Below are 58,071 nucleotides of genomic sequence, written 5' to 3'. Positions count from 1 at the left end.
ATAAATTAATTCTTTATATATTATTTAATTATAAAATTTATCTTTTATTTTATAAATTATTATTCATTTATCATATTTATTAACAATTAGAAACAAAATAACAATAAAATAGATCTTTTATTAATTGTGATCTCCATAAATATTTTGGCAATATCAATTAGTGTTTTATCCCTTGATCCGTAAAAGCTAGAAAAATCGTATTTGTTGGTAATTCAATCGATTGGAAGTATAATACAATCTATTAAATTTTGCACGACAATAGTTTTTTCAAAATTCAATCCCTTGGAAGTGTAATACAATCAATTGAGTTTCGCACGACAATATGTGTTTTCTCAAAATTCAATCGATTGGAAGTCTTTTTTTGACAACATGATCAAAATTTTTAGAGCCTCTCCTAGTCTTAGCAATATGGGAGGAGTAGGAACAAAAGAGGTTGGGCAGGTTGCATATAGATTTCTGAATGTGCTTCCGAACGGTGGATTTACCAACTGGTTATTTTGGATTGATGGGGATCAGCATGTGAGGGTAATGTTCAACGTACATGCACGGCTGATCCCACAACATGTGATGGAGTTGTATGCTGCGATCCGTAACGTAGTTGTTAGTGGTGGGCTGTCTCTTTCGACTCCTGAAGTTGTGCCGCTCAAGGCGGTACCGATCCACTATGCCCAGCCTTATGGTAGTGCCGACGAGGACAACAGTAAGGGCGATTCAACCTATGTTGCCGGGTCCAGGTCATCAAGCGATATAGCGTCCGAAGATGAGTTTGTACCAGAGACTCCCAGCGATGGTGTTGGTAGGTTTCTGCTGTCTCCCTCTTTGGCCATTCCTCGACTATCAGATGGTCCTAGCCATTATCAGACGTTGAACTTGGATGCAATGCAGGCGGACAATCTTTTGAACCCTGGAAACGGGGAGGATTACAACACGGACGGTGGGGTGGAATTCCAAGTTGGGCATCGGTTCAGGAACCGAGAAGCAGTTCTAATGGCGGTGAAGAACTATAGTATTCGACGGAATGCGAGGTACAGAGTTCTGGAGTCAGATAGGCTTAAATATCATTGTTGATGCAAGCAATTTACCAATGGTTGTCCATGGAGTCTTCGTGTGGCATTACGACAGAACTTGAATTACTCGTATATTTTACGTTATATTTTGGATGCATTAGACTCTATACGTTAGTTTTTTTTTGTTATGCATGATGTTGACATCCGAGCGAAATTTGCAGGGAGGTACGTCGGTTCGGTGGATCACATACCTGTCTGGCACCTACCATGTCTCGGGGCATGCTCAGCTGAATAGTGGTTTGATTTGCAAGGTCATGTTACTTATGATAAAGACTGACCTATCGGTGTCTATCCTAGTGTTGCAAAGTGTTGTCCATCAGAGTTACCATTTCAAGCCCTCGTATCGAAAGGTGTGGATGGCAAAGCAGAAAGCAATTGCCAAGATCTATAGCAACTGGGAAGAGTCGTATAACAGGATTCCTGCGCTCTTACAAGCTTTGCAAGAGTGTCTCCCAGGTACGATTCACGAATGCATTGCTTGCCTCATTACTAACAATAAAAAAATGTTAAACTACCAACCTCAAAGTCCAATGCTCCAGCTACGTGCTAAATATTATTCAATCTATTGATGTCTCCTTCGCGAAAATATTATCGGGGGGTCATATGTTGTCAAGGAACTCGATTTCCCACGTCCAAAAGCTCACAAAACTGGAAAAAAATTGTTATAATCCACGTTCTTCCCGGATGCTGTGACTTATATACACAATCGCGCATATCTCGAATGCACCGACCCTGACGGGCGGAAATTTGCTGATTAAAAATTTATAGTGAAAATAGCGTTGCAAGTACAGTTGTATCTGAGATATATGACCCGTAAAAACTCTATCACAAAATAGGGTCTGTGCATCTAAGATGTGGTCATTTTCAATAAAGACCCTCTATTCGAAATGTGACTGAGAATGTATTTTTGTAATTACTTCAACATTTATTTATTTTCGTAAATACTATATTTAATTTAAAAGAAAAACAACCATTTGTACCCATGAACTTTACGAATGCTGACAAAAGTACCCATTAAAGAAGGAAACTAATGTTGTATCCATCAAAGATGGATTCCGTACGACAAAAGTATCCAAATCCTAAATTTATATTGACTTTTTAATAAAATTACAGAATTACCCCTCACCATTATCTTCAACGCCTCCTCTCTTCTTTCTCAAACCTCAAACACTTTCATTGCCTAAAAACCCTAATCTCAATACCTAAAAATCCAAAATTACTATTTTTCTAACCCTAATCTCAATACCCCTTTCAGCAAATTTCAACCCTCTCTTTATTCTTTTCATCAATTTTACCACCTCCTTCACCAATACCATCATCACCGCCACCGTCACCAACCGTCAGCCTCATCTTCCTCCTTCTCCACTGTCACAGCCATAAACAACAACTTCACTCTAACATTTAATTTTACTTCTCATCATCACTTTTTCAATCTCAAATCCTATCAACACTCTATTACCGCCATTACCATCACCACCCTTTCTCCATCACTTTCAATACAATGTCAGAAGGAGAAGCACCTTTGGATGCTAAAAATTGAAACTTTGGCAAGATTGCTTTGGTGGGGTCGCATGTGAGTAACACAGGAATCTTGCACATGATGGTGGTGATTTGGGAGAATGAGAAAGTTCAACTTCGTTAATTATATAATAAATTTGTAATGTGTACTGTTGTAAATATAGTACCTTTTTCCATGGAGTCCATGAGCTTGAAGTGGACCTAGGAGGAGTTGAATCGCACCACAAGACCTTGCGCACTGGATCTCAGTTCAGTCTCACTTCCGGAGCTTCTCCATCTAGCGTTGCGTGGGAACGGATGGATTGCCTGGTTGCCTTGTTGTTGTCTTTGTCATTGTCAGCGTGAAAAAATGGCGACAGTAGTGGTTAATAGAGTAGTAGAGAATAGAAGGTGGTTAAAGTAATGGCAATGGAGGTGTTTTGAGATTTGGAAAAGAAGAGAGGAGGGGTTGAAGATAAAGGATGAAGGTAATTTTAAAATTTTATTAAAAAATCAACATAAATTCATAATTTGGGTACTTTTATTGTACGGAATCCATCTTTGATGGATACAACGTTAGTTTCGTTAGTTTCCTTTTTTAATGGGTACTTTTGTCGGCGTTCGTAAAGTTCATGGATACAAATGGTTGTTTTTCCTAATTTAAATAAAAAAATCCCAATTTTTAATATCTAAAATTTTTATAAATTTTTTTAGCAGCTATTTTCTGTTGCAATTAGTGTGGTCTTTAATCCAACACTTCCCACATATAAATTAGGTTAAATGTCTATACAAAAATAATAATCCATATGGCATATGGCGCATTCTTCCAAAATCCTACATCATAAATCATTCATTCGAGTTTAAGATGATAGTAAAGCATGTCTAGGACCCATTTACAGGTCATATACTATGGTGAAAAAGAAACTAGTAGTTCATGTAAGCATCTGTGTTATAAGTTATAACTTGTAAATGGAACTAGTATCTCATGCACGCATCTATGTTATAACTTGTAATTGAGTTATGCATTACATTACATAGACCTGAAACCCAGAATCTCCCTTCCCTTTCATACGTCCTTATGATGAAGCATCCAAATACAATCCCATACTAACTCCTATCCGATGAAGCCTAAAATAATAATATCGAAATTCAACGACTATACATAATTTATCAATGCTTGTGTTATAGCTTACATGTTCTCAAGAATGACTTGACCCCCATTTAAATTCAAATGGGCTTCCAAAAGGAACATGGCCAATCATGGAAGTGAGACTACCAACTAAGGAGATTCTTCGACTGCTGTAGTTTCGCATTATAGGAGCTTTCCATTTCCTCCTGAATATTATTTCACAGTTAGCAATGCACAAGAAACAAAATGCAACTTGCGTTTCCTCTCTCATTTTTGCAGACATTCCAAAAGCATTTTAAAACGTGCCACATTGTTGTCAAGCTAGAAATAGGTAATACTTAATAGAGAATGAAGAACTGATTCAAACCTTGCAAATTTTCAGTAATGGCTGAAGGAAGGATGACCTAAAGAGCTTGATGGCATTTGCAAGTGAAGTTTTATTCCATTCTGCCATAAGTCAAGGTGACGAAAGCCATTAGTTGGGAAAATCTTGATTCTTGAACAAGATGTAAAAATAGAACAATAATTATATGCATGGAAAACTAATTATTGCCATGACATGCAAAAATTCTACCAGAAAGAAACCTAAGTATTGTCAGAGTATCAAACAAACCTCCTTCAACATCAGACCTCAAGCCCTCCCTATTCAGCTCTTCCAAAAGCTGCAATTTTAAAATTTTCACAAATATTAAACATACATCATCCAAATGGAGTAATCAGTAATGTGAATAAGTTCAAGCATTTTTTTCAGTTCAACCACTTCCACATGGTAAATTGCATTAGTAAAGGGTGGGACCAGAAGAGACAACATTAAAGTGCAGCAATTCCCAAGTATTCAACTATTTATAGAATACTCCTCATATTTCAAGTTTGGCAAATAGTTGGCAAAATAAATCCAACCCTCCTTTCCAGAAGGATGAAGATAACCATTATAGTGTGCATATTTTAGTTAAGTAAGAAGATAGTCATTGTAGTTGTACCTGGATAAGGGTTGGCACCGTCGTGGGATCAAATTCTTCACAATTATTTGGGTTGATGGGGACACAAACACGGCCTACAAGGAAGAAATAGCCATGGCATGTTATAAGCCCTAACTAACTAACACACTTATCCCTATTTTCATAGGGACGATGCACTATCTAACCCGAAACAAAGGAGGATAAATTTTCTCTTTTAATATTCTTATAGCAATTACAAATTAAAAACAAAAATATGACTTAAGAGTCAATAGACACTTAAATCAACAACTTGCTATCAAGAAAAAGTTGATATGGAAAACATACCTGTTTTTGGGTGCACACAGAAGGGTGCTTTGAGCAAATGGTTCATATGTTTAGAAACCTAAAATATAAATACGTCCAGCCAAATAAGTAAAGAAAATTGTGTTATGAGGACTGAGGAATAAATATGAATGCATAAGTTCGAAGCCAATATGAAAACCATCAACAAGAATACATGGGGAAAGAATGCCAAATATTAGACGAACCTCCATATCAAGCCTAGGATATGTATAGGTGAACACAATCTCTTCAACACACCTACGCACCCCTTGTGCCTATGGAAACGCAAAGGAAAACAACAACAACAATAAAAATATCAGTATCTAGTTTGTACAATGAAGCATCTAATTACTCAAGAAAGTCATAGCTGCACATATTTGATGCCATTAACCAATTGCTCCCAAAAAAACAGCATGCCTCAATACAAATGAGACTTCCATACCTTATGTTTTTGCAGCAACTGTTTAAGCTGCTCCCATCGAACAATATTAATGTCTTCTTTTGCACTAGAAGACCGCCTACTTTCTTGCCACTTTCCTCGAAGTTCAGAAGCAATAGCTGCAAATACAATTTACTCATTATATGCCAGATGATAGCAGGAAATCCACAAGCATCATCATACAGTGATAGGAGAAAAATACATTGATCAGGAATCATCTCTAGGATCTTTTCATATCTCTCCTCGCTAGAAAGTAAATTTTGACTTGTAAGCAGTTTTGTCTCAAAATATTCCTTGAGAACTTCAGTATATGATCTCCTACAGATATGAAATGTTATTCAGGACATTGAATTATGGATTTAGCTAGGAAGGTCAGTTATTCACTATCGAACTTACGCCAGAAAGGGATGCAGAACTTGACCCATCAAGGAAACCTTCTTATAGTTATTTTCATTTCCCTGGAAAGAATATAAATCAAAGATATACTTAATACATGACTCGTAAACTAGATTATTAGTACAAAACTATCATACCTTGTAGACACGAAAATAGTCCGCAACTGCTGCTCTCTGCTCATTAGACAACCTGTAAGTGTAATGGTAACATTTGAAAATATGTTTATGGCCCTTAGTAGCCAAACCAAACCAAAAACAAGTTTTAACTATATAGTGTCTCATGGCCTCACCGTCTTGCCTTTCTATCACAGACCCAACAATGTACACCACGCCGACCACTATATACCCAGAGAATATGTCTAAACCCAAAGTCATCTGAAAGAATAAATCAACACAATAATTAAGCTTGAGTGCATCAGAAGACATTACTTCCAAATAACTATCTGACAGTAGGGGTGCACATCGGCCAGGCCAGGCCGAGTTTAGTTAGACCTGGAACCGGCCCTAATATAGCACTGGGTAAAAAAAAGCAAACCCAACAAAATATGCCTCGGGTCTGGGCCGGGTTTCAGGTCGAGCTGGGTCTTGAACACCCCTATCTGACAGCACAAAGAATGGTGCATAGACAATAGAGGGATATACAATAGTAGTATACACAAGTAAATGTTAGTAAAGGCCAAAGAGACAACTTTAGTCTCGCACTTTCATTTCAAACAATGTATAAATCACAAATTCTACGCTAGCTTTCAGTCTTTCACAGTATGTATAAAATGCACAAAATTACCTCTTAAGGAAGTATCTATTACTTTGACAGCTACAGTCATTAATGGCCAGCAATTGAGACAAACATCAGCACCTGAGCAGCAGTATCTAACATCATCATAATCTGACATATCCTACACATGATAATTAACCAACAAATGTTAAGAATCCCACAAAGAAGTAGAAAAACTCACAAGTACATTTTAATTTGAAGAGCTTCTTACTATATCAAAAATCAGCTCCCTCTCAACCGGAGTGAGAACATTATCTCCAGCATAAGCATTCCTATGTGCAGGCTGTAATACATTTAAAATAGACATCAGAATTCTTCCAAAAGTATCCTACATTACAGATTTTAGGTGGGGTATTTATGAGTTGGTGTGCTATATTTATTACTCCCCTATATGTTGCTTATTTCTCTGGTCACAACACCCAACAATTCACACAATCAGTAATATCATCTTTCTCTCTTTTGTCTAGTTAGTAGTTACTCTATTATTTCCACTGAATAACCATGAATCTTAACACAGACTATTTAGTGAATTCAAAAATATATGCATCAATATCCTTCAGGATTAAGAGAGAATTAAAAGAAACAAGCTTTCATATCTTACGTTGAGGTTGTAGATGGGTCCAATATCTATCTTTAACGGGCACTTGTCTTTGATGGAGTTTTCAAGTTCGGTGGCACTATTGAAGGTATTGTAGCGCACAAATATATCGTTATCTAGGGTGTACGAGAATTCCCTTCGTCCCAAGTAAGATGAATCACAAGCAGGATGCTTCCCATCTACAAATACAAAAACAAAAATATAAAAAAGATTAAAAGAAAAGATTATGACAGTAGACTGGTAGAATGGAATTTAAGCTTACCGTTGCCGTATGACATCCATCTATATAAATCAGCATGAGGAAACAGCTTACCTGAGGTCCAAAATATCAATGAATAAGCATAATTATATAATTATTATGAAATTTTAGGAATAATGAAATAGGAAGAGAAATTAAGTTACTGTAATATATTTTCAGATAACTGGGGTTGAACTCATTAGGAAGGGCCGCGATTTGGCCTTGCTGAGGCAGTTTTGGTTCATCAATGAGCATGTCATCGCTTTCTTTATAAGCTCCTTGGCGAGTCATTTTGCGACGGTTGTTGGGGATCTGAAATTGAAGTGTGGAGATGTATAAGACTAATCGAAAACAGCTTAGAGAGACAGCGGAAATAGCAGATTGGAGCAGATGGCAGGAACCAGGGGTATTTGTGATGCGAATTGGCTCGGTTTTGATAGGAAAAACCATCTGATCCTATCGTACCGAATTTAATTGGATTGGTTTGGTTCGGATTTTTTGGTTTTTAAAACTAGTTTAAAATCCTAACATGTCCAAATCATATTTGATGTACTAAAAACCTGTTTTTATGCTATTTTCAGCCAATAAAATGAAAAAAAAAATACCAATATATGAGAAGTAACAACGTTAAATTTCATAAACTGCAATCATACAACACAATAACTAACAAAATTCAAAGTTCAACAAATAAAAACATAGTTCTTGATTTAAACTCAAGTTCAGCAATGACAAAGCAAAAACAAAGGTTTTCATAGTTTCCATTTGAATTTTCCAACCACATTTTAATTATTCCATTCATTCACTTGAAGGTCTTGAAGTTACAACCAAGGTTGCGAGAACCGGACCAGTCATTGAACCGGTTAAGTAACTGGTTCAATGGTTCAATGGTTCAACCGGAATTGAACCGTGGTTGAACCGGTTTAATTAAATATATAATAAAATTTATTAAAAAATTAACTCTCCCATATGTAAATTTCTGTTAGTCAATCAAGCATTCTCCAAGACATCCAAAACATGTATCCAACCTAAGAATCACAAGCATAATTCAACCAAATCATATGAAGCCATATAGTAAATTCAATACAGAGTTGTGGCAATGTTTTTATTTTGAATCAATAACAGCAAAACAACAATTCACCAAAACAAATACAACAGATTGAATTTAAAAACCAATCTCAGCCGAATTAATAAATTAAACAATTGAATTTATAACTCAATCTCAGCAGAATTAATTCAATTTGAACGGACTGAATTCAAATAAAAATTCAAAACATTAATATCTCAAAATTCAGCAGAATAATCAATATACATCATATGCATGATCAGAATAAATTTCAAATTTCAGAGGGATAGAGTCAGGGAGATAGAAACAGGGAGAGTTAGAGACTGAGACTTGAGACCTGAGAGGCTTGAAGGCTTGAAGCAGAGAAGAAGAGACTTGAGACCTGAGACCTGAGACCTGAGAGGGTTGAAGCAGAGACTAGAGACTTGAGACACGACGAAAGGTAGTCGCTTTGACTGCGAGACTCCACGCGAAGAGAAACAACGACAGTGAGACACAGTTTGGAGCATAGAAGCAGAAACGACGCCAGCGAGGAGGGGAGAAGCAGAAATGACGAGGGGAGAAGCGGCGACAACCCAGGGCGAGGAGCAAAGAAGCGGCGACGACCCACGGCAAGAGCAGCAAAGTGGCGACGACCCACGGCGACAGAGAGAGCTCGGACAGAGAGAGCGACAGAGAGAGAAGGGAGAGAAGGGTCCGGTGATGGGTTTGAGCTTAGAAGTGGGATGGTGGGTGGTGGCTGTTCTTCGAATTCGAAGAGAAGAGAGGATTGGGTGGGATTAGGGTTTTCTGCTGGTGTGAGAGAGAGACAGAGAAAGGGGTGGGGTGGGGTGCTATCACTTATTTATGAAACAAAACAAAAACAGAAGAACAACATTCAGTGTTTGAGCATTGATAACAAAAAATTGATTTCTGAAACAAAACAAACACTGCAAAACCAACAGAACAGCATTTAGAGTTTGAGCATTGATCACAAAAAATTAATTTCTGAAACAAAGCAAACAATCAACAAAACAATGAAAACAGAAATTTTTTTCCTTCAGAAGAAGAAAACAATGAAAACATGAAGCATATAATAAATCAATGATCACCAATATCCAGCAAGAATCTCAAAGATAACAATAAATACACAACAACAATTTAGCAAATAAACAAGAACAAGACCTAAATAGAAAATCCAACAAATTAAATCACAGAAACCTAACAATTTAGCAAATTAAAACAACAGCAGCCCAACAATTTAGCAAATTATCAACTTAACAAGTTCAAGAACAGAAAATCACAACAAAAATAAATAAATAAAAATAACAGAAGAACAACAGAACAACAACACCAGAACAATTAGCAAATTAACAAGTTCACACTAACAGTTAAAATTTACCAGAAGAACACTAATGCAAGTGGAATCATCATGCTAATATGTTTTCTACAAAGGTGCTATTTGTGCAGCTAAAATTTCCTAATTACTAAGATCCAATTATTCTAATTTCACGTGCAATCAACTTACTAAGTTTCTAAAAGCTAGAAATGATAAAACCAACCGGAAATATGGTTAAAGCATTTCATCAAACATGTTGAGTGCGGTAAACTTGAAACGAAATAAGAGAATTCAAAGCTTAGTATCAATGTGATAGAGAAGAGAACATAACTATTGTATACTTTAATTCAGTCTATGAAAAAAATCCAAACCACTGCCAAATCAAATAGTTACTTATTGTAATAGAAATAAGAAGTTGCAGAGTTTGAAGCAGATTATTGGTGTTGTGTGAGTGTATTGTCTGGTGGTGGGTTTAGGGAACTCACGGCGGCAACAAAAGAGAGCAGTTCGACGGCTAGGTGGAGCGCGCGGGTTGGTTGCAGAGTTTGAAGCAGGGCAACGTGACTTCCAGACGAACGCGAACCCGAACGGTGAACGGCGAGTGAACGCGAACGGTGAACGGCGAGTGAACGCGAACGGTGAACGCCGAGCAAACTTGAACGGCGAAGAACGCGAACGAAGACGACGGACGCCGAGCTCGAGGAAGCAGCTGCGATCGGTGACAGCGAACGGGGGTTGAAGACTTGGAGCACGAGGGAAGCTAGATAGACGGACGGACGGACGGACGGCGGCAGTATGCCACTCCTTGAGGCGGCGTTGGTGTAGGCTTACAGTGCTAGGGTTTTTTGGCTGAGTTTATGTCAATGAAAGAAAGGGAGGGAGAAAGGGAGAAAGAAACGGAGCAGAACCAAGAGAAAGTAAGCAAATAAAAAACGACGCCGTTTCTTTTAAACAGATCGTTCCCTGTCCGGTTCAACCGGCTGGAAACCGACTGGTTCGACGGTTCTCCTCCGATTTTTAGAGAAACGGTTTTAGGGGGCAAATCGGACCGTGATTGCTGCCGATTCACAGTTAGACTCAAAGGTTTGAAAAACCGGACCGATCATCAAACCGTTCTAATTATTGGTTCATTGGTTCACTGGTCTAACCAGTGATTCAACCAGAAAAACCGTTTTAAAATAAAATAATAAATAAATTATAAATAAACATCCTAAAATATAATTATAGTATAATATAAATATTAAAATAATTTTCAAATTTAAAAAACTACATTAAATGCCATCAATCAAATTCATATAATCTTATTAATATACAAACTCAAGTTAAATAGTATAAAAAAATATCAAATATTAAATGTCAACATATAATCTAAATTTAACTTTTGGTTTAACTTGTGTAGTCGAATAATTTGGCTGGGGATTTAAATTATCGGGTAGTCCTTTTAGTTATAAAATACATAAGAAAAAAAAAAGGCACCATGATAATAAAAATTAAAGATTCTTTGAACATTGAAAACCAAGCATTATATCAAAAGTTACAAACAATTCGGAATGATTCCTGGAAAGCAACAGATGCTACCAAATAATACTGCCTGTATTCCTGTAATAATTGGTACAGATGGATCAAATAAATAAACAAGACAACATTACACTAAAATTAAGTAATTGCCAGTACCACTTTACTTTGGTGTTCAATTGTTCAAATGGAAGCAGGTCAATTTGTACATGATACAAGGAACTAAATTACATTGGTCAGCAAGGTCTAGAACATATAACATCATCTATGCACACAGAACCAACATGGCAACATAAGTAGGGTGAAGGAAAAATTCAGTTATGAGGGAGTGGAGATAAATGTGAGAAAAGCAGAGAGAATGCATAAAAAATCATGGAGAAAGAGTCTGAGGTTTGGGCAAGGAGGAATAATACCCTCTATGTTCTATGATATCTCTATTTCTCTGCTATTTCTATACCTAATACCATTGAGATCACAAGAATTTCCTCTGATACTTCAGCAAATCAATTACAGATTCTGTAATCAATATCTTAATTCCTACTATTATTACTACTACTACTACTTAAGTCCTTTCTTGTTGAGATGCATAACTGGACGGACTTGTTAACAATTTGCAACTACAAAACCAGTAAAACCAGCAACTACAAAACAAAGCCATTAGCAAATTTGAACAAAAAAATTAGGAGCCATCAGCAACTAGTAAACCAGAGTAACAAACTAACAGAGCCATCAGTAAACTAACAGAGCAATCGAGCCATTGAGCAATTAGAAAACAGTCACACTAAAACCGAGTAACAAATTAACAAGTAAAAACAGCCACAAGCCCACAACACAACACAACACAATGAACATAAACAGAAATTGAACAGTTCACAGATGAAGTTCCAGAAATTGAACAGTTCACAGAGCAAGTTCATATAAATTGAACAGTTCACAGATGAAGTTCCAGAAAATTAAACAGAAATCTAAGTTCAGCTCACAGAGGAAGTTGAGCTGCAAAATAGAAGACCAGCCAGCTTAATTTTCAGATTTTTTATTTCTTATGCTCAGCAGCAAACAAAAATTGAGCCGAGGACCAAACACAAATTGACCAACAAATAGAAATTGTGCAACAAACAGGAATTGAGCTGCAAAATAGAAGACCAGCCACATCCAGTTAATTTTCAGATTATTAATTTTTTATGCTAACCAACAAACAGAAATTGAGCAGAGGAACGAAGAAGGAAGAAGATGAGCACTGAGCAGAGGAAGTTCACAGAGCAAGTTCACAGAAATTGAACAGTTCACAGATGAAGTTCACAGAAAATTAAACAGAAATCTAAGTTCAGTTCACAGAGGAAGTTCACAGAGTATCAATTTCATGCATGTTTCTACCGGGGTCGATGGAAGAACATGAGCAGAGGCGAAGGACAAAGAAGATGAGCAGAGGACGAGTCACTCACCTGGGGTCGATGGAGGGCTACCGGTGTTGACTGTTGAGGACCGTGCGATGAGAGGGCTACTGCGCGCTGGTGTTGAGAAGATGAAGACGATGGAGATGGAGGGCTACTGGGCAGGAACCACGCGACGATGGAGATTGGAGGGTTACTGGGGCTGAGGATGGCGACACCAGGGGACGAAGGATGGCGACAGGGGGGCTATGGTTCAGGGCGGCTAGGGTTCTCCATTGGAGATGATTCAGATGAATCATGAATGAATGGAACTGGCCGGTCAACGATTCAGTCCAACCGGCCGGTTTTTGGCCGGTTCGCTGGTTCTTGAGCGGTTCTTCTTTGCACGATTTTCAGATGAGGACCGGATCGTTTGTAGCATCGGTTCGCGGTTAAACCGGTCAAACCGGCCGGTCCGGTCCGATTTTCACAACTTTGGTTAGACTAATCGAACAGGCCGGTCTGATACGGTTTTCAGATCAGCTTCAATTTTTCTTTTCTTTTTTTCCCTCAGTGTCAAAACGACGCCGTTTGGTGGATTTTGAAAAAACCGGTCCTTACAAAAACCCAACTGGTTCAGTCGGTTCAACAGTTAACTATCGATTTGACCGATTTTTCACCGTTTTTTTTCAGGACAATTTTGGAGATGGACCGGACCAGCTAGATGATCGGTTTCCAATTAATCCGGTTGAACCGACCGGTCCAGTCCGGTTTTCAGAACATTGCGAGGCATCGAGAATAAAACTAGTTTTCCCGTCTAAAGAGGGGTTGTTCCAGCCGGGGATGCTTAATTGTTTTGAAAAAGGGGATAAACGACGTCGTTTAATGCCAAAACTCCAAACTCTAATTTTACTCCTCACTCGTCCCTCTCACACTCAACATCCCTCTTAGCCTCTAAAACAAGGTTCTGAAAACCGAACCGGTCATCGAACCGCTTTAATCACTGGTTCACTGGTTTAGTGGTCCAACCGGTCTAACATGGTCCAACCAAAAAAATCGGTTTATATTAAAATAATAAATAAATTATAAATAAACACTTTAAAACATAATTATAGTCTAGTATAAACTTTAAAATATCTTCAACCACAATCTTAAGATCTTTAGATAGTACAAACTTAAATATTTTAATGAATTGAAGCTTTTGCTTTCAAAGTTTGCTAAGAAAAACCAAAATTCTTTCTTCATCCTATAAATGTTTGCTTTGGAAATATTATCTAAATTAAAATTATTTCAATCAACCACAATATTATAATCTCATCCAAATACAAACACAAAAGTCAAATAACAAAAAAAATAAATAATCAATCACAAACCATTCAATTATTCACCATATTCATATTACATGTCAATTTGCTGCATAGAGAATACTAACATTTTGAGTGTTGTTCATTCAGCAATAGAGAGTATGTAAAGGTAGGATTGGGTGAATTAGAGAGATGGTGTATTGAGGCCACTCATGAGGTGAGCACCAATCAACCATTTGAGATCATTCCTTCTATTCCATATTTATATCATAACCTGAATCTATCATGTCATGCACAGTATGTTGGCTCAGCCTGGGAGGAACTGAAACATATTGAGCAAGTTGTAGGATTCAGCCTGGGAGGAACTGAAACACATTGAGCAAGTTGTAGGATTCCTAGTAAAAGTCAGTTTTACAGAATCTTAAATTCATATTCAAACAATCAAACAAAAAGAAAGTCAATATTGCTCATCTTCCATTCAATTCTTAATCTCAAGTATTGCATCAGAAACCCAAAAAAACATTTAATGAAGTAACAAAGGAGCTCTGCCCAGTGAGTGTCCTCTTTTCAATTTATAGCTACCTGTAGATTGATATACCTCAATTCCATTCTCTTTCTAATAACAAGAACAATTAATTCAGATCAACATCATGAACAATTTATATACTTAACAATTTATAAAATTAACAAATTATCAAAAGGTCAAGAACAACATAACAACTTAACAATCTAAAATTTAAAAGTTAAGAACAGCACTAAAACATTAATTTATCAAATTAACAAGTTAATAAGATCAATTAGAATTGAAAATCAAAATAACAAGAACAACTAAAGCTTTAAAATACAGCAAACCAACAAGAAAACAAAAACTTGAACAACATACTAATCATTAAAAACAACAATTAAATAAAATAATAACTGAATAATTAATACAAGAAAGAACAAGTAAAGGAAAATAAATTACCTTAGGCTGGAGCATGTTCTGAAATTCGAACAGAACAGGGAGAGGGAGCTGGAGCTTTGAAATGCAACGGAAATGGTTGACCAGAAACAGAATGGTGGTACATGACAGCAACCAGCAACCAGCAATTACAAAACAACAATTACACTAAGATTGGTACATTATGAAACAGAGCCAGTAACCAGAGCAATTACAAAAAATCACAAAATATTAAAATGAAATTTTGAACAAAATTTTCATAAATTAAAAGGAAGAAGAACCAAGTATCCAGAAATTAAACAGAACCAGTAACCAGAGCAAAATTAAAAAGAAGAGCCAGTAACCAGAGCCACTAACATTCCAAGCAAACATGAGAAGAGGGAAATTCCAGGGAATAATCTGACCAGCAACACCGATCGGTTCATACAATGTTTGCACATGATATTGCCCATCAGCAATGTTTTCAATGTTTGCAATGTTTCCAATATCAATATTACAGGCTTAGCAACCCATTAATCTCATAGATAATTTGCATAGTGATACACAATAAAAAAAAAAATTAATAGTAGCAAGGTTGAAATCAAGAACATCAGAAACAAATCACAGATTAACTGATTAACCAACAAACTAAAACCACAATTACAGTTACAAAAATAAAAAATACCTTCGAGGAAAGGGCCGCGCGATGGAACAGAGCAGACGCCGCTGAAGGGACAGGAGCGCGGTGGAACAGAGCTGGCGCGGCGGGACAGTGGCTGCGCGATGGAGGCTTCGACGATCGAACGGTGGCTGCGCGATGGAGGGAAGGAAGTTTGCAATGTTTGCTGCACGAAGGAAGGGAAGTGAGGGAGCAAGCGGTGGCTGTTCAAAGTTGGAAGTTGCGACGGCGACGGTAGCAGGCGGTGGTTGGACGGAAGTGAGGGAGTGAGGGAAGAGCAGGAGTTCGATGAGAGAAGCTCTGGACAGTGGCTAAGTGTGAGAGAGGCAAAGAACGCGTTTTGGTAAGAGACGAAGTTAGGGTTCAGGGCTCCACCACACAAAAACGACAGCGTTTCAGCAAAATTCAAAAAACCGGCCGGGTCACGGTTCGGTTCGACCGACCGGTTCCTGGCCGGTTCAACGGTTCAACGACGATTTTTAAAATCTGCGGTTTTAGTATCTGACCGATTCATTTTTTGTGTCGGTTCACGGTTCAACCGGTTCGACCGGCCGGTTCGAACCGGTTTTCAGAACCTTGCTCTAAAACACTCTCGTCTTCACTCGCACCACCCACAAGCCAATACCCACGCGAAGCAGCCAGCAACTCGGCTCAATCATTCCGTCGCCGGGTCTCGTCGTGGTTCGTGTGTCGCCACCTTCTTGGCCTCGTTATTGCCGGCTTAGTCAAGCAGAAGCAGAAGCAGCCAGCAACTTGCCCCTGGTTCAGACGTCATCGTCTTCTTACTTCTTGGCCTCGCCGTCGCTGCCTTCTCGCCGGTCTCGTAGCCGAGTCGCCGTGGTTAGTCGCCTTTCCCTATTCCCTCTTTTTCAATTTTCCCTTGTCCCTGTCAACTCTAGTTCACAGCTTCTTGCCTTCTTCTTTAACTAATTAATTAATTTGCCATTTTGCTGTAATTTCTACATTATTATCAAATTGTAGAAATTTCCAGAAAAAATAGAACAATACTTAAATTACAAAAAAAATAGAAAAGAATGTACACATAACATAACCAACATCACACAACAAATAAGCACAATATTAATCAATAAAAAAGGCAAGCAGCTTGAGAGAGACACATTGATCAAAATTCTATAGTTTAGCTAAATGGTGTATATATTGTCCATAAAGAATTCATTGTCAACCCTAGTCCATTGAATAAAAAAAATTATCTAAAAAAAAAAAGAAATAACAGCCAAAGAGATATCAACACTTAACTACTTGGTAGAAGCTAACACAATTAAAGCTAATGCTTGATCATCCCAAACAAAAGAAAAACAACTAATCAATCTTTTGATAAAATAATAATTACACCATCAATAGTACCATTCAACATACGCTAATGTTGAAGTAAAATAGAACAATTGAATTGAAACTCTAAAAGAGGAAGAATCACACAACCATTTATTAAAAATCCATGAAAAAAAAGTTAAGTTCCTTCTCCTTTCACTGAGGAAAACAAGTAAACAGTTTGTGTGCATATTCTATATCTGCGCCAAAATACACAAGATAATAGTTAATGCTATATCTAAAATTCACAAACACATTAATAACAATCAAGTATCAATTCTAAACATAATTAATAATGCAAAAATAAATAATAAACTAGTCACTATTACAAAATACTTTCTCAACTTAAATAAACAAGAGAGTAAAAGATAACACAATCTAAAAATCAAGTCTAATGGGTGATCACAAAGTTGGTGTCTGTTTCTTCATGAGATAACACAATCCATAAACCAAGTCTAAACATAATTAATAATGCAAAAATAAATAATAAACTAGTCACTATTACAAAATACTTTCTCAACTTAAATAAACAAGAGAGTAAAAGATAACACAATCTAAAAACCAAGTCTAATGGGTGATCACAAAGTTGGTGTCTGTTTCTTCATGAGATAACACAATCCATAAACCAAGTCCAACTTAAAAACTAATATTTTTCTCCATAGTTGTACGCTCCTAGAATACCCAAGCATGGGTAGAGAAAAAATAAAGAGCATCAAAACAAAGTCTTACCAAAGACATCAGGAAACAAATCTCAAAGTCACTACATAAAACAAACTCACTAACTCACTGGATTTCCAACAAAGCAATGCTTATTTCAAAATTATCAAATTTCAAGTCATACAAGAACTAGAGGTATCCTCATTTACCTCTCCTGGTTTAAATTCCAAATTCTATATTTTCACAGAAATTCAAGTGTTGAACTCCAAGAGGCATGTTGCCTAACTTTCTTCTACAAGACTAACTAATATATTTTCACAGAAATTTTTGACATACAAACTAACTAAGACGACAATGATTATTTATTTCATTCTACAGGACTCCATCTGTTTTTCTAATTATGATATTAACAGACTAACAGTACTGTATAATTTTATTAGAAACATGATTTAAATTCAGTGACGATTTACAGCAAAATGGCAAATTAATTAATTAGTTAAAGAAGAAGGCAAGAAGCTATGAACTAGGGTTGACAGGGACAAGGGGAAATTGAAAAAGAGGGAACAAGGAAAGGCAACTAACGACGGCGACTCGGCTACGAGACCGGCGAAAAGGCAGCGACGGCGAGGCCAAGAAGCAAGAAGACGATGACGTCTGAACCAGGGGCGAGTTGCTGGCTGCTTCTACTTCTGCTTGACTGAGCCGGTGATAACGAGGCCAAGAAGGTGGCGACACACGAACCATGACAAGACCCGGCGACGGAATGACTGAGCCGAGTTGCTGGCTGCTTCGTGTGAGTATTGGCCTGTGGGTGGTGCGAGTGAAGACGAGAGTGTTTCAGAGACTGAGAGAGATGTTGGGTGTGAGAGGGACGAGTGAGGAGTAAAATTAGGGTTTTGAGTTTTGGCATTAAACGACGTCGTTTATCCCCTTTTTTAAAACAAGGGTAAAGTATATTTTTTGTCCCTAAAGTTTATTAAAAGTTTCAAAAATACCCTTAAGTTTTAATTTGTTTCAATTTTATCCTTAATGTTTTCGATTTTCATCAATTTTATCCTTATCTTCAAATTTTTTGGTCAAACTATGGTCAACATTATTTTTTTCCAATAACACCCTCCAAACCCTCTTCTCTTTCATCATTATCCCCAAACTCACTCAGGAATAGCCCCATCCCTCACTTCCTCTCCGACGGTCTCCTCCTGGCGACATTTCAATGAACTTCTCCAAATCTCAACACCATCTCATCAACTTGTCCTATAGTGACTTTTTCAGTGGGATTTCGATCACCATCGGAGCTCTAAAGAAGCTCGAACATCTCTGACTTGACTCCAACAACTTCCATGGGACCTTACCTTCAACACTTAGAAACTGAAAGATACAAAACCCCCATGAGAAGAGAAGGTTGTTGATTTCCAATATGATTCCAACAAAGATCGATAAAGATAAAATCTTTTTGTTGAAATCTTTGAGAGCATATTTGAAGATATAGTACCCACAAAGAGGAGAAAATAATTGAGAATCAGAAAGGACATGTACCTCTTGTTTGTTATGGAGTTTTGATCTGTTGTTGCATGGAGCTGTTGTTGTGTTTTGTTGTTGTTGATGTTGCTGTTGCCCATTTTTTATTTTGCTTCTTCTTCTTCTTCTTAAATGTTGATGGATTTGATTTCAAGTGCTTCATTATTCTTGTTGGTTGGAGCCATGGTTAGGGATCGGTGGTGGAATGATGGGTCTTGTAATGGAGTCTTCTTCATGGAAGAGAGAAGGAGGATTTGATATACATCACTTGCGGTGGCCGGAATTGAGGCGCAAATGGCGACGGAAGTGTTGGGTAGCTGTTGTTCTTGATGATGATGAAAGATAATAAGGTTTGGGGGGTGTTATTGGAAAAAAATATTGTTGACCATAGTTTGACCAAAAAATTTGAAGATAAGGATAAAATTGATGCAAATCGAAAACATTAAGGATAAAATTGAAACATGAATTATACAACACAAGTAAATGCAAGAAAGTAGAAATAAAATCTTTAAACTCAATCAATATAAAAATTAGAATGAGAGTCTTGATTTTTTCCTTTCAAATGTTGTATTAAATAGAGGACAGAATGAAATCATATTTTTCATGATTACAAAGGTGCATGTTACCGACGACGGCCGTTATGACAGCGTGTCACGTGGTCGAGTTACCAACAACCTAACGTCAGCAATTAGGATATTTTGTCGTTACAATTAAAATTTTAACGATATTTTTCGGACATTAATTTTATCAACGACTATATCATAGATAATTGTTGGTAAAGTTTCGCACCACTTTAACGCCAATTAGTGCTCATTATTAACGTCTTGGTCATCAATAAATTATCTAATTTATTTTATATAATTAATTTTTTAATTTATTTTAAAAAAAATTTAGTATAACGTTAATGGTCGTTCGAAAATTTGTCAGTTGAAAATTTTTAATTTTGATGCTTGATCCTAGTCATCGATAATGACGTTTAATGAAATTAAACACACTAAACAATGTAAATAATAAATGGTAAAGTATAACCTGAAAAGGAATCACTTAAATCCAAGGAAAACATGTGATGAAATATAATAAATTTATACTAACGGTTTAATAGACACTACTGCAATTGTTCAGTCGTTTTCTATTGAGTTTAAAAAATTATTTTTATATTTTTATTTTTAAAAATTAAAATTTAATATGTTAAATATATAAAATAAATAAATTTAAATTAATAAAATAAGAAAAAAATGATATTGTTATTATGTGTAATAAAATCAAGATAAAAATTTATTAACATTATTTACAAATTAGTTATTTATATATTAAATTTATTTATTTTCTCAATCCTATTTAATTTGAAGCAAATTTAAAAATTTAAATTCAAAATCTACTTTATCTTTATGCATAATTCTAATAGATAAAAATATTTATTTCTTTAATCTTATATTAAACATATTTAATTATATTTAATTTTATTATTATTTTTAAGTTATTAATAAAAAGAATTGCATTGTGTAATAAAATTAAGATAAAAATTTTACTATAAAAAAAACGCTGAGTATCGTCGGATTTATCGTCATCCTTGGATTTATGGTACAAACATTGCCGAAAACTGCTTACTGTCGGATTTATTTTGTCCGACACTAATTATCTACGAATTTTTCATGGGTTTTTTCAATGGATTTGGCGAGATTATGTTAATGGTTACCGTCAGATTTATCCAGAGTAATGTTAATTTTATAAACCCTAAATTTTTTTGGCACAATTAAGCCATAATTAGGAGACTATTGTTAACAAAATTGTTAGCAGAAATTTAACATCGCCAGAAATTAAGAAATTATTTTTATTAAAAAATAAATGCTCTGAATGAAATAAAATGTCACAAATGTATAATACAATGAAGTAGGAGCTGTTGTCGCCAGTTTCCCCGAAGGGGCGCCTCTCTTGTGATCGTGAAGACGGCTCGGTTCGTCGTGGAGGGGATTTTGTTCGCTCCCGGGAGGAAGCTACCGAGGCTTCCCTTCTCCGCTCGGCCCCGTGGCCTGGTTCTGTGGAACCCAATATGACGTCCATTTGGGCGAGTCCCCACAAACGGCGCCAATGTACGGTAGGTCGGGTACCGGACGGTTTGGGTTAGTATTCCGATTGATGAGAGGGGGCTCTCGCCTGGTTCTAGGTTACTGGGTTGGAGTAGACGACGTCCCGAGCACTTCGTGACACTCCGACGCTCTAGTCAGTCAAGTGTGTAGGCGAAAGACGTGAGAATGGTATGTGACGTACTTTGGGGGGAGGGGTAGGACCCTCCCTACATATACCGTGTTAGAAGTGGGTCCCACAAAGACAAAACCCACCTTCCTCGAAACTTCCTTATACAGCTGTAGTAGAGAGCTGTCCAAGACGCGTGTCCGGGTCGGTATTTAGACGTCTCGCACCCGACCGTTCGGGTCGGGTGGTTCGTGGGTCGGGTCGGCCCATATTCTATTTGGGCCAGGCCGTAACAAATTCTATCACTAATGTAATTATGCAGAATCATATTCATTCTATACGAATTCAATTCATCTTCACATCTTTGTTTACATATGCATCTTACTCATTCTCTCATACTCACTTTAAAAGTTCAAGTTAGTTGTTGTATTCCATCATTGAGCATCGTGATTCTTGGATACACGACATCCACCTCTCAGCTGATACTTCACTAACAACAAAGTATATAAATAAATCCAAAAATACTATTCGTACACTAAAATCAGCTATTAAAATCAGCTATCAATGTATTTATGTATAAATACATATGTAGCTTTAATTTATTTCAATGTGTATTATTCCAACATGTATTTTATATTAGTAATTGACTTTGATAACTAATTTTAGTATACACGTAACATAGTGGAAATAAATTATTAGAAATAGTACTGGTTACTATACTTATTTGGTTTTAGATTTATTAGTTACTTAACTAATTGTTTTTATATAATTTAACTCAAGCCTAATTCGGTACATTCTGTTCTTTAAAAAGACTATTTTTATTTTATTTGGTTTTTTACACACACACACATATATATATATATATATATAATTAAATGAAGTGTTCAAGACTCACCATCTTAATCATTGCATCTTTATTATCATGGTTCTAAAAACCGAATTGGACCGGTCGATTCAACCGGATTAACTGAAAACCGGTCACCTAATCGATCTGGATAAAGCCAGAAACTATTTGACAAAAAATCGGTAAAAAACCGATCGAACCGGCAGTTAACCGATAAACCGGTAGAATCGTCCAGTTTTTACCGGGTTTTTGGTTAGAATACTCCATCAAAACGACTCTCTCAACAGTCAAATTGAAGAAAGCTTGAGATTGAAAGAAGAGGAAGAACCCTAGCCACCCACAGTCACCCAGCCCGTAGCCACCGCAGTCCCCAGAGCCCCGCATCGTTTGTCATCGCTGAACCCTTCTCTCCCTTCTCTCTCGCGCGCTCTTTTGTCTCTCTGTCGCTGCTTCGCTGCTCCTCGCCGTGACTTGCAGCTAGCCACTTTACCAGTTGAGTTTACCCTAAATCCCTAATCTCCCTAATCTTCCAAAATCTTCGAAGAACACTCCACTGCCACTGCTACTCCCAACCATAAGCTCGAGGCTGGAGCTTCTGCATATGACGGATAACCGACGCCGTGAAGAACACTCCCACTCCCATTGTCACTCACCGTCGCGGGTTTTGGGTATCTGGCTTCTGGGTTTCTGGGTTTAGGTCGTGCTGTTTTCTGGCGGCTTCTGGTAGTTCTTCTCTTCAGTTAAGTTCTGGGTTTCTGACTTCTGTTCGCTGTTTTCATTTTTTGTTATGGGCTTCTGTTCTTCTGTTTTTTAATTTTTTAATTTTGTTTTTAATATGATTAATCAAATGTTGAATAAATTTGTTATATGTTGAATTTGAGAATAAATTTGATGTATGTTGAATTTGAAAATTATGCTCTGCTCTGTTCTTCAATTTTTTTTATCTTTTTAATTTTTTTATCTTTTCAATTTTTTTTATCTTTTGGTGGTACTTATTAATTTTGTTGATTGTTGATTTAATTGTTTAATTGCAGGGATTATGATTTCTTGAGTTTGTTTTTTGAACTTTTGATGCCTAGTGTAATTCGAAATTTTTTGTTTTGAACTTTTTGATGCATGTACTGTTGGCTTCTTGATGTGATTAGAAATTTTCTGTAAATCTGTTCAACAATCAATATTTAATTATTGGTTGTATTTAATTTGTGTAAATTTGTGTTTGTAAATTACTAAATTGTAGTTGTTACTAACTAGAAATTTTTATTTTTGAAGATTGTTAAGAGTAGTTAGTTGGATGGCTACTAATTGGTACTCTTCTAACTGCTGGATAATAATTTCAATACCCGATGACATCAGGTTCTTCTCATAATTCAAAGTAAGGTTCTTCTCATAATTCAAAGTAAGAGTACCAAAAGAGTACTAATTAGAAGCCATCCAACTAACTACTCTTAACAAAGATAGAACAACTAGATAGTGATCAAGTATTACATATATTAATTAATTTTTAATAATTTTATTTAATATTTAATTAAACCGGTTAAACTTCGGTTAAACTCCGATCGGACCATTAAATCAGTGAATCAATTGTCTTACCGGTTCATTAACCGGTCCAATTCTCGCAACCTTGTTTATTATACATGATGTCGGTTGGATATAATCACGTATATTTTTATCCTAGAATGATAAATAAGTTATTTAAGTTTTTTATGTATTTAATGCATTGAAAATTCATAAAAACAATTATATTTTAATAACTTTTAGTAAAAATCTTTTATAATATTTTTAAAATATATTCTTAGGACACATTAAAAAATTTATAAGTTAATAGTGATTTTTATATTTATTTATAACTAATTTAAGTTTCAATCTCTTTACACTTTTTGTGTAATTTTATTTTTTTACGTGATTTACAACATTAAATACTATAAACTAATTTTTTTAATTTTTAACATGTCAAATATTATTTTAATTAATAACGTCACATAATTTTTAACGGATTAAATTTGTCATATAAACTCTAAAGTCTAAACTCTTCTATCAAGTAACTCACTGTTTTCTATTAGAAACATAATCCGTTGATGTTTGATGGTTTTTGTCAAATTAAACTTAATTAATTTTTTATTTTTAGAGATTCTTTTGTCTTTGGTATCTTTCAGCGTTGTTTTTGTTCGCCTCAGTGGTGTACTCAATTTAAAAATTAACGGAATAGAAATTAAGTGTATAATTATGATTGTTTAATGAACAACAATGAGAATAGGTGTACTCTTTTTACTTGTGTAATGATGCATTGCATTTTACATTAAATACAATTTTCAAGTGAGGTTTACATATGCATATAGATGTAGACATAATTATGGTATGTTACAATGGATCGGAGTTCCTCGCACTACAAAAAGTTATACGAGAGTTCAAGTTTTTATCTGCAGCTGAGATTTGAAAAATAGAACACCTTGAAGTAATTCTAACTTCTAAGGAGTCAGGAGTTAACAAAGCATAGAGATTATAGAAATTCAAGATGTTTGAATCATTATTTTCTTCAATAACAGCTTTTAAAAATACAATTAAATACCAAATTGTGAAGAATAAAAAGCAGATGTTACAAAACATTGAATGCCAACCAGGGTAGGAACCCATGGAAGATTGAAATGCATTCTCTCAGACTCTCACACTATTCTAATCCCATATCAAAAACTTCATGAAGATTGAATTGCAATGTCTACCCCATTGCTCTTTTTGAGCTTTGGATCTTGCAGGCTTCCTGGGTTTGATTACTTTACCAAGAAGAATCATTAAAATGGGAAGAATAGTTCCAATATAATACACACGTCCGAATGCGGCAAGAGTTTCGTGCAGGTTTAGCACCTATTCAAAATTCAGAGAAACAATTGAACACTATTAAAACACCAAATTTGAATGAGTTAAAACTGTGAAGTATAAGCGACTAAACTGAAGGGTTGGAGAGGGAGGGAGAAACTAACCAAGAAACCAACGCTAGAGTAATTTATAACGACAAGTGTATAAGCAAAATTCAAAAACACGAATGCGTTTGCCATTGATGGGGCCGTCACTTGCTGCCATCTGTAAATGGCTGTTTCAAAAGAAACACAGCATGACATGTTAAAAAACAAGAGAAAAGCATACTAGCTTATTCTAATGTATTACCTCTTGAACCAGCAATCATTAACGCCGACTGAACAAAGAAGATGATGTATCCAGGGTACACCCCCTGCAATAATAAAGCCAGAATGTTATAAAGCGCAGATTCAACAATACAACTTACCAGCACAATAAAGCAGTTCTGTCAAGAAATTAAAAAAATTCCTTCAAATTTTAAGGGTAACACTTTTTTGTAATACAAGGACTTAACTTGCAATGCAAGTAACTGGGAAAAAAAAATCAATCAAGATGCAGTGTAAGTTTTACTCACATGCCAAATAACACTGATGGTCTGTGTAGCAAGTAACTAAAAGAATCCGGGTTTCTTACCACTCTGAACAAGCCGCTCATAAACATCTAGTGCGAAACACAAACGATAGCATAATAAGATTTTCACAATTTCAGATTCTGAATCTAGCTTGACTTACAGGCTAAGAGAAGAAAAAAAAATTAATGATGTTCAGAATTTGCAAGTTGTAACTATGCGATCTAAGACTAAGACCTACCTAAATCAAGTTTCATGCCAAACTTTTGAAAGATTGGCTTTGTTCTACTTGAAGAAAAAGAATGCAAAACTCAATAATAAGAAACTCACAACGACGAAGCCATGTGCTGACTTGAATATTCCACACAGTTGGAATTACAACAGAACTCTTTGCAAACTCAACACCTAAAATATTCACATTCTTCGCTGGATCCCATCTTGGCTTTGGTGGAGACGAATTCGCCCAACCACTGAAACCAAGACCAGAGATGATAATAGAAGCTTCTGAAACCGACCAAATAAAATAATACTTCCAACGTGCCGTGAAGCCGGACATATATTGGTAACCAAACTTTTTCCAGAATGCCCATTCTTGGTATATAGGCTCTGTAAACCTGGACATATATTGGTAACCAAACTTTTTCCAGAATGCCCATTCTTGGTATATAGGCTCTGTAAACCTGGACAGAGGAAAATAAGGGACTAGGTACAAATACAAGGCCATGCAGAAACCAGCTTGGATAAGGGCCCGAATGGTTGCTCCATATGGTGATGGTGATGGCCTTTTCGCTTCTTTGTTCCAAATCTGCACAATAATGGAAAAAAGATTAGGACTAAAATCATCACTATTTGTTACTAATTTCTATTACTAGTAATCAAGGCCATCGGTTTTGTTTCTTGTACTATTCTTCCTTCCACTACTATCCTCATAAGTAATTTGTTTAATTAACTCTATAGAGTTCAAATTCAAATTTTAACTTAAGAAAGTTAACTAATTTCCACAATTTCATTTCTTTTCCCCAAGTTTAGGTAGTTAATTGATACTTATGTATATGTAAGTGTAAATAATTTAAAGATAATGTCCTAAACTGTAACTAAATTTGTTAGTTCTGGTTAATCAATAACTTGAATTCAAACATAATTACCCCCTTTCCTTCAGTCCAATCAAGATTGTCCTTCATTTCAAAGACAGCACCAGCAAAGTGACTCCTACAGCAGAGGCAGTAACCAATGTACTCAACCAGAGAAGGTAACTTCGTCAACCTGTATTTCTGTTGGGCTTCGCGTAAACCTTCTTCCTCTTTCAACAATCCATCATTGTAATTAAACTAACAAGAGATGATCTTCAGGGTCAACACCATTAAGGCCCCTACTTAGTAGTAACACACAATAGTCAATAAACTAATCAACCAACCAACATAAATACCATAACCATATGTATATATAGGTAAGCAAAACAACGGAGTTACCACCTTCAATATCAGAAACATGGTACACCTGCAAAGCTACCATATAGTACATCAGCTACTGTATTGGTCATTGTTGAGAACTAATTGGTAGTTGTTACTTAAGTAGTATAATATAAATTAATCCTAAGAAAATTTATTTTATTTAATTAAACTATTTGATTTCCTTGTAAATGAAACAAGCAAATAAGTTTGCAGTAAGCATTATAAAAAAAATAGAAAGTTGGTTATGATTACTCAAATGCAAGGCAAATACAAGAAAAAAATGTTAATCATCTAACATTTTTCTATTTGTAATAATGTAGTCTATCATACTTTACTGGATATATTTGTAAAATATTTTTACTGTACAAACAAATTAAATACATTCAGTTATACATGGCCTTCAATCACAGTAAGAAAATCGTAAACTAACAAAATTAAAAAAAGAAAAGAAAAGAAGAGATGAACGATGAACGAGTCCTCACCAGTGTCATCGATGCCACCATCCTTCCATACATCTCCACTCATGTAATACACATGGCTACACAAACAAACAAACAAACAAACAAACAGTCAAATCTTTTTTTTTCCTTTTTGCCTCTCACTTTAAAAGCCAAAAATTGGAATGAAATGCATGAACGCAACCTTTGTCGTACACTCCTTCTGTTCTGAAATATATGTCACGTGGAAATTTTGGTACGTTAATAACTATGGAAGTGCGTATAATAATAGAATGGATGCAGAAACATTTTTGGATACATAGGTAGCGTACCAGCCAATGAGATAACCGAATCCGAGGAAGAAGGTGAGGATGCCACATCGGGGGCGAAGGAGGAGCATGGAGGAGTAACCAATCATGATCAGGACCAAGAAGTGCATGTTGGAAGACAAACCGAAGGAAATGTAAGAGAGAGAGACGCCGATGCCGGCGGAGTATAGATGCTTAGGGAGGCGGCCGGGGACGATGCGCCACAGGAAGCTGAGAGGAACGGTGGCCGCGAAGCAGAGGAGAAAACGGAGCACGGGGACTGTGACACCGATGGAAGCGGCCATGGGTTCAAGCTCCACCTCCATGGCCATGGCTTCTGATCTCTAGCAATAATTACAATAGGTTGGGTTGGGTTGGTGATGTGCAATGAAATGAGAAGATGATGACGATAACGATAATGAAGAAGGAGGAGGTCGACCTTAGATTTTGAAACACGATTTTTGAATGTGTGGGTTGGTTCTGTGAAAGAGTTTTGCTAACAAGTAGTGAATACATGTGGGAAGTGTTTTATGGAAAAAAAATTAATCTTTTACTCTTATGAAAGTTTAATTTTGGGTGTTTGCTTTGCTACCATTACTATTAATTTATGGAGAACACTTTAATAAAGACATTAAAAATGTCTTTTTTTAAAAACGTTTACACATGTCATGTTATTATTGAATATTCTTATTAAAATCAGTTAATAATTTATTTTTTATTATAAACTAGAACAAAATCGGTTTATTATAGCAACAATAATAAACCCAATTGTCTGCATTATAATTATTAGACCTGATTTAATCTGATCGAATTATATCATCTAAATTGAATATCTTTAAATTTTTTAATAAAAAGACAATTATATCCCTGACTTTTTATTTTTCGAATATTTAAATCCCTAAAAATTTAAAAATACAATTAAATCTCTAAAAAATTTGAATTTATTGTTATTGTTATAAAAAAATCAGTTTTATTCTAATTTGTTAAAAAATTCAAAAATAACCGATTCATTAATACGTCCAATAATAATGCGACACATAAATATCTTTACAAAAAGACATTTTACGCATCTTTATGGGAGCATCCCCTTTAATTTATACGTCCAGAAATTTTATAAGAGGGGCAAATTAAATATAAAATAAATTAAAATATAACATAATAAAAAATCAACAAAATATAAATTATAGTATATAGGTCAAAATTAATAATTATATTATACAAGAATTAACATTCAACTATACATACTTTAAGATTTTGGTATTTTTAAATTTGGTCTGTGATATTTTATATAACTAAAATTATCAATTTATCATCTGAAAGTAAATTTTGAAACATTCTCTTTTTTAACCTATACAATCATGTAATATGTTAAAAATTCGTCTTTCATCTTGTTTTAAAATATTATTTTAATAATTTTTATTGTTTAAAAAATTTATTCAATTATTCCTGTTGTCATAGAAAAAGTCAAAATAATTTTTTTTATAATTATTACTTTTTACATTAATCCAAACTTATATTTTTCAATAACTTTTTTTATAAAAAGATAAATATATCCTTTTAATTATTTTTGTTAAATGGCTAAATAATCCTTTTATTATCCTTTATTGATATTGATTATTGATAAAAATCTTTGAAAATGAGTGATTGATTGGAAAGTGGTATAATTAAGTGTTGAATGATTAGGATATGGTGAATGAGTATTAAGCCTGAGCAGTAATGGTTTAAGATGGTTTGAAATCTGAATTTAAAAGAGGAATTGGTAGAAATGCATAATTATGAAATTTTGGTAAAAATCAATTCTTAACTAATTTTGATGGGCCATAACTTGGTCTTTAGATCTTTAAATTTTGTGAAACTTATCTTAAATGAAAATTAGATTTGTTTAGTTTATGACGTTCGAAGAACAGACGGAAAATTATTTTTAACAAAAAAGTTATGCACGTTTGAAGTTTATGGTTAAAAAATAAATTCTGCAGAAGTTGCAGAAAATTGAGGTCCTGCATACGCACGACCCATGCGTACGCATGAGGGGTGTTACAGAATTGAAAGAGTTTCGTGTGCATACCATGCGTACGCACAAAAGCCAAGTTATACGTAGCATGACCCATGTGTACACATAACTTGCATTACAGAATTGAATATTTTTCGTGCGCGTTCTACGCGTACGCGCAAAAGGGGAACTTGTGCGTACGCACGACTGTCATGTTTCTTAAGAAAATGATATTTTAGCTGTTTTTGCCTATCCAGTTCACTTTTTCACCTTTTTAACTCCTGTTTAAGGTTCGCTAACTAGTATTTAGGCTTGCAAATGAGTTTGAGCACAATTAAGGGATGGAATTGATAAGTTTGAATAAGATTGTGGGTTGGAATGTCAAGGATACTGATAAGATTGGTGGTGGTCTGATCATATTTGTGCTAGCAAAGGCCAGGGTTATTCCTGCTTGCATACTTGTGCTGGCAAGGGCCCGGGTTATTCTCGCTTGCGTACTACACTGATGATTACTCTTGGCAAGGACGTGGCAAGAAGGACGGTGGTGAATCCCGCTTGCGCATTGAGCTGAATTATACCAAAACAAGTATGGTGATTAATCCTACTTATTTTGTGGTTCTCTGTAGTTGTAAAGGTGGGGGGACATGTATCCTGGATAGCGCTACCTCCAGCAAGAGGTGTAAGGGCACTACCCTCTTAGACCGGCTTTTGATAAAGTCGAGATTATTATATTCCTCACAGAGATGCACGACAGAGAGACAATATCCGGGTTAGCTACTGGATGTGTCGGGTTCTGACACTTTAACCGACATGTGAGATTATTATATCTAACCTAATTTGATTTGAAAATAAAATAAAATAATAAATTATAAACCTAATTGATTTTGTTTGTAAATAAAATTAACTAAAACAAAATAAAATTCAACAAATTAAAAGCCAAATCCAACTAAAGATGTATCCTTTAAGTGAAGTTGATCCGCGTTACTGGCATTAAATGCCAGATTCGGCGTTTAGCGCCCCAGATGGCAGTAACTTCCATTTCAATTCTGTCTTTCTGGCACTAAACACTGGGTTTAGCATTTAGCGCCCCTGGTGGCAGTGAGTTCCTCTTCGTATATAACTTTCTGGCGCTAAACGTTAGGCTTGGCGTTTAGCGTCCCACAAGACATAGGCTTGGCACGAATCTCGAGGCACATGGCGCTAAACGCCCAGGTTCGCGTTTAGTGCCAGCTTGGCAGAATGGTTGCACATGTCCCAAAACCCTTGGGCGCTAAACGCCAGATACGGCGTTTAGCGCTAGCTTAGCAGCTTCTAAATTCTTCTCTTTTCTTGTAAACGAATTCTGCTAAACCGATTTAAACTTCATCTGAAATAATCAAAACAATAGAACGACTCAAAATAGTACCTAAACAGGTTTCAAACACTTGAATCTCAATAAAACTCACTAATTTCATATCTAAAATAACAAAAAAATAAGAAAAAGATGCTCACCCATCATCCCCTGCTTAGGCCAAGAAGCTTTCAATTCGAAACAAAACATATGCATCATTTTAATAATTAAAATAGAAAATTAATGAAAACTAAGAATCAACTAAAAATCAAAGGAAACAATGGTTGGGTTACTTCCCAACAAGTGCTCTTTTAATGTTGATGGTAATCAGTGGCTAAGAAAAAGGGGGTTGAATCTTAGCTCATTTTTGCTGTGTGTAACTTTCTGCCTTTTAAACTAGCTTTAGGAGATATTTTTGCTTTTTATCTCATAACAAGTTAAGATATGTATCATTTTGTGGCCTTGGAAAGCATTCTATCATTCTTTGTTCTTGATATTCCCAGTCACAATCAAGATAGTAACATGAATCATTTTGTGGTGATGAAAAATATCTCATGCAATTTGATAGACCAAAGAGTGATGTAAATTCCATTCTTTCTTCAAAATGCTCTGTATCAAACACAATCACCAAGATTAAAAAAATTAGAATCCTCCTTTGTCACAATTGAGGGAACTCCTTAGCGAGGAAATATAGAAAGCACCTACGACAAGCTATCCAATGAGGAGAAAAATATATGACGTCTGCTTCTTGTTTGCTCTACAAATGAATGAGGAACATCATAATATTATGAGTCCTTTATAGGTTAATTTTTTATTATTTTTTGATGTTTTTGAATTTATTTACAAAAAGATAATAATATAGATCACACACAGTATGATCAAACTGCAATTGGGTGTTGAAGCTTTTTAAGATTTTATTCTTTTTCAAGTTTGATTGGTTTTGTTAACATAGGCTTAAATTATGCAGAGGTCAAGACTACCTTTAACCTACTTGAGCTCTACACTCTCTATCTACACAAACCGCAACCACTTTTGAAGGCGGAAGAAGGGCCTTAGCATTTAACTAAATACATAATTGAAATTAAACTTTCAAAAAAAAAAAAAAAGAGAGAGAAATTACAAAGCAATTTCAAATGTAAGGATTAATGTGAGATGAATAATCACGAATTCCTGCTCCTTCCCATCCCATCCACTCTTCCCACAGGTCCCAATCTGGATCATTCATTCCCCTCATTGCTTCGTCGATGCCTGCATCATCATCGCATGCTTCGTACATTTCCATTTCCATTTCATTGGATTCTCCTCTCAAATTGGACATTACAACCTGCATTCCACATAAGTCACATGGAAACCCCAATTAGATCCGAAATTCTGCTACAACCTATGTGGCCCACGAAAGTTATGGCAATTAGCAATTCCAATCTCAGCATTTTTATTCAAATCAATCATACCAAAGAGGTCATATTTTGACTTAGCATCACCGTCATAAGCATTATCAATATTAAATTCATGCATTACAAAAGCAATAAGCTCAGCAAGAAAACTCACATCATAAGCCTGGTTGATTTGGTGAAACTGCACCCCGCATTTGCTCCCTCTGCATACATCTGGATGGTACTGAAACACAACAAAAGACCAAATATATTTATTAATTAAGAATTTTCAAATGTTTTAAATATTAATTAATTAATTAAGGAGACCTGAAATAATAAGGAACAATATAATTTAGTGGTAAGGAGAGCATGTAGGCATAAAGAAGACCCAGATTCAAATCACAACTTCATCAATTTTAGAATTTTCTCTCGAACGGTTGTACCGGTTTTTATCGGTTTTATCGGTTTTGACCGATTCTTATCCTTAAGTGGTTCGAAGATTGGACCGGACTGGTTGAAAGTTTAATTCGCTAATTTTTCAGTTGAGCCGGCCGGTTCGGTCCGGTTCTATGGTTACACTTCCAATCGATTGAATTTTGAAAAAACACATATTGTCATATAACGGATCAAAGGATAAAAAACTCATTGATTCGCATTGTCAAAATATTTTTGGAGGTCACAATTAATGGAATATATATTTTGTTGTTATTTTTATTTCTAAGTGTTAATAAACATGATAGATGAATAATAAAATAATAATTTATAAAATAGAGGATAGATTTTATAATTAAATAATATATATAAAGGATTAATTTGTAATTAAAATTAAATAAGGACTATTTAATAATTATTAAAAAACTTAAAAAATATATTTTATTACTAAGACCATTTAATAGTCCAAAAGTTATGGGATCGTCGAATTCTTTACTAACCTTCATAACTAGTTTTTTGGGTTAGTTTATTAGTTAGTCACTTGATAAATAATTTTGGTTGCTTGTTATGTGGCATTATCACATTAGAACCTTTTTTCAATGTTCATTTGGGCACAAATTACCAAAAAAAAATAAAATAAAATCTTGTCCCACTAGATGGGGTCAGAGAGACAGTTTATATGTAGATCTCGTTTGACCACCTCATAAATGGTTTTTCTAGGTCTTCTTCTGTCTTTCACCCCTTGTCTATCTTCCATTTTATCCACCCTCCTGACTAGGTGCTCTGTCGGTCTTCTTCTCACATGTCTAAACCACCTGAGACGCGATTCTACCATCTTTTCTATAATAGGTCTACTCCAACTCTCTCTCTCTTATATCTGCATTCCTTATTCTATCCAATCGCGTATGACCACTCATCCATCTCAACATCTTCATCTCTGCCACACTTAACTTATGTTCGTGCTCTCCTTTGGCCGCCCAACACTCTGTACTATAAAGCATAGCCGGTCTGATAGCAGTGCGATAGAATTTATCTTTAAGTTTTAAATGCACTTTTTTGTCACATGTAAAACCAGACACACTCTATTATTTTGACCAACCCGCTTAGATCCTATAATTTACATCTTATTCAATCTCTCCATTATCCTGTATGATGCACCCAAGATACTTAAAACTTTTAACTTTTCGTAGGATGTTTTCTCCAATCTTCAGCTTTACATTAGGGTTTTTCCTTTGCCAGCCGAACTTACATTCCATATATTCCGTATTTCTATGGCTTATGCACAGGCTATACACTTCTAGAGCTTTTCTCTATAAATCTAACTTCTTATTTAGGTCTTCTCTTGACTCTTCCATAAGGACGATATCATCGGCAAAAAGCATGCACCATATCACAGACTCTTGGATATGTTCTGTGAGTACTTCCAAGACTAATATAAAAAGGTATAAACTTAAGGATGATCCCTGGTGTAATCTTATACTAATAGGAAATTTCTCCATCACACCACCTTGAGTCTTCACACTAGTTGTAACTCCATCATACATGTCTTCAATTGCACAAATATATGCAATCTTTACTCTCTTCCTTTCAAAACCTTCCATAAGACCTCCCTTGGCACCCTATCATACGCTTTTTTCTAAATCAATAAACACCATACGTAGATCCCTTTTATTACTACGATACCTCTCCATCATTCTTCTTAATAGGTATATAGCTTCAATAGTAGATCTGTCTAGCATAAAATCAAATTATTTCTCTGTTACTTGTGTCTCTTACTCAGCATCCATTCTATCACCATTTTCCAAACTTCATGGTATGGTTCATGAGCTTGATCCTTCTATAGTTTTCGAAATTTTGTATATTTTCCTTATTCTTGTAGATAGGTACAAATGTGCTCTTTTTCCACTCATCTGACATTTTCTTTGACCTTAAAATCTCATTAAAAAACTTGATTGACCAACTGATGCCTTTCTCTCCAAGGCCCTTCCAAACTTCGATTGAAATATTATCGGGTCTTACTGCCCTGCCATTTTTCATCTGCTTTATAGCCTTTTTTTTTACTTCGAAGTCTCGAATCCTTGGATAGTAGTCGAAGTTTTGATCTTCTTTCCTCATGCATAACCGACCAAGACTCGAAAGAGTCTTCTGTCCTTCATTAAATAATTCGTAGAAGTAGGTCTTCCACCTTTCATTGATCTTCTCATCTTGAGCCAAAACCTCTCCATCTTTATCCTTTATGCAGTTAACCTAATCCAAGTATCTTGTTCTTCTTTCACGGCTTTTTGCAATTCTATATATACATTTTTCTCCTTTTTTCGTGCCTAAAGACTGGTAGAGACCATCATATGCTCTTATTCTTGCTTCGCTTACAACCACTTTTGTCTCCTTCTTAGCCGCCTTATATTTTTTCTAATTAACTGCATTGTGGCACAAAAATCACTCTTTAAAGCACTTTCTTTTAGCCTTTATCTTTTTTTGTACACTCGTATTCCACCACCAGGACTTCTTGTCTCTTAGTCCTATCCCTCTAGATTCACCAAAACTTTTTTTGCTGTTCTTCTAATAACTTCTGCCATCTCCCTTTACATCTCCTTCGTGCTTTCATTCCCTTTCCACTTTGCCTATTCTCCTACCCCTCTTAGGAAGCTTCTTTGTTCCTCACCTTTTATTCGCCACCACCCCATCATTGGGTTTTTTGTATGATGTATTTTCTTCAACTTTTGCTGAACACAAAAATCCATGACGAGCATCCTATGTTGTGTTGTTAAACTCTCTCCAAGAATAATTTTACAATTAATGCAAAATTTTCGGTCGACTCTCCTCAACAAGAAGAAGTCCATTTGAGAGCTTGTCATGCCACTTCTATAGGTTATAAGATGTCCGTCTCTCTTTTTAAAACATATATTTGCGATGAGAAGGTCAAAGGTTGAGGAAAAGTCTTAAATAATTTTACCCTCAATATTGACTATCCCGAAACCATGGATTCCGTGAATACTTCCATTTCTAGTCACTTCTCTTCCAACATGGCCATTTAAATCTCCTCCTAAGAAAATCTTATTTTCCGAAGGTATGTCTTGGACTAAACTCTCTAGATCCTCCCAAAACCTTATCTTGTGTTGCTCGTCCAAACCACTTGCGCTGCATAGGTGCTAATCACATGAAAAGTATCTCTTTCCACCATAAGTTTGATAGAGATGATTCGATCACCCACCCTCTTGACATCCACTACGTCCTTCTTCCACTGCTTATCCACGAAAATACCTACCCCATTCCTATTATTCACCTTTCCTGTATACCAAAATTTGAATCCGAAGGTATCCAACTGCTAGCCTTCGCGCCGACCCATTTTGTTTTTTTGTAGGCACATGATGTTAATTTTTCTCCTTCTCATGGTATCTACCACCTCCATGAATTTTTCCGTTAGGACATATCCCAAATCTCAACATTCTGTCGCTCTGACCTTTACCTTTACCTTTTTCTTTTTAAACTAGCTTATTTACCCTCGTCCGTTCACGAAAACGCGGGAATCCGTGCTCATTTAACACTACACCTGGGCACTGATACAACAGCTCTTGCTCATTTGACACTGTACGCGAGCCATACAGCGCGTTGCTTCCAGGCAACAACCTAGCTTTAGTGCAATAACATCTTTAATCCATGTCATAAAAATTTGACTAATAAGTTTTTATGTTGATCGTCAAAAGTCTGACAACCCTCCTCCTTTATTCGGGTTTGGAACTAATTATGTAGTGTAGATGTAGCATAATCAGAGTTTCATTTGGGCACAAATTAATTTGTTAAAATAGATTTATCTTGTAATTTTTTTTAGCATATTTGAGGAAAAAGATTAATAATCAAAGTAAAATCACCATTTTTATTGTTTGAAAAGTTGCAATTTTCATTTAACACATTCTTTTTATAATTCCAAAAAAGAAAAAAAAGTCTTTAGAGCGCAATAATTTTTCATTTACACATCTCAACATAATTTTCTTTACTTCTTAAAATAAATAATATTGGAAAAAACTATAATCTTGTTTAAGGAAACTCATGCAACGAATTCAAACACATGTTGAGTTTTTCCATTCAATAAATAAATGTCACATGTCGTAACACGTTTATACATTTTTGTAGAGTTAATACTTAAAGTGGTTCATGAACTTATATTGGCAATCGAGTCTTAAAGTCATCCCTAACCTTATATTGGTCCCAATGTTATCTCTGAATTTAACAAAAATGACTCACAGTCGTCCTTTAAACATTTTTCGAAAAATATTCTTTAACGGCATGATGACGGGCGGAGAGATGTCACGGTGGATAAGTAACAACTATATGACGTGACTGTTATCGTTATTTAACTCAATTTAGTCCCTAAAGTGGTTTATAACCCTAATGCCCAATTTGAGTTCTAATTTGAGTTCCAGATAGTTGTGTTCCACCATTAGAAGTCACCTTCTTTCTTCTTCTCTGCTCTCCGTCTTCTTCTCCACCGCATCTCCTCCAACCAAAGCAGCATAATCAAATAGGATGAACTCAAATGACATCCATGCAAATCCAATTTAGCCTCTGATGAATCACACAAGAATCCAGTAATTCCTTACCTATCATAGGCTCCCCTCCTTCCCATCTAACATTGAACTTCTCAATCGACAGTGGCAACTCATTTAGTTGCGCCATCATTCTCGTGATTTTCGGGCAAGAGTTTGATACAGAATTGTAGGTTCTGATTGAGAATGAGATGCTTGAGCTTCTCGTCTTCTTAAGCCAGAAAATCATTTTCATGTGCTCACCATGAGTGCCAAAAATTGAAAGAACCATATTGGCGCAAACAGTATCAACACTATAAGAAAAAATAATATTTGTAACAAAAAAATTTCTTACAAAAAATTGAAATTTTGTAACAAACTTTTCTGATATTTTGTAACAAACTTTTCTGATACAAAAAACCAGAAGTCGATACAAAAGTGGTAACAAATTTTGATCTTCAAAATATTTTTGGTGACAATCTATTTTTTTCTATCATAAAATTTTATTACAAAATGTAAATTGATTTTGTAACATTTTTTTTCTTTAGTTACAAAAGTAAAATAATTATTTTGTAACAATTTTTTTAATACAAATTGCATGCATAATTTACTAAATTATTTTTTTAATTAACTAATATTTAACTATTTTACTAAGCAAGTCTACATTTATATAATATGTAAACATACATAATTCAAACATGCCTCATTTAGCTAAAATTGTTTTAAAACAAAATAACATTAGTGAGTACATTGAACCAAAAGTTAAAAGTTTTAACATAGATTAGTGTCTCTATGAATCAAAATATTCTTGAGCCCTCAAAGTAGCATGTGGTCATCATTTCAACACTCCTGTAAATAAGAAAAACCAAAACAAAAAGTTAGGTGCATAGTCAAAAGTTCCTTAAGTTCAAAAAGTTTCTAAATTTTCAAAACAAACAAGTTTGTATGCACTTCTCAACAATTCAAAATGCCAAAACAAGTGATACACATGTATGTGTAGAGCACATAATCAAGTAAATATCAATCACAAGTAAGTGACATAAATTAAAACAATTTGGTGTTGACTAAGTTAGAAACATAAAGAAACATGTAAGCCAAAGAAAATTCAAACATCAAATTCCAATGAAGCATAAAAGTCACAAGGTTGAGACAAGACTTAAAAAATTCATGCCCTATGTGACTTAAGGTAAGTTAGGCATGAATAAAATAAATCAAATTAGGCACATAGGTAAAAAGAAATCTTCAACCTTGTGAGAGCATGCAAAAGAGGCTCTTCTTTTAAAAGAATTTCGAGTTCGTGGTCAATTTAAAAATTCACTTGAACTATTCAATGCATAGGAGTAATTTAGTATGAAAAAAAAATGGCAAAGAATGTTAAAGAAGCGAAGGACCTAAACCGAAGAGACAGCAAAGACACCTCCATCAGTGACTCCATAGACAGCGCGGAGCTCAGTGGTGGTCACGGCAGCTTCCGGCGAGCCCAGCAACGACAGTAGCAGCAGTGGTGGCCTCCGTCATTCTTCTTCGCGTGTCTCTCTGTCTCGTTCTACTTCTCGACAGCGACAATGCGGGGCAGCGGCGAAGGCGCAAAGAACACCCCTCCTCCTCTTCTTTGCGGCTGGGACGAGGTCTCCGGTGGCAGCGGCGGCATTGGAGGCTTCAGTGGCAAACGAAATGGCCTTCTCCTCCTCTCTTCGTCGCGTCTCCTTCCTCTGTCTCTCTTTCTCTCGTGCACTGTTGCCTTCTCTATGGTGGAACTCAACAAAGACGGCGGCGACCTCAACCACGGCGGCTTGGCCGCGACGAAGGCGGCCCCCTTCCTCCCTCGTTTTCCTCGCGCTCTTTGCCCTCTCTTCCTTCCTCTTCTCCGTTCTTCTTATTTCTCCCTTCTCCCTCTTTGTCTTTGAGTGTGCGTGTATTAATGGATTTAGGACACAAATTAGGGATTTTGTGTATTAGGGTTAGAATTAGAAATTTTCATAATAATTTTATAAAATATTTAAAATAAAATAATAATTTAGAATTTAAATATGATATTGTAAAGATTATTTTTAAAAAGTATAAAATTTTATTTATCAATAAATTAATTTACTCAAATAATTATAATATTTTGCAACAAAACAACAATTCGATACAAAAGCCAACATAACTTGTAACAAAAAAATCACGTCGTTACAAAATATTGAAATGTTTTGTAACAAATTTTTTTGTTGTTACAAAATATTCTTATTTTGTAACAATAACTAAATATTGTTACAAAAATACATAATTTGTAACAATTTTAAATTTGATACAAATTTTTTGTTACAAATGCTCTATTTTCTTGTAGTGCAATCTCAAAGCCACCTCTCTTCATTTGATTCACAACTCTCTGCAAATCATGGAACAACTCCAACCTCTCATAATCATACATAATGGACTTCAACTCAAAAGCTGAAGGGTCAATCTCTCCACCATTGCCTCTCAAATTCTCGGCTTCACGAGGCCTATCCATTGCACACAAATCACTAACCATATATCAAAAATCCTGCATTTTATGTAAACAGAGGGAGAACTACGAAGAAGCTAGTTCAGGTAACAGTAAGCAATATCAAAATGGCAAAACCTTTCTGTGAGCCTCACTTGGAGTGTGACTCAAGTAACTTACAGTAGAAAAGAGCAAGCTCTCTATTTCAAGATTGGAGCTTGGAAGTGGCCTCAAAGACCAGAACTTCAGCTTCCTCAGAACAACCCAATTGATCAAGAAGCGCTATAAGGTCAGAAACAATGGCAAGGTTCCAAGTGAACTAGAGAGCTTAGGCGATACATGAATAAAGCTGTAAAATTTAGGGAAATTAAAAGATGGGAAAAGAAGAAAAGGGTTTAGGATTTACGGCACTACAGGGAGAGCGAGAGAAGAGAGGTGAGAAAAGGAGGAGGAAGGAGATAGAAAAAGAGAGAGAGAGTGGATGGAGCAACCGATTTGGGAGAAACATTAACAAATCGGCGTTTCTATGCTATTTGGGCAACAAATAAAAAACAACATCGTTTTGGAAGTCCGGTGTGGCTTCCGTCAATCCAAGTCATCTTTCCGTTACCGAAAAATGCTTCAGGGACTATCGTGAGTCACTTTTGTTAAATTCAGGGACAATATTGGGGCCAATATAAGTTTAGGGACAACCTTGAGGTTCGATTACAAGTTTAGGGACCACTTTAAATATTAACTCTTTTTGTTTTAATTTTTTTTTTCATTGGATTGAAACTTAAAAGCTAAAAGATGATATTACATAATATATATGTTTTTTAATCTACCTAATGCCAAAAGATGATATCACATAACATGTTTTTTATCTATCTACCTACCTTTCAAATCATATATAATGAATATGAATTAAAATATATGAATTCTTGCATTTTATTTCAGCAGGTCATTCCAAATAGGTTGATCAAACAATCTTTCAACCCTTTTAAAGAACAACACTCTTCTTATTGAACTATAACACAAGGAGAATCAAAGAAAAGAAAAAAAAAAACATTAGAAGTGAAAGGTAACTTGAAGCACAAGTAACAAGAGGCAGAGGAGGCTACAAAATTCCATCCATCATTTAGTTGTAAGGGGTTGATAGAGCTTTCTCCAATAAATGGATGGTGGAAACATTAGTCTTAAAGGACAAAGCCATAACTCTGTCATCAATGGTAGCAGAGGTGTTAAATAAGTTATTGGGAACTAATATAAGGCCAGGACTAGCACTACCCAAAGAAGAAATAGAGAAAGCAGGGTTTTCGGTATCTTCATTTAGTTGAAAGTGGATAAGTCCTTTTGGGAACACAAACATGTCCCCAGTTTGAAGTCTACTAGTGTAAAGTTTGTTATTTGTGTCTACAAATCCAACTAGAAGATTCCCTTGAACAACAAGGAGCAGCTCCGACGCGCGAGGGTGCACGTGCGGGGGGCTAACGTCCCCCGGACGGAATCCAAGGAGAATGGTGGACACACTCAGCCCATCCAAGGCTGGGAATTCATCCTTGCTTGCCCTCAAATACTGAAAATATGAGGGCGAACCGGTTTGTCCAACCCATTCGCGCATGCCGGTGAAGGTGAAGAAGCTCCCGTTAATAGGGACACCGGCCGGGGCTATGAAGTCACCAAGGATATCTGGATCACCACATATTGATGTTTGCACCATGGCAAATACACAAACCATCAATGAAACAATTTTGAAGCTAGTGAACAACATTGTTATATATAATATAACTGGATGATGAAGTGCATGGTGTGATCAACACTTATTTATAGTGGTTTTGTAATTTTGTTTGCATCCATAGGTTTTCTGTATGATAACAACTATGAAGATTACGAAGTAAAATTCCTTTCACAATAATGCGGCTGTTTTTGTTGTGGCATGTGTAGGATGGTTGTTTTTTTATTATAAAAAAAGTCTGTTACATTGTTGAATTTGGATTATGCATGCAAAGTTTAACTCAAAAATCGATACAATTAGGAAATGTTTTACAAAACTTAATGCTTGTTCTTACATGTAATTTTAGAATGTTAACAAGAATCGGTCTGCAGGACCTTACCACTATAAGAGGGAAAATCATTTGCTCTGTTCTTTGTTGTTCTCACTGTATTATTCCAAACTTTAACTAAAATTATTTTTATGAAATGATTGAAATATAATTAATGGACAAAAAACTATTTTTAAATCTTATATTTTTGAAAAATCTTTTAAAAAAATATTACTCAAAAAATTTTTTTTTTTTACAATCTCATCTAAACAGCGTGTAAGTGCTAAAAATAAATGTCCTAAACACATTTGAGTAATTACATTTAGATTTTACCATATCTACTGTAATTCCATTTTCATGTCAGAATAAAAAAAAAGAAGAGAAATGATGTTTGTATTATTTTTTGTATATATATTTTTTATATTTTTATGTGGTATAAAAGATAAATTTGTTATCAATCAATGTTAATAACAAAAGTAAAAAATGCGAAAAAAAAAAAGTATACGAGAAAGATATGTATTAAAAGGAAATGAGAAAGTGGGTATACTTATTAGGTTACGTAGTCATAGCATGCAATCCTCGTCACGAAACTAATTAATGCTTGTTTTCATCATTATTTCTATCTTCTTTTATATTTCTCTATTTTATTATTTTTTTTAGTCGATTGTTAGTTAGAAAAAAGAGTGTGTTAATTTTCTAATAAAATAAAACTGTTGTGAATAGACAGTGAAATGAGATTGTAAATTGATTATTTACTAAAAAAAACATATTATAAAGAATTTAAACCTAATTCAATTCCAGTATAAAATTTAAAATTAATGCTCACCATGAAAGACAAGATATTTTTTGTGAGATAATATTTAATTTGGTCCTTGAACTTACACGCGAGTCTCAATTTAGTCCTTGAAGTTTCAATTGTCTCTATTTAGTCCCCGAAATTTATAAACGTGCCTCATATTAGTCCCTGAGACCATTTTTAGTATAAAAACGTTAATAGAGCGCTGTTGTAGACTATCACATGTCACGTTAAAACTTGTAAAATGATGCAGTTTTGGTTTTGACATTTAAATAGCTCAAAAACGACATTGTATTACTTATTTTGTTAGGTAAAATTTTAATAAACACCATTTAGGATGTTGTTTTTAGGTTATTTGAGTGCCAAAACCAAAACGACATCATTTTACAAAGTTTAGTGTGGCATCCGGCTGTCACGACAGTGTTCCGTTAACGTTTGTACGTTAAAAATTGTTTCAAGGACTAACATGAGTTATGTTCACAAAGTTTGGGGACTAAATAGAGGCGTGTAAGTTCAGGGACCAAATTGAGTATTATCTCATTTTTTTATTACTATATAATTCGAATATCCAAAGTACAATAAACCATAACATTAGGAGAAAGAAAAGGAAAAATAATAGGAGATAACTTGAAGCACACGTAACACAAAAGCATAAGAGATTATAAAGGATGTCATAAAGTTTCTCTCAATTGTATGGCGTTGACAAAGCTTTCTTCAAGAGTTGAATAGTGGAAACGTTTGTCTTAAAGGACAAAGCCAAAACTCTGTCATCAATGGCAGCTGAGGTGTTAAACAAGTTGTTAGGAACTAATATAAGGCCAGGACTGGCACTACCCAATGAAGATACAGAAATAGCATGGTTCTTAGGATCTTCATTGAGTTGGAAGTGGATAAGTCCTTTTGGGAATACAAACATATCCCCTGTTTGAAGCTTCTGAGTGAAGAGCTTATTGTTTGTGTCCACAAATCCAACTACAAGGCTTCCCTCAACAACGAAGAGTAGCTCCGACGCACGAGGGTGGATGTGCGGTGGACTAACGTCTCCCGGACGGAATCCAAGGATAATAGTTGCCACACTCAGTCCATCAAGAGCCGCAAATTCTTCCTTGCTCGCCCTCAGATACGTGAAATATGAGGGCGGAGCAGATTGTTGCACAAATGCGCGCATACCAGTGTAGGTGAAATATTTCCCATCAATAGGGAATCCGTCTGGAGCTATGAAATCACTCGGGATATCTGGATCACCTGCCATTGTAGTTTGTACAATGACAGATGCAGATATCACGAGTGAGAGAATTTTAACAATAGTAGAAGAAGACATTGTTATATGATTATAGCTTCAATAATGAAACTTAATTGTTGCTAGAGGCTAATTAAGAAGAGGTGATTGCATGAAGTGTGGTTTTATGTGTGATAACAACTAGGGAGATTACAAAGTAAAATTGTATTGATTATGCGGCTGTTTTTGTTGTGACTGCTTCATCAAAACTGAATGGTTGATTGAACAGCTCATAAGTGGAATAGGATATTCAAAATCGATAGAATTTGTGAATGTTTTATATAACTTACTGCTTGTTTTTACATGTCCTTTTAGATGCCATCAAGCATTGGTCTGCTGGGAAAATAGTCTGATCTGTTCTGTTTTGTTATTGTCTTCCGAAATTTGATTAAATTAGATTGATTTCAGTTATGAAATGGATAAGAGACTCTAAATTTTATGATAAAAAATTGAACATGAAGGATAGAACATTATTCTTGTAACATTACAGCTATTATATTCGAAAATATTATACATCTTGGGACAGAAGTAAATACCCAAATCAATTCTTAAAGAATGTTTTATTGAACACTTTAATGGGGACCTCATTTGGGATATGATGTTAGTGAGGATATCTGGATCACCAGCCATTGTTGTTTGCACAATAGCAAATGCAATTATCATCAATAATGAGAGAACTTTAGAGTTAGTTGAATCAGACATTGTTATAATTATAATCAAGATGATGATATGAAATGATTGGTGTTAGGGACACATTTATCTGTGTAATTGCAGGCCATTTGTATGATAACAACTATGAAAGTGCTTTTCAATTTTATGATCCTCTTAATTTCTCAGGAAAAGTAAAGTACTTAATATTATTATATTCAAGCTTCATAGTATTTTGGGCTGTTTTTGCAACTTCTGCTTGTCATGATATGTCCTTTTGGCAATACAGGATCCTAAGCCCATGTGGGAAAAGAATTTGCACTGTTTTTCTTTTGTTACTGTATTTCAAGATTTAATAAAAAGATACTCTATTATTCACCGAAAAAAAAAAAAAGATACTCTATTGTACATATTAAAGTTGTACAGAGAGTATAAATTTTTTTTATAGTTATTTTTTATTATTGTTCAAAATGTGGATTCTAGTTTTCTCAATTTCTCTTTCATCCCATAAAAAAATATCAATAAAATTACATTTTTACCATATAATTCACTTTTAATAAATTGAAAAGCTTTTAAGTACACCAGTATACTAATATTTCAATAAATTTTAACTGTTGATCTTAATTATATATATTTTTTATAATTAAGATCAACGGTTAAAAATCTCTGAAATATCATTATACTGATTTAGTTAAAAGTTTTTCTAATAAATTTATTTGTTATGAAGTTCATTGGATGAAGCATGAAATATCTCTTGAGCTGCTAATATTTTTGGAACAGCTGTACCTTACTAATGCTCTCAACGGACATTTTTAGAAATACTATGCTTCATGATTCTGTGATTTTCTGAAAAGTCATTAGCTTAGTACTGCTGTGTATAATTGCTTTTATAGAATGAAACTTAGTCCACAGAAATTATTTTCACAATAAATTTCAATTCAAGATTAATTATGTGTTGTTCACACTTGAGAGATTTCATCCACTCAAATGCATCATTACACTTCCCCAAGTAGCATAGTGCTATATATAGATGGTTGAAGTAGACATGCATGGATATGATGATGACAAAAATAGAAAGTAATTAATGTCTGGTGGAGTATGGAGATCTAATATTGATTGAAACACCACATGACTAAAATATATTAAAATTAACAAGTAAATAGCGTGGGTCTAATAATGCTCTTTAAGCCTGCTTCAACTTATGAAAATTATAAACATTTTTTTCCGTTAAACCAAAAGATATATTCTATCATTAAATAATGTATTTGGACAATCTCTTTATTTAGATGCATTATGTTTTCAATAAATTTAAGAAGTAAAAAAAGATATTTATTTTTAAGAAAAAATGAGTATTATTTCTACTCTTAACTTTTGAAACTTAATATATATACTCAAATAGGGTTGCAATAAAAAAAACTGTAAATATAAACATTTTTAAGAGTTTAATTACATACAATAAAGACAAGAATAAAGACTTTTTAATTAACCTGAATGTTAGGAACACAAAATTGATTTGATATTTATAAAAAGAAATAATATAAAAAACATTGTAACATTAGAATTAGATGAATTCTATGGTATTTTTTTTGTGGTGTTTAAATTGTCTAACTTACTTTTATAAATAAAAAATAAAATGTATAAAGTAAAAGAATTATTTATTTGTCTTTTTTTAATAAGTTAGACACAATATCATAGGCACCATAGTATTCACCTTAAACTTAGAATTATTGACAGTAGCAAAAGTTTATACTTTAATTATTACAATTAGGTGGATCAAACATTTCAGATCCTACTTATTAATGAACCACAACATGAGGGAAAGAAGAAAAAAACAATAACTTAGAGAACAAGTAACCAAGAAAGCACACAAGTAACAGATAAAATTGTATCCATGATCATCAAGATTTAGGGGGAAAATGCTTTCTTCAAAGTTTGAATGGTGGCAACATCAGTCTTGAATGACAAAGCCAAGACATTGTCATCAATGGTGGTATTAAACAGTGTGTTAGGGAGTGACACAAGGCCAGCACTTGCACTACCAAAGGCAGATATAGCAAAAGCATAGTTCTTTGAATCAGAATTGAATTGAAAGTGCACAAGTCCCTTTGGGAATATGAACAAGTCTCCAGTTTGGAGACTCTGAGTGAAAAGCTTGTTGTTTGTGTCCACGAATCCCACCTGAAGGGATCCCTGGACAACGAAGAGGAGCTCGGAGGCGCGAGGGTGGACGTGAGGAGGGTTCACACTTCCTGTTGGGAATTCAAGGACAGCATATGACACACTCTGTCCATCTAAAGCTGGAAACTCTGCCCTGCTTGCCTTCAATACATGGAAGGTTGGGGGAGGAGTTTCTTGTGTAATAAGGACTCTCATGCCTGTGAAGGTGAAGAAGCTTCCATTAATATTGGTCCCTTCTGGGACTATGAAGTCAGTGAGAATATCTGGATCACCACCCATTGTTGTTTGCATAATTGCAAACCCATATATCATCAATGAGAGGATTTTAAAGGTACTGGAAGGATACATTGTTATAATAATTAGTATCAATTAGTGTTGATTAGATGATGAAATGCTTGGTGTTAAGGACACATATTTATAGTAGGTCATTTTTTTGTATGATAACAAGTATATATGGAGATTACAATGTAAGTTTTTGTTGTTAAGGTACCAAGAATGCAAAAAGATTAAACTCCTTATCCGACACATATGTATGGTCAAATGAGTAACGTTGGTATATGCCTTTAATACCTTCATTTTGTGATCTTTTTTATTGGTCAGGAAAAGTAAATTCTTGAAAAATTGTATACAAAGTACTTCGTCTTTTGGGATGATTTTGCAGGTTACTGCTTGCTTTGACATGTTATGTGTGTCCTTTTTCCTATGACTTTGTGGGAAAAGAATTTTGCCATAATGATGTGGGGTCGGGAAAAAATTTGCACGGCAATTTTTAGTAATAATTTTCTTTTATATTTCATTGACTTATAATCCTAGGCATTTTTTATTTTTTTCTGTATGGCATATGACTCTCCATCGGATGATGTCTCCACTTTTCTCTTGATGATAATATTTGTGAATATTACATTGTGTCGCTTGAGTTTTAGTTTTTTTAATTTTAACAGGAAGTATCCGTTAAATTTGTATTGACATCTTAGTTTAGAAAGTAAATATAATTTCTCTAGAAAAGTTTAACTCTATGGCTTATTAACTGCATTGTAAGTTTAGTTTGTGTTTGAGAATTGGATAAGATATAAGATATAAGATATTAAAAATAAGACATAAATTATATAAATACAAAATTTTGTATTCTTGTATTCGATTTAGTAATAAATTAAAATAAATTATAAAAATAAAATTTATTCTCATTTTTTTTATTAAAAAAATCAAAAAAATATATAATAATAAAAAATATAATTATAAAAATTTAATAAAAATAATAAAAAAATAAAAAATAAATTGTGACCCTTATTAGTATTTTTTTGTCATTTCTGTCAGAATGAACATAAAATACACTAATTCAGTATTTTTAGACACAATGTCTATGTTCATATTTTATGTCAAACATGATTTTGTGTCTCAGTATCCCTGTCTCAGTGTCCAATCCCTATAAACAAATGCAGTTTAACTGTTGAAAAAAATTTTGCTAGTAAAAAAATATAAACTTTATATTATTAATTGAATATGAAGAACAATGACTAAAGAATTGAAAGACAAACTAAAATTAAAATAAACAATAAAAAAAATGACTCACAATATTCGCATACACTTGCTTTGTAGTCTCATTATGATTAAAAATTTTGCAAAATTTTAGTATGATTTTATGTTTTGGAATGGAAGTCCCATCAATTCTTCTCTTCTTCTATTTATAGATAAAATTTAAGGCTCTTCTTGATGGTTATGCAAGTTACCCACGTTCTTATTCTTTATCCAAAATTTTACACCCCCTTTCTGTTTCAACTTGAGAGTTAAGTAATTTACTCCACATTCATGACGGTTATCAGATTACATATTTAAACACGTTTAATTATGATCCTGTGTTCCTTCCCCGTATTTCTCAAGAATTCTGATTCTTCCATCATTACACTCACACGCCGTCGCTCTGCTGCTGCCGTACCACCATCGCTCCATGACACAGTATGCGCCGTTATTGTTGTTGCCCTAATTGAAAGACTCAATAAAAATCAGTTACTCTCTCTCTTTCTCTCTTTGCAATTTCATTCTTCATTAATGATGTTCATTTCTTAGTTGATTTGTTATAATTGTATCAGCATTGTTATGATTTGTTGTGTGTGTTCGTTGTGACCTTGTTTAAATGTTTATATTTGCCGGTGTTACAAATATAAGTGTTAGGAAATTTGCTGTGACCTTTTTCAATTGATTCATCTTCAGAGTGAAATAGTTGGGAATGCTTCTAAGGTAATTCAAAATTATTTTCTGCTGTTTTTTGTTTATTGATTGATTTTGTTAGAATATAATTAGGATCAATTAGGATCAATCAAAATTATTTAGTATATTAGAATATAATTAAGATAATAATTCTAATCGATCCTAATTATATTCTAACAGATTTGACTCTTAATATAAAAAAAAATAAAAGTAATTCTGGGTTTGTGTATTCTTGTTACTGTTATTAATTTATTTCGTATATCTAATTTAATTTATTTATTTTAAGTTCATAAATCTGGATGTGTTTATGATTTTGCATAATAGCCTTTGCTTCTAACCTCATTCAAACCAAATCTCGTGAAGCAAGTATCTCCAAGAACAAAAAGATTTAATTCAGTGGTGGAAGGAGTGAAATAGGTATTATTGTGGATAAGTAATAGAAGAAGGACATAGTAGATGTTAAAAGAGTAGGTGATCAAATTCTTTCTATTAAATTTGTGGTGAAGGAGATACTTTTCATGTGATTAGTGTATATGCACCGCAAGTGAGTTTGCACGAGCAACACAGAATAAGATTTTGGGAGGATCTAGAGAGTTCGGTCAAAGACATATCTTGATTGGGTATGGAAGTATTCACAGATATCATGATTTCGGGGTGGTCAATATCGAGAGTAAAACTATTTTGGACTTTTCTTCAACCTTTGACCTTTTCATCGCAAATACATGTTCAAATACATGTTTTAAAATAAGAGACGAATATCTTATAACCTATAGGAGGAGTGACATAATAAGCTCTCAAATCGACTTCGTCTTGTTGAGGAAAGTCGATCATAAATTTTGCATTAATTGTAAAATTATTCCGAAAGACAATTTAACAACACAACATAAAATGCCCATCATAGATTTTTGCGTTGAGCAAAAGTTGAGGAAAACACATTATACAAAGAACCCAAGGACGAGGTGGTGACGGATAAAATGTGAGGAATAAAGAAGCTTCCTAAGACGGGTAGAAAAAAAGGTAAAGTAGAAAGGAAATGGAAGTGTGGAGGAGATATGGAGGGAGATGACAGAAGTTATTAGAAGAATAGCAAACACTACAAGAAAAAGGCGTATTTATAACAAAAAAAATTGTTACAAAACGTCGAAATTTTGAAACAAAAGTTTTTTATAACAAAAAAAGAGGCGTTGCAGTAAGTCTCGTTACAAAAAGTTTTTGTAACGAAAAATGGAACTGTTACAATTCAATATGATGTTTTGTAACAATTTTTTCTGATACAAAAAACCAGAAGCCGTTACAAAAGTGGTAACAAATTTTGATCTTCAAGGTATTTTTCATGACAATCTATTTTTTTCTATCAAAAAATTTTGTTACAAAATATAACTTGATTTTGTAACTTTTTTTTCTTTAGTTACAAAAGTAAAATAATTATTTTGTAATATTTTTTTAATTAACTAATATATTAACTATTTTATTAAGCAAATCTACATTTATATAATATGTAAAAACATACATAATTCAAACATGCCTCATTTAGCTAAAATTATTTTAAAACAAAATAACATTAGTGAGTACATTGATTAGTTCTACAAGTTATATGTCTTGCACAAATTCAACCAAAAGTTAAAAGTTCTAACATAGATTAGTGTCTCTATGAATCAAAATATTCTTGAGCCCTCAAAGTAGCATGTGGTCACCATTTCAGCACTCCTATAAATAAGAAAATCCGAAACAAAAAGTTAGGTGCATAGTGAAAAGAAATATGTTGAGGCAATCAGAAATCATGTAGCAAACAAAGGTCTATTTTGATACAGAAATTCGTCAAATAGAACTTGTTTGCTCAAACAATACATTGCAGTTTAATTGAGCAACCAAATAGGACAACAACCAAATAGTGAATAACAAAACCCAAGCTTCCAGCTTCCAACAACCAAAACAGTGAAGCACTTAACCGGATAATCAATCAATTGAGCTTAGCAACAGTTGAAAACCAAAAGCAATTAAATACCAACTCAATCAATTAATAGAATCAAAGATGAATATTGAAAACAGCTTAAGATAAATTTCGGCAGCATTTCAGCAGTAAATTTGCCTATTTCACAATTTCAATCAATCAATTCAAATTCCATATGAATTCTTTGAGAGTTAAAAACACAAAAAATCATAATGAATTCATAGGAAGGAAGTAAATAAGCCAATTCCAACAAGAAAACATGAGGAAACAATTAAAACCAATCCAACCACCAAGAAGTAGAGCAGCACTCAGTAGAACAGTAATCAATGGCCCATCATACAGCATCCAAAATAGTAAAATGAACAAAGGTAATGGATTCAGGCAGCATTCTATTCATTGAAGTCAATAACCATTACACTTGTAAGTAGCAGGGGCACAACAGTTTATCCATTAATTCAATAGAAAATCAATCAAGTCAAACTAAACGATTTCAGCAACAAATTTATCAATAAAACTAATCTCAGTTCAGCAACCATCATCTACTCCAACACAAACAACAATAACTCAGCAGCATTTTCTTTCTCATTGAATTTAACAATCATTCAACAAGCAAGCAATGAGGGAGAAAAATCAGCAGCAACCAACAGCAAGTATAGAGCAGCAATAATAACTTAATGTGAGAAATTATTCAACAACAAATGCACACACAAATACAAGGATTACTTAAATGACTCATCATGCTTATCCACATAAGTCTGCAGTGAAACCACTTACCGTTTCACTTAAGAGGCTTGTAACAACAGCTTTTTTATCAACTTCTTTCTCATTCTCTCTTTCAGGCTCACTGTCAGTACTGGTAGGAGGTGGAAGTGCTGAAGCACCAAACATGGCTTCGTCATGAGTAGCTTGGATTTGTTCCTCCCTTCTTGCCTTGATAAGAAAATGGATTCGATCTATGTTTAGTCTTCCATACATAGATGATGCATGTATGTTAACAAGGAACAAAACTGACTATTCATGAATATAAGAAGAGGAATATACCTCTATTTTAGAATACGAAAACTCTGGCCAATTTGCTTGACCAAGAAAGCATCATGTTCAGCCACTGCAGATAGGTGGACAAATACAATTAGTTCAATTAAGTTTCAGGCTTCAAGCCAAACCCCAAACCATTACTCATTATCATTTATAAGAAAAAATATCATTGGCATTCAATAATTAAAAGAATCACCATGACTAAGCAATGAACAATTAAAATCAGTAAGTATTGGTGGTATTAACAAGCACACAACAACAGTACTCAACATTGGGTCAATTAAAAATGAAGTTTACATTATTAGGATTCAGGTTCATATCACTTCATTTGATTAATTAATTATCAATTGGAAGTGGAGCCCTGTTTTCATAAACCAGTTCAGAGTTTTCAGCAAACATTCGACCTTCCAAGTGACTTATCTAAGTCTACAAAATAGATATGAACATGAAACTTATACTCACTTAAAATAGACTGATAGATCTTTAAAATCCTTTTGAAATCAACTCAAAATTCCATTTAAATTAAAAGTTATAGCATTTGGAAGTTGGTGCTGCAGAACCAGAAAACCAGAAAAATCTGCAGCAACCACTAAACTTTCAAAAATCATATCTTCCAAACCACTTGGCCAAATTTCCTGAAATTTTTATGGAATATTCAAGACACACTAAAGTTTTACAGAAAAATAGTTTCATCTAAAAATTAGGTCTGGACTACTCCCAAAAAGTCATTCGTTCTGCTGCCAATTATGTAGTTTTCTGCAGAAATTCTGCACAAAGTATTTCCAACAACCTCACATACCAATTCCTATATTCAAGCCTAGGATTCATCTAAAACCATATTTCTAACTTTCTTTTGACTAACCAAAGTTGCCCAAAAACTCTTAATTCAATATATCACAATTTCATATCATAGGTGCAACGTAACCATATTATGACAGCATCCATTCTTCAGCATCTCATCTATAACAACATATCTCAAGTTCTGATTCATAAAATCAATTTCCAGCAGCCATAGCAACATTCCATACACAAAATCAACATCAACAAGTACTAGCAGCAAGTATAACTTCAAAATACACAACATCATCAATAATTATTACATTAAATCATTAAACCAATCACCAATTACAGCTATGATTCAACTCAATACTAACAATTATTCACACAAAGCAATCATAAACCATTTACAGTTACTCATTTAATTTTATTGGCATTCATAACTTAAAACATTTATTTTTAAAACAAATTTCCTACCTCAGTTAGTCGAAAACCACAAAATTAAGCATGGCTTCAACTTCGTTCTAACCCGCAGCAGCAGCAATAGCCTTAAATCGGATCAGCAACGGCAATGCTAGTGAACAATTTGCAGTGGTATTGTCTCTTCTTCACTCCCTCTGTTTCTTTCTTTCTTTCTTTCTTTTCGTTTGTTTTCAAAAACAGCTGAGTATTGGGTTTTTGGGAAGGGATGGCGGTAGTGAATGGCAATAAGACTGTGGGGTAAAAGGGTTAGGGTTTGTGTATAGAATTAGAAATTTTGGATTTAATTTGAGTAAAATATTTTTAATAAAATTAGAGTATAAAAAATTTAATTTTTGAAATAAAATAAAATTATTTTAAAAAATGTATATACACAATTTTTTTTACTCTTAAAGTGTTTAACACTTTGAAAAAAATTGTTATAAAATATACTTATATTTTAGGACAAATAATTAACTTGTTACAAACAATATTGAATTTTGTGACAAATTATTTTTTTGTTACAAAATAACTGGAGTTTTTGAAACAGAAAGTTATTTTGTTACAAAATAATTGGAGTTTTTGAAACAAAAAAATATTTTGTTACAAAATATTTTGAATTTTTGCAACTTATTTTTTTTTGTTACAAAATATTGCAATATTTTGTAACAAAACACCATCTCGTTACAAGAACTAACATAATTTGTAACAAAATAAAACAGATTGTTACAAAATATTATCATGTTTTGTAACAACTTGTAATGTTGTTACAAAACATTATCCTTTTATAATAATCACTAATTATTATTACAAAATACTATTTTTTTGTAACAATTTTAAATTTGATACAAATTTTTTGTTACAAATATTTCATTTTCTTGTAGTGAAAAGAAAGTTTTGATGAATTTAAAAGGATAGGACCAAGAGACAAAGAGTCCTGGTGGTGGAATGCGAATGTATAAAAAAAAATAAAAGCAAAAAATAAGTGTTTTAAAGAGTGGTATTTATACTGTAATGTAGATAATTGAAAAAAATATAAAGCGGCTAAGAAAGAGACAAAAGTTGCTGCAAGTGAAGAAAGAACAAAAGCATATGAGGGGTTTCTACCAGTCTTTAGGCACGAAGGAAGGAGAAAAGAGTATATATAGAATCGCAAAGAGTCGTGAAAGAAGAACGAAAGACTTGGATCAAGTTAAATGTATAAAGGATAAAGACGGAGAGATTTTGCCTCAAGATAAGAAGATCAATGAAAGGTGAAAGAGCTACTTCTACAAGTTATTTAATGAATGACAGAAGACTCTTCCGAACTTAGGTCGGTTATGCACGATGGAAGAAAATCAAAACTTCGGCTTCTATTGAAATATATTAGAGATTTCGAGGTAAAAGAGGCTCTAAAGTAGATAAAAAATGGTAGGACAGTAAGATTCGATAATATTAAAGTTTTGAAGGGTCTTAAAGAGAAAGGCATCAGTTGGTTAACCACACTTTTTAATGAGATTTTATGGTCAAAGAAGATGTCAGATAAATGGAGAAAGAGTACCTTGGTACCTATCTATAAGAATAAAAGGGATATACAGAGCTATGAAAACTATAGAGAGATTAAGCTCATGAGCCATATCATGAAGTTATGAGAAAGGGTGATAAAACGGAGGTTGAGACAAGAGACATAAGTAACAGAAAACCAATTTGGTTTTATGCTAGGCAGATCCACCACTAAAGCTACATACTTGTTAAAAAGGATGATGGAGAGATATCATAATAATAAAATGGATCTACCTATAGTGTTTATTGATGTGGAAAAAGTGTATAATATGGTGCCAAGGGAGGTCTGATGGAAGGTTTTGAAAAGAAAAAGAGTAAAGATCGCATATATTCGTGCAATTAAAGATATGTATGATGGGGCTAGTGTGAAAACTCAAGGTGGTGTAGCAGATAAATTTTCTATTGGTATAGGATTATATTAGGGATCATCCTTAAGTCCAAAGTACTCACAGAGCAAATCCAAGAGCTTGTATCATAGTGCATGCTTTTTGGCAAGGATATCGTCCTTATGGGAGAGTCAAAGGAAGACCTAAATAAGAAATTGGATTTATGGAGAGAACCTCTAAAAGTATATTGTCTGCGCATAAGTCGTAATAAGATGGAATATATGGAATGTAAGTTCGGCCGCCAAATGAAAAACCCTAATACAGAGATGAGATGAGGATTAGAAAAAACACCCTACAAAAAGTTTTTAAATTTTATATATCTTGGGTGCATCATACATGATAATGGAGATATTAAACAAGATGTAAATCATAGGATCCAAGCAGGTTGGTCAAATGGCGGAGTGCGTCTAGTTTTATATGTGACAAAATAATATCTTTAAAATTTAAAGGTAAATTCTATCGTACTACTATCAAACCAACTATGCTTTATGGTACAGTGTTTGGCGGCCAAAGAGGAGCACGAATATAAGTTAAGTGTGACAAAGATGAAAATGTTGAGATGGATGAGTGGTCATATGCGATTGGATAGAATAAGGAATGAAGATATAAGAGAGAGAGTTAGAGTAACACCTATTGCAAAAAAAATGATAGAATCGCATCTCAGGATAGTTTGGACATGTGAGAAGAAGACCGATAGAACACTCAGTCAAGATGTTAGATGAGAAATAGAGAAAAACTTAAAAATACCGTTCATGAGATGGTCAAATGAGATCTACATGTAAACGGTCTTTCTATAAACATGATATATAGAACTCAATAGCGTCGTTTGATTCATATAACCGACCTACTTAGTGGGACAAGACTTTAATTTTAATTTGTTATTATTGTTTTTGAGGTATCTGTTGCATTAGCTAATAAAAAAATAATTCTAACATAACTTCTAATCAAATTAAGGGGTATTCTTATAAATAATGAATATAGCTTGATGTCCTGATCTTCACATGCTAACACGCACGCAGGTACCTAGCTCCTGAATATGCATCAAGTGGAAAATTGACAGAGAAGTCATATTGTATTCTCCTTTGGAGTGATGCTGTTAGAAATCCTAAGTGGGAAGCGCCCTGTGGATCTCTCAGGTGCCATGGATGATAGCTTAGTGGACTGGGTTAGTATCATGCATGCATGTTTAAACTTTAGAGTGCATTTTCCTAACTGAATTCGTCATTAACGAATACATTAGTGTACTAGCGTAGTTGATTACAACTGAAACTTGGAAGTTTAGATATATTAATGTAACTAATACATATTTAAATTTGCTTTTATATATTAATGTAACTAAATTTAGTCTATGCTTAGAAGTTTAGATATATCAGCTAATGATCCAATAAGATTTGTCCAGCTAAAGCACCACTTCGATCCACCAAGACAAGGACTTAACTTTGAATAAATTGTCATTTCCGTTTATTTTAAAATTAAAAAAAAAAGTGTATTGTTATTCATGTACCAGATATAGATCAGCATCTTTTATGTATAGTGAATGAGCATCTTTTTGCCAACAAGAAAAGAACAAGATGACGGTGCACTGAATTGAGTGATTTTTGGGCTTCAAGAGGTAATGTGAAATTATTTTCTTTTCCTTTTGTTGTCATTTGGTTCCGGACTTCTGGTGCTTCCTTTGTTTTTATGATGCTCTCAGTTCATGCTTAAGAGCTTGGTCGGAGGTGGTTTTATTAATCACCCTTGTTACTTCTTGTCATGTGTGTCTTGTTTGTTTTTGTAACTTTACCCTCCCATATCTTACTTCCTTTCTTATAACAAACAACAACAACAAAGCCTTGTCCCACTAAGTGGGGTCGGCTACATGAATCAAACGACGCCATTGTGCTCTGTCATGTATCATGTCTACAGAGAGACCGTTTACATGTAGGTCTCGTTTGACCACCTCATGGATAGTCTTCTTAGGTCTTCCTCTGCCTTTCGCTCTTTGTCCATCTTCCATCTCATCCACCCTCCTGACTGGATCTTCTATCGGTCTTCTTCTCACATGTCCAAACCACCTGAGACGCGATTCAACCATCTTTTCCACAATGGGTGCTACTCCAACTCTCTCCCTTATATCTTCATTCCTTATTTTATCCAATCGCGTATGACTACTCATCCATCTCAACATCTTCATCTCTGCCACACTCAGCTTATGTTCGTGCTCCCCTTTAGCCGCCCAACACTCCGTACCATACAGCATAGCCGGTCTTATAGCGGTGCGATAGAATTTACCTTTAAGTTTTAAAGGCACTTTTTTGTCGCATATAAAACCAGATGCACTCCGCCATTTTGACCAACCTGCTTGGATCCTATGATTTACATCCTGTTCAATCTCTCCATTGTCCTGTATGATGCACCCAAGATACTTAAAACTTTTAACTTTTCGTAGGGTGTTTTCTCCAATCTTCACCTCTATATTAAGGTTTTCTCTTCTTAGATTGAACTTACATTCCATATATTCTGTCTTGCTACGGCTTATGCGCAGACCATACACTTCTAGAGCTTCTCTCCATAACTCCAACTTCTTATTTAGGTCTTCCTTTCTTATAACGAAAATAAAAATTTTCAATAATTGAGTTTGTATTGTAGTTAGTAGATACTTTTATGAAATGTAAAGTTATGTATTTTGCTTGTACATTTTCATTTATTATGGGAAGTGACTTAGCATGTTGGTTGATGAAATGCATCTTTTGAACCGAAGATAAAGTACAAGGAAATGATCAGTTTGAAATGTTAAAATGTCAATCTCTCTCTCTCATTTTCAGATAAAAGATTATTTTGACAATAATGAAGAATATTTAGACGAATACGAGTAGGATTATTTATTTTACTTTAAATATTTTGTATTATTAGTGAATTATAATTTCAAAGAATATAAGTCTGAGTTTAGTTATTC

At 34.4% G+C, this 58,071-nt stretch overlaps 5 protein-coding genes and 4 pseudogenes across 12 annotated transcripts; 1 reads left to right on the top strand and 8 right to left on the bottom strand.

Moving 5' to 3' along the window:
• Positions 3,481 to 15,925, bottom strand: LOC107612946 (DNA primase small subunit). Of its 8 annotated transcripts, none has more exons than XM_021108698.1 (19): positions 15,593 to 15,858; positions 15,286 to 15,331; positions 14,953 to 15,096; positions 7,583 to 7,730; positions 7,443 to 7,493; positions 7,184 to 7,359; positions 6,794 to 6,865; positions 6,592 to 6,703; positions 6,098 to 6,182; positions 5,946 to 5,997; positions 5,809 to 5,870; positions 5,615 to 5,730; positions 5,416 to 5,531; positions 5,180 to 5,248; positions 4,977 to 5,034; positions 4,674 to 4,747; positions 4,268 to 4,355; positions 4,061 to 4,140; positions 3,481 to 3,899 (listed from the first exon to the last, which is right to left on the bottom strand). In XM_021108698.1, the coding sequence occupies exons 2-19, from the start codon at positions 15,298 to 15,300 to the stop codon at positions 3,837 to 3,839; spliced, it is 1,581 nt and encodes a 526-aa protein (XP_020964357.1). In that variant the 5' UTR covers positions 15,301 to 15,331; positions 15,593 to 15,858; the 3' UTR covers positions 3,481 to 3,836. The 8 variants fall into 8 exon arrangements, with proteins under 8 accessions (XP_020964357.1, XP_020964353.1, XP_020964354.1 ...); XM_021108694.1 differs by having other exon boundaries at positions 3,496 to 3,899; positions 15,286 to 15,327; positions 15,593 to 15,925; XM_021108695.1 differs by having other exon boundaries at positions 3,496 to 3,899; positions 14,953 to 15,064; positions 15,287 to 15,331; positions 15,593 to 15,921.
• Positions 24,629 to 28,152, bottom strand: LOC107610387 (annotated as a pseudogene).
• Positions 32,096 to 32,723, bottom strand: LOC107610388 (chaperone protein dnaJ 8, chloroplastic-like; the record flags this gene model as incomplete). The annotated part of the gene is made up of 2 exons (XM_021110245.1): positions 32,096 to 32,385; positions 32,610 to 32,723. Coding segments are annotated over 2 exons (309 nt in total), but the record flags the coding sequence as incomplete, so codon positions are not given.
• LOC110266169 lies at positions 33,467 to 34,830 on the bottom strand (annotated as a pseudogene).
• LOC110265215 lies at positions 34,634 to 37,540 on the bottom strand (annotated as a pseudogene).
• Positions 40,734 to 41,699, bottom strand: LOC107610389 (putative germin-like protein 9-2). Its single transcript, XM_016312446.2, has one exon. It carries the CDS (start codon positions 41,604 to 41,606, stop codon positions 40,974 to 40,976), a length of 633 nt encoding a protein of 210 aa, XP_016167932.1. The 5' UTR covers positions 41,607 to 41,699; the 3' UTR covers positions 40,734 to 40,973.
• On the bottom strand, positions 43,280 to 44,315 carry LOC107610390 (germin-like protein 9-3). Its single transcript, XM_016312447.2, has one exon. The coding sequence runs from the start codon at positions 43,992 to 43,994 to the stop codon at positions 43,359 to 43,361; it is 636 nt and encodes a 211-aa protein (XP_016167933.1). The 5' UTR covers positions 43,995 to 44,315; the 3' UTR covers positions 43,280 to 43,358.
• Positions 46,317 to 47,227, bottom strand: LOC107614536 (germin-like protein 9-3). The gene has a single exon (XM_016316728.2). It carries the CDS (start codon positions 47,124 to 47,126, stop codon positions 46,506 to 46,508), a length of 621 nt encoding a protein of 206 aa, XP_016172214.1. The 5' UTR covers positions 47,127 to 47,227; the 3' UTR covers positions 46,317 to 46,505.
• On the top strand, positions 48,624 to 55,862 carry LOC110265214 (annotated as a pseudogene).

Source organism: Arachis ipaensis, chromosome B08 (genome assembly GCF_000816755.2).
Source record: "Arachis ipaensis cultivar K30076 chromosome B08, Araip1.1, whole genome shotgun sequence".
NCBI lineage: Eukaryota > Viridiplantae > Streptophyta > Magnoliopsida > Fabales > Fabaceae > Arachis > Arachis ipaensis.
Note: the sequence above shows the minus strand (reverse complement) of the source record. Positions and strands in the feature narration are given on the sequence as shown.

Coding starts and splice junctions, on each gene's coding strand:
- LOC107612946 (XM_021108694.1), bottom strand. Junction 7,494..7,582: donor TTATCTGAAAATATATTACA/GTAACTTAATTT, acceptor TTTGGACCTCAG/GTAAGCTGTTTCCTCATGCT. Junction 5,998..6,097: donor TGTGATAGAAAGGCAAGACG/GTGAGGCCATGA, acceptor TTACACTTACAG/GTTGTCTAATGAGCAGAGAG.
- LOC107610390 (XM_016312447.2), bottom strand. CDS start 43,994: ATGTCTTCTTCTACTATTGTTAAAATTCTCTCACTCGTGATATCTGCA.
- LOC107614536 (XM_016316728.2), bottom strand. CDS start 47,126: ATGTATCCTTCCAGTACCTTTAAAATCCTCTCATTGATGATATATGGG.
- LOC107610389 (XM_016312446.2), bottom strand. CDS start 41,606: ATGTTGTTCACTAGCTTCAAAATTGTTTCATTGATGGTTTGTGTATTT.